General features: G+C 52.7%; 1 protein-coding gene across 1 annotated transcript; it reads left to right on the top strand.

Annotated features, from left to right (window-relative positions):
• The first annotated feature begins 41,037 nt into the window (after positions 1 to 41,037).
• Positions 41,038 to 51,588, top strand: LOC146766464 (uncharacterized). The gene is made up of 2 exons (XM_085588393.1): positions 41,038 to 41,128; positions 50,281 to 51,588. The coding sequence occupies exon 2, from the start codon at positions 50,292 to 50,294 to the stop codon at positions 51,114 to 51,116; it is 825 nt and encodes a 274-aa protein (XP_085444519.1). The 5' UTR covers positions 41,038 to 41,128; positions 50,281 to 50,291; the 3' UTR covers positions 51,117 to 51,588.
• Positions 51,589 to 70,773: the final 19,185 nt, after the last annotated feature.

The raw sequence follows: 70,773 nt of genomic DNA, 5'->3' as shown, positions 1-70,773 counted from the left end.
CTTACCAGGATCTCAATGAACCTCCACAGTTTCTCCTTCTTTAGAGGCTTTTCAAGATCTCTCCTGTTCAGGAATTTGGCCACACAAAGCAGGGTTTCCCAAGAAGCCTGGAGAGCAGTAGAGACACGGAAATGGCCCCACAGCCCAGGATCAGCATCCCTGTGCCAGGGCCAGGAGGAGGATGCAGCCTGCCAGGCGCCAGGGCAGGAGGCAGCCAAGCCCCCTCCCAGGGCGACAGCAGCAGCCCGTGAGTCCTCACCTCTGCCACACTCTGATTCTCATCATGGCAGTGGAAGAAGAGTGGGATCAGGCTGTGACACACTTGTGTCATCAGGAGCTTTTTCTCTTCTTCCACTACAGTAGACAGCAAGGCTCGAAATACAAACATGGAGATCCACTGCACATGCCAGTCATCCTGTGTAACAGGAAGGAAACAAGACCTTGGCATCAGCTGATTCTGGCCCACCTTGGCGCAGGCCTGCATCTCCACAGGGCACCAAGTGTCTGGGCAGCAGCCAGTGGCCGTGGCTGAGGGCACAGAGCCTTACGTGTTCAAAGAGTGGCAGGAGCACCTTAGCCAGCTGCAGGGCGATGGGGCTGGGTATTGGGGTGTCATTATCCAAGAACAAATCACTAAGTAGAACAATGCTCATCCTGACCACATCACTATCATTTTCCTGCAGGAGCTCCCCGAGGCTTTCGGTCAGGCTCCGCATTCTTTTGGCCTGTGCGGAACAAAAGTGTGTGAAAGGCCACCCTGCTGCCACAGGGCCCAGAGGCCAAAGGCCTGTCCCGCAGCCCTCGGGCAGCTGAAGTGGGAGGCAGGAGAGCTGGGAGCGGCTGACCCAGTGCCTGAAGACCAGCAACTGCGTTCCCCAGCACCACGCTGCCTGCACGGCTTCAGCTGCTGCCCCCTCCTTACCAGCGAGGGATTATCCCTGACCAAGAGGAGGGCTCTCAGAACCTGGCGGCGCATCTCTGTGTGCTCACTCAGCAAGTGCCTCGACAAGAGATCCATGATGCTGTCACTGCATGCACTCAAGTCCAGGCAATGCAGGACCTGAAAGGCACAGGGCAGTGACAGGGGACCCGGCCGGCAGGAGCCCAGAACCGCACAGGGCGGGGACCAGGCAGCAGCGCAGGGCGTGGGCACCATCCCAGGCAGCTGCGGCTACGAGAGGGCAGAGAGCTGGGAGGCAGCGCCGGCCTTCAGACTCACCTCCACAAGGAATGCCAGGGCAGGGAAGTGCCAGTATGGCATCTCTTTGCGGAGCAACTGAAGGAGATAGTCTAAGATGCTTTTACACTCATCGATGGATTCTTTGCCCATCTCCCTGGAAGGCAGAAAATGGCACTAAGATGTGGCAGCAGCTCTCTGGCCTCAGAGAGAAACAAACAACTTTCCCAGGCATCGCCTGAGAAAGTCTGAGAAGATCAGAGGAAAGAATGAAAAAACATTCTTATCTTAACATGCTGCACCTGGCATTGTGAACATTCGGAATATGTTACAGAGATTTGTCTACCAAAATGTGCTTTCTTAAGTAACTAATGGTATAGTGTTTAGACTAGAAAACACATTAAATCAACCTATATCATAACTATCTATAAGAACAATGGGTTTCTTAATAATAATTATTATTGATCGGACCTCTGAAATACATGGAGTCAGTGATAATTACTGGCCGGGGGCCCGCTCCTACGACACTAAGACCCTGAGTCGGGGGGGGAAGCCCCTCCCAGGACAGACTGATGCAGTTCTTGTCTTTACCCCCCACCCTGCAGGGGGACCTGGGCCCTTTGAGATGTGGCTGCTGCTGGGCACCCTCCTCTCCCAGCCTTTCCCAGTCTGCTTGGCTGTCCCTCGTCCCTCTGGCCCATGGCCATGGGGACTGAGTGGGATATCCCAGCCACAGAGCACAAATGCTGGAAGCAATGGGGAGAAGGGGGTCTCACCTGGCCAGCAGACCCACGGCATAAATGTGGGTGTCAGCACAGAGCAGCGTGTCCCAGCCACGCTTGCGCTCCATTGACAACACCACATCCTCATAGTCCATTTGGCACAGCAGGGACTTCAGGGTCCTCACTGCAAACCTGAGTGCAGAGCAAAGCCCGGGTCACACTGGGAGCACTGGCTCCTGCCCTGGCCATGTGGCAGGGACAGAAGGATTGGGATAGAGCACCTGTTGGGGCTGCTGGCAAGGCCGTGTTCTTCCTGGCATCCCTTCCAGAAGGTATCCACCTCCTCTGGCATCTCTTTGGTGCTGAAGAACACTTGGAAGAGCAGATGCACAAATAACTGCGGGAAATGCTCATCCACTATATCTGGGACACAGCGCTCCTGAAGGATCTTCCATATCACCACAGTTGCCTGCAAAGGACAAAGTCCCCCGAGGCAGCGTTCAGTGCCAAGGTGTCCGTGGGACAGGGCCCGAGCGTGGCAGGGAGAGGCCCAGAGAGCCACAGGGGGAGCAGCGGGCCTGGTGGCCCTGCAGCTGTCCCTAGGCCAGCTTTCAGGCCAGTGCCTGAGGCAGGGAGATGCAGTGGGGAAAGGAGGATGGAGAGCTGCTGGACAGGTGGCCTTGGGGCCAGCAAAGTCCACTGGCAGAAACTCACAGCCAGGGCAAAGACAGTCATTCTGTTCCCATCGCAGGTGCTCATGCTGTGCTCTGGCCAGCTCCCCAGCACATCCAGGAGTATCTGCTGTGCCAGCTCTGCAGTCCAGGGTGTGCACATGATGGTCTTCCACATGGCCATGGCAGCTCTGCGGGGTTAGAGCTCTGTCTCAGGGCATCTCAGACACAGCACCGTGGTCTGGGCATCTCTAGAGGCCCGGGTTGACTGCCGGCTCTGCCTTTGCCCACTGCCCCTCTCCAGCAGCAGCCAGGCAGCCCAGCCCTGTGGGGACAGGCCCCTGTGGGACAACGAGGGAGCATGGCAGCAGGCTTGGGGCTGACATGCCAGGGCCTGGAAAGGGAGCAGCCAGAGGGCCCTGGGACTCTCTGTTGGTCAGAAACCTGGCCCAGGCTGTACAGGGCGATGGGTTGGGGTGAGCCCTGAGCCCTCTGGGCAGATGGGCCCCATACCTGTCACAGGATGGGGCCACACGCAGGAGTGTCATTACTGCCTCATTTGGCTGCGCTTCTGTGAGATACAGCAGGGCGTTGTCCAGCCTGTGCTCAGCAGAATCATTGGCCATGAGCCACTGGTGGATGTATCTCACCATGCCGGGCACCTGGAGAAGGCACAGGGAGACTTGGAAAGCTGCCAGAGGGATCAGCGTTCCCAGGGTCCCCAGAGAAGTGCTTCCCTTCCCGCCACACTGCGATGGCCTCAAAGGCGGGAGCGGAGCGCGAACGGGACCAGCGCAGAGTCAAGGGGGGAGAGGCCCCGGCCCCACAGAGAGCGGGGCCGGAGCGCGGGGCCGGGCGGGGATGGCTCGGGGATTGTCCCGGGCGATTCGGGCACTCGCAGCGATCTCTGCGGGATTCTTGGGCTGCTTCTGGGAGGTTTGGCTGGCATTTTGAGGGAAGTTTTCGTGGGGATTTTTTGGGTGGATTTCCTCGCACTTCGGGTGGGATGTGATAGGACTTGGAGGCATTTTTTGGGGAATTTGAGAGGGGTTTGGTGGGATTTCGGCGCGGATTTTTTGAGTGTATTTGGTGTGGATTTTGCGGGGGTTTAGGGAAATTTTGGTCGCATATTTTGGGTGATTTGGTGGGATTTTTTGTGTGGATTTTGTGTGATTGGGGGATTTTTGGCTGCATTTTTGTACAAATTTTTCTCTGTGGATTCTGTGGGATTTTCATGGGGATTTAGTGGGACTTTTTGTGGGATTTTTGTGTGGCATTTAAGGGGATTTTGGGGGCGATTTTTATGGGGATTTTGAGGGATTTCTGTGAGCCTTGGGGTGATTTTTTGTGGATTTTTTTGGGTGAGTTTTGTGGGCTTTTGGGTGGAATTTTTGTGGAGATTTACCTGGGATTTTGTGTGGTTTTTGTGGCATTTTCAAGGAATCTACAGTGGAATTTTTGTGGGAATTTTATGGTATTTTTGGTGGGATTTTTTGTGAGGATTTTGAGTCGATTTCTATTGGATTTTGGGGAGTTTGGGGGGATTTTTTAGGAAGATTTTAGTTGGGTTTTGGGTGTTTTGGGGGGGATTTTTATGGGATTTTGATGATATTTTTGTGAGGACTTTTGGTGATATTTTTGTGAGGGTGAGTGGTGCCTTTGGTTCCAACCAACTTTCCTCCCCGAGCCAACGTTACCCACTCCCTCACACGTCCCCCCGTGCCTTCCCACTGCCTTGTCCTGTCTGGGCTTCCACAGCCCCTCATCCCTTCGTGGCCCCGTCCCCTCAGGGTCTCCCTCAGCCTGGCCAACCTGATCCATCAAGAGGCACCTGGGAGCCCTCAGCATTCCAGGCAGCAACACACGGGCAGGAGGACACGGATGGCGCTTCCTGCCTGGGACAGGGCTTGTGGCCATCTCCAGGCACCGCTCTCACAGAGATCCCCACAGCTCCAGCCCCTGCCCATCTGCTCTGTGGGCAGCACAAAGGCTTCAGCAGAACCACCAAAGGCCAAGGGGCTTCTGGCCATTTTCCCTGCAACCCTGCATGCCTGGGCAGCTTGCTGAGCCCAGGAACCCTTTTCTCCCTCTTCCCCTAGGCCCTGCAGAGCCTGGGCAGCAAAAGAAAGATCCTGGGAGTCTGTCTATTACAACACATCCTATATTTCTATGCTAAAGAAAAACAAAAAAATGGAAAGAGCTATCTTGAATAAATGAAACATTCCTGCTGGCTCAGGTGGTCCCAGCAGACAGAGCCTCTGGGATCAGCTCTCTGCAGAGCTGCAGCAGCGCAGCCAGCCGAGCCCCGACAGACGAGGCCGTCTCCTCCATGCCCTGCAGAGCCGATCATGCAGGCTGTGGAAGCGGGAATATCGAGCTCTCTCTATTCCCTGGAGGACAGACAATGTTTGAACTGCCAGGCTCGCAACGGCGACACTGATGTCATTGGCCGTGTCTTCTAGGGCTGAAAGAGAGAGGAACAGCGCCATGGTCAGTTCCCGCATCTGAGGGGACCCGAGGACATCCCTGTGCCAGGGCCATCCCAGCCGGCTCTGGCCATGGCCAGCAGGGAGCAGGGACCAGCTGGATCAGCCCAAAGCTGCTGGCCACGAATCCCCCAGGTGCCCTGAAAGCTCTGTGTGCTCTGTCCACGCTGCCCCTGGTCTGCACAGGGAGCAGAGCCCTCCACAGCCGGGGCAGGGCTCGCAGCTCCCCCGCCAGCCCTCGCTGGCAGCCCGCTGCCCTCACTCACCCTCACAGATGAGCTGGAGCTCTTCCTTCCTCCCCCTCAGGTACCGCCCGGCCGTCCCTGGGAACACAGAGCCTGTCAGGCCCAGTGGCACAGCTCCCTGCCAGCGGCGCCGCCAGCCCTGTGCCCACACGCCCTCCTGGCCCGGCTCGTGGCTCACCCATGAACCTGACGGCCGCCTCTCGCAGGGGCTCCTGTGGGCTCTGCAGGTAGGGCAGGGCCCGGCGCAGGTGCTCGGCCACGCTGCTGCTGTCCTCTGCCAGCTGGAGAGAGCGACAGGAGGGAAGGGTTGGCCCCGCAGCCCCCCGGGCCGGGGCTCCATGGGCACCCGGCTGGGGCCGCAGGAGCCTGGAGCAGAGCCCGCGCGGCCTCGGGCTGCAGCAGCGGGCAGGGGCACAGCTGCCAGCCCGCACACCGAGCACCGCGCTCAGGGGCTGCTCCAGGCTGGGGCTGCGGCTTCCCGGCCCTCCTTACCAGGATCTCAATGAACCTCCACAGTTTCTCCTTCTTTAGAGGCTTTTCAAGATCTCTCCTGTTCAGGAATTTGGCCACACAAAGCAGGGTTTCCCAAGAAGCCTGGAGAGCAGTAGAGACACGGAAATGGCCCCACAGCCCAGGATCAGCATCCCTGTGCCAGGGCCAGGAGGAGGATGCAGCCTGCCAGGCGCCAGGGCAGGAGGCAGCCAAGCCCCCTCCCAGGGCGACAGCAGCAGCCCGTGAGTCCTCACCTCTGCCACACTCTGATTCTCATCATGGCAGTGGAAGAAGAGTGGGATCAGGCTGTGACACACTTGTGTCATCAGGAGCTTTTTCTCTTCTTCCACTACAGTAGACAGCAAGGCTCGAAATACAAACATGGAGATCCACTGCACATGCCAGTCATCCTGTGTAACAGGAAGGAAACAAGACCTTGGCATCAGCTGATTCTGGCCCACCTTGGCGCAGGCCTGCATCTCCACAGGGCACCAAGTGTCTGGGCAGCAGCCAGTGGCCGTGGCTGAGGGCACAGAGCCTTACGTGTTCAAAGAGTGGCAGGAGCACCTTAGCCAGCTGCAGGGCGATGGGGCTGGGTATTGGGGTGTCATTATCCAAGAACAAATCACTAAGTAGAACAATGCTCATCCTGACCACATCACTATCATTTTCCTGCAGGAGCTCCCCGAGGCTTTCGGTCAGGCTCCGCATTCTTTTGGCCTGTGCGGAACAAAAGTGTGTGAAAGGCCACCCTGCTGCCACAGGGCCCAGAGGCCAAAGGCCTGTCCCGCAGCCCTCGGGCAGCTGAAGTGGGAGGCAGGAGAGCTGGGAGCGGCTGACCCAGTGCCTGAAGACCAGCAACTGCGTTCCCCAGCACCACGCTGCCTGCACGGCTTCAGCTGCTGCCCCCTCCTTACCAGCGAGGGATTATCCCTGACCAAGAGGAGGGCTCTCAGAACCTGGCGGCGCATCTCTGTGTGCTCACTCAGCAAGTGCCTCGACAAGAGATCCATGATGCTGTCACTGCATGCACTCAAGTCCAGGCAATGCAGGACCTGAAAGGCACAGGGCAGTGACAGGGGACCCGGCCGGCAGGAGCCCAGAACCGCACAGGGCGGGGACCAGGCAGCAGCGCAGGGCGTGGGCACCATCCCAGGCAGCTGCGGCTACGAGAGGGCAGAGAGCTGGGAGGCAGCGCCGGCCTTCAGACTCACCTCCACAAGGAATGCCAGGGCAGGGAAGTGCCAGTATGGCATCTCTTTGCGGAGCAACTGAAGGAGATAGTCTAAGATGCTTTTACACTCATCGATGGATTCTTTGCCCATCTCCCTGGAAGGCAGAAAATGGCACTAAGATGTGGCAGCAGCTCTCTGGCCTCAGAGAGAAACAAACAACTTTCCCAGGCATCGCCTGAGAAAGTCTGAGAAGATCAGAGGAAAGAATGAAAAAACATTCTTATCTTAACATGCTGCACCTGGCATTGTGAACATTCGGAATATGTTACAGAGATTTGTCTACCAAAATGTGCTTTCTTAAGTAACTAATGGTATAGTGTTTAGACTAGAAAACACATTAAATCAACCTATATCATAACTATCTATAAGAACAATGGGTTTCTTAATAATAATTATTATTGATCGGACCTCTGAAATACATGGAGTCAGTGATAATTACTGGCCGGGGGCCCGCTCCTACGACACTAAGACCCTGAGTCGGGGGGGGAAGCCCCTCCCAGGACAGACTGATGCAGTTCTTGTCTTTACCCCCCACCCTGCAGGGGGACCTGGGCCCTTTGAGATGTGGCTGCTGCTGGGCACCCTCCTCTCCCAGCCTTTCCCAGTCTGCTTGGCTGTCCCTCGTCCCTCTGGCCCATGGCCATGGGGACTGAGTGGGATATCCCAGCCACAGAGCACAAATGCTGGAAGCAATGGGGAGAAGGGGGTCTCACCTGGCCAGCAGACCCACGGCATAAATGTGGGTGTCAGCACAGAGCAGCGTGTCCCAGCCACGCTTGCGCTCCATTGACAACACCACATCCTCATAGTCCATTTGGCACAGCAGGGACTTCAGGGTCCTCACTGCAAACCTGAGTGCAGAGCAAAGCCCGGGTCACACTGGGAGCACTGGCTCCTGCCCTGGCCATGTGGCAGGGACAGAAGGATTGGGATAGAGCACCTGTTGGGGCTGCTGGCAAGGCCGTGTTCTTCCTGGCATCCCTTCCAGAAGGTATCCACCTCCTCTGGCATCTCTTTGGTGCTGAAGAACACTTGGAAGAGCAGATGCACAAATAACTGCGGGAAATGCTCATCCACTATATCTGGGACACAGCGCTCCTGAAGGATCTTCCATATCACCACAGTTGCCTGCAAAGGACAAAGTCCCCCGAGGCAGCGTTCAGTGCCAAGGTGTCCGTGGGACAGGGCCCGAGCGTGGCAGGGAGAGGCCCAGAGAGCCACAGGGGGAGCAGCGGGCCTGGTGGCCCTGCAGCTGTCCCTAGGCCAGCTTTCAGGCCAGTGCCTGAGGCAGGGAGATGCAGTGGGGAAAGGAGGATGGAGAGCTGCTGGACAGGTGGCCTTGGGGCCAGCAAAGTCCACTGGCAGAAACTCACAGCCAGGGCAAAGACAGTCATTCTGTTCCCATCGCAGGTGCTCATGCTGTGCTCTGGCCAGCTCCCCAGCACATCCAGGAGTATCTGCTGTGCCAGCTCTGCAGTCCAGGGTGTGCACATGATGGTCTTCCACATGGCCATGGCAGCTCTGCGGGGTTAGAGCTCTGTCTCAGGGCATCTCAGACACAGCACCGTGGTCTGGGCATCTCTAGAGGCCCGGGTTGACTGCCGGCTCTGCCTTTGCCCACTGCCCCTCTCCAGCAGCAGCCAGGCAGCCCAGCCCTGTGGGGACAGGCCCCTGTGGGACAACGAGGGAGCATGGCAGCAGGCTTGGGGCTGACATGCCAGGGCCTGGAAAGGGAGCAGCCAGAGGGCCCTGGGACTCTCTGTTGGTCAGAAACCTGGCCCAGGCTGTACAGGGCGATGGGTTGGGGTGAGCCCTGAGCCCTCTGGGCAGATGGGCCCCATACCTGTCACAGGATGGGGCCACACGCAGGAGTGTCATTACTGCCTCATTTGGCTGCGCTTCTGTGAGATACAGCAGGGCGTTGTCCAGCCTGTGCTCAGCAGAATCATTGGCCATGAGCCACTGGTGGATGTATCTCACCATGCCGGGCACCTGGAGAAGGCACAGGGAGACTTGGAAAGCTGCCAGAGGGATCAGCGTTCCCAGGGTCCCCAGAGAAGTGCTTCCCTTCCCGCCACACTGCGATGGCCTCAAAGGCGGGAGCGGAGCGCGAACGGGACCAGCGCAGAGTCAAGGGGGGAGAGGCCCCGGCCCCACAGAGAGCGGGGCCGGAGCGCGGGGCCGGGCGGGGATGGCTCGGGGATTGTCCCGGGCGATTCGGGCACTCGCAGCGATCTCTGCGGGATTCTTGGGCTGCTTCTGGGAGGTTTGGCTGGCATTTTGAGGGAAGTTTTCGTGGGGATTTTTTGGGTGGATTTCCTCGCACTTCGGGTGGGATGTGATAGGACTTGGAGGCATTTTTTGGGGAATTTGAGAGGGGTTTGGTGGGATTTCGGCGCGGATTTTTTGAGTGTATTTGGTGTGGATTTTGCGGGGGTTTAGGGAAATTTTGGTCGCATATTTTGGGTGATTTGGTGGGATTTTTTGTGTGGATTTTGTGTGATTGGGGGATTTTTGGCTGCATTTTTGTACAAATTTTTCTCTGTGGATTCTGTGGGATTTTCATGGGGATTTAGTGGGACTTTTTGTGGGATTTTTGTGTGGCATTTAAGGGGATTTTGGGGGCGATTTTTATGGGGATTTTGAGGGATTTCTGTGAGCCTTGGGGTGATTTTTTGTGGATTTTTTTGGGTGAGTTTTGTGGGCTTTTGGGTGGAATTTTTGTGGAGATTTACCTGGGATTTTGTGTGGTTTTTGTGGCATTTTCAAGGAATCTACAGTGGAATTTTTGTGGGAATTTTATGGTATTTTTGGTGGGATTTTTTGTGAGGATTTTGAGTCGATTTCTATTGGATTTTGGGGAGTTTGGGGGGATTTTTTAGGAAGATTTTAGTTGGGTTTTGGGTGTTTTGGGGGGGATTTTTATGGGATTTTGATGATATTTTTGTGAGGACTTTTGGTGATATTTTTGTGAGGGTGAGTGGTGCCTTTGGTTCCAACCAACTTTCCTCCCCGAGCCAACGTTACCCACTCCCTCACACGTCCCCCCGTGCCTTCCCACTGCCTTGTCCTGTCTGGGCTTCCACAGCCCCTCATCCCTTCGTGGCCCCGTCCCCTCAGGGTCTCCCTCAGCCTGGCCAACCTGATCCATCAAGAGGCACCTGGGAGCCCTCAGCATTCCAGGCAGCAACACACGGGCAGGAGGACACGGATGGCGCTTCCTGCCTGGGACAGGGCTTGTGGCCATCTCCAGGCACCGCTCTCACAGAGATCCCCACAGCTCCAGCCCCTGCCCATCTGCTCTGTGGGCAGCACAAAGGCTTCAGCAGAACCACCAAAGGCCAAGGGGCTTCTGGCCATTTTCCCTGCAACCCTGCATGCCTGGGCAGCTTGCTGAGCCCAGGAACCCTTTTCTCCCTCTTCCCCTAGGCCCTGCAGAGCCTGGGCAGCAAAAGAAAGATCCTGGGAGTCTGTCTATTACAACACATCCTATATTTCTATGCTAAAGAAAAACAAAAAAATGGAAAGAGCTATCTTGAATAAATGAAACATTCCTGCTGGCTCAGGTGGTCCCAGCAGACAGAGCCTCTGGGATCAGCTCTCTGCAGAGCTGCAGCAGCGCAGCCAGCCGAGCCCCGACAGACGAGGCCGTCTCCTCCATGCCCTGCAGAGCCGATCATGCAGGCTGTGGAAGCGGGAATATCGAGCTCTCTCTATTCCCTGGAGGACAGACAATGTTTGAACTGCCAGGCTCGCAACGGCGACACTGATGTCATTGGCCGTGTCTTCTAGGGCTGAAAGAGAGAGGAACAGCGCCATGGTCAGTTCCCGCATCTGAGGGGACCCGAGGACATCCCTGTGCCAGGGCCATCCCAGCCGGCTCTGGCCATGGCCAGCAGGGAGCAGGGACCAGCTGGATCAGCCCAAAGCTGCTGGCCACGAATCCCCCAGGTGCCCTGAAAGCTCTGTGTGCTCTGTCCACGCTGCCCCTGGTCTGCACAGGGAGCAGAGCCCTCCACAGCCGGGGCAGGGCTCGCAGCTCCCCCGCCAGCCCTCGCTGGCAGCCCGCTGCCCTCACTCACCCTCACAGATGAGCTGGAGCTCTTCCTTCCTCCCCCTCAGGTACCGCCCGGCCGTCCCTGGGAACACAGAGCCTGTCAGGCCCAGTGGCACAGCTCCCTGCCAGCGGCGCCGCCAGCCCTGTGCCCACACGCCCTCCTGGCCCGGCTCGTGGCTCACCCATGAACCTGACGGCCGCCTCTCGCAGGGGCTCCTGTGGGCTCTGCAGGTAGGGCAGGGCCCGGCGCAGGTGCTCGGCCACGCTGCTGCTGTCCTCTGCCAGCTGGAGAGAGCGACAGGAGGGAAGGGTTGGCCCCGCAGCCCCCCGGGCCGGGGCTCCATGGGCACCCGGCTGGGGCCGCAGGAGCCTGGAGCAGAGCCCGCGCGGCCTCGGGCTGCAGCAGCGGGCAGGGGCACAGCTGCCAGCCCGCACACCGAGCACCGCGCTCAGGGGCTGCTCCAGGCTGGGGCTGCGGCTTCCCGGCCCTCCTTACCAGGATCTCAATGAACCTCCACAGTTTCTCCTTCTTTAGAGGCTTTTCAAGATCTCTCCTGTTCAGGAATTTGGCCACACAAAGCAGGGTTTCCCAAGAAGCCTGGAGAGCAGTAGAGACACGGAAATGGCCCCACAGCCCAGGATCAGCATCCCTGTGCCAGGGCCAGGAGGAGGATGCAGCCTGCCAGGCGCCAGGGCAGGAGGCAGCCAAGCCCCCTCCCAGGGCGACAGCAGCAGCCCGTGAGTCCTCACCTCTGCCACACTCTGATTCTCATCATGGCAGTGGAAGAAGAGTGGGATCAGGCTGTGACACACTTGTGTCATCAGGAGCTTTTTCTCTTCTTCCACTACAGTAGACAGCAAGGCTCGAAATACAAACATGGAGATCCACTGCACATGCCAGTCATCCTGTGTAACAGGAAGGAAACAAGACCTTGGCATCAGCTGATTCTGGCCCACCTTGGCGCAGGCCTGCATCTCCACAGGGCACCAAGTGTCTGGGCAGCAGCCAGTGGCCGTGGCTGAGGGCACAGAGCCTTACGTGTTCAAAGAGTGGCAGGAGCACCTTAGCCAGCTGCAGGGCGATGGGGCTGGGTATTGGGGTGTCATTATCCAAGAACAAATCACTAAGTAGAACAATGCTCATCCTGACCACATCACTATCATTTTCCTGCAGGAGCTCCCCGAGGCTTTCGGTCAGGCTCCGCATTCTTTTGGCCTGTGCGGAACAAAAGTGTGTGAAAGGCCACCCTGCTGCCACAGGGCCCAGAGGCCAAAGGCCTGTCCCGCAGCCCTCGGGCAGCTGAAGTGGGAGGCAGGAGAGCTGGGAGCGGCTGACCCAGTGCCTGAAGACCAGCAACTGCGTTCCCCAGCACCACGCTGCCTGCACGGCTTCAGCTGCTGCCCCCTCCTTACCAGCGAGGGATTATCCCTGACCAAGAGGAGGGCTCTCAGAACCTGGCGGCGCATCTCTGTGTGCTCACTCAGCAAGTGCCTCGACAAGAGATCCATGATGCTGTCACTGCATGCACTCAAGTCCAGGCAATGCAGGACCTGAAAGGCACAGGGCAGTGACAGGGGACCCGGCCGGCAGGAGCCCAGAACCGCACAGGGCGGGGACCAGGCAGCAGCGCAGGGCGTGGGCACCATCCCAGGCAGCTGCGGCTACGAGAGGGCAGAGAGCTGGGAGGCAGCGCCGGCCTTCAGACTCACCTCCACAAGGAATGCCAGGGCAGGGAAGTGCCAGTATGGCATCTCTTTGCGGAGCAACTGAAGGAGATAGTCTAAGATGCTTTTACACTCATCGATGGATTCTTTGCCCATCTCCCTGGAAGGCAGAAAATGGCACTAAGATGTGGCAGCAGCTCTCTGGCCTCAGAGAGAAACAAACAACTTTCCCAGGCATCGCCTGAGAAAGTCTGAGAAGATCAGAGGAAAGAATGAAAAAACATTCTTATCTTAACATGCTGCACCTGGCATTGTGAACATTCGGAATATGTTACAGAGATTTGTCTACCAAAATGTGCTTTCTTAAGTAACTAATGGTATAGTGTTTAGACTAGAAAACACATTAAATCAACCTATATCATAACTATCTATAAGAACAATGGGTTTCTTAATAATAATTATTATTGATCGGACCTCTGAAATACATGGAGTCAGTGATAATTACTGGCCGGGGGCCCGCTCCTACGACACTAAGACCCTGAGTCGGGGGGGGAAGCCCCTCCCAGGACAGACTGATGCAGTTCTTGTCTTTACCCCCCACCCTGCAGGGGGACCTGGGCCCTTTGAGATGTGGCTGCTGCTGGGCACCCTCCTCTCCCAGCCTTTCCCAGTCTGCTTGGCTGTCCCTCGTCCCTCTGGCCCATGGCCATGGGGACTGAGTGGGATATCCCAGCCACAGAGCACAAATGCTGGAAGCAATGGGGAGAAGGGGGTCTCACCTGGCCAGCAGACCCACGGCATAAATGTGGGTGTCAGCACAGAGCAGCGTGTCCCAGCCACGCTTGCGCTCCATTGACAACACCACATCCTCATAGTCCATTTGGCACAGCAGGGACTTCAGGGTCCTCACTGCAAACCTGAGTGCAGAGCAAAGCCCGGGTCACACTGGGAGCACTGGCTCCTGCCCTGGCCATGTGGCAGGGACAGAAGGATTGGGATAGAGCACCTGTTGGGGCTGCTGGCAAGGCCGTGTTCTTCCTGGCATCCCTTCCAGAAGGTATCCACCTCCTCTGGCATCTCTTTGGTGCTGAAGAACACTTGGAAGAGCAGATGCACAAATAACTGCGGGAAATGCTCATCCACTATATCTGGGACACAGCGCTCCTGAAGGATCTTCCATATCACCACAGTTGCCTGCAAAGGACAAAGTCCCCCGAGGCAGCGTTCAGTGCCAAGGTGTCCGTGGGACAGGGCCCGAGCGTGGCAGGGAGAGGCCCAGAGAGCCACAGGGGGAGCAGCGGGCCTGGTGGCCCTGCAGCTGTCCCTAGGCCAGCTTTCAGGCCAGTGCCTGAGGCAGGGAGATGCAGTGGGGAAAGGAGGATGGAGAGCTGCTGGACAGGTGGCCTTGGGGCCAGCAAAGTCCACTGGCAGAAACTCACAGCCAGGGCAAAGACAGTCATTCTGTTCCCATCGCAGGTGCTCATGCTGTGCTCTGGCCAGCTCCCCAGCACATCCAGGAGTATCTGCTGTGCCAGCTCTGCAGTCCAGGGTGTGCACATGATGGTCTTCCACATGGCCATGGCAGCTCTGCGGGGTTAGAGCTCTGTCTCAGGGCATCTCAGACACAGCACCGTGGTCTGGGCATCTCTAGAGGCCCGGGTTGACTGCCGGCTCTGCCTTTGCCCACTGCCCCTCTCCAGCAGCAGCCAGGCAGCCCAGCCCTGTGGGGACAGGCCCCTGTGGGACAACGAGGGAGCATGGCAGCAGGCTTGGGGCTGACATGCCAGGGCCTGGAAAGGGAGCAGCCAGAGGGCCCTGGGACTCTCTGTTGGTCAGAAACCTGGCCCAGGCTGTACAGGGCGATGGGTTGGGGTGAGCCCTGAGCCCTCTGGGCAGATGGGCCCCATACCTGTCACAGGATGGGGCCACACGCAGGAGTGTCATTACTGCCTCATTTGGCTGCGCTTCTGTGAGATACAGCAGGGCGTTGTCCAGCCTGTGCTCAGCAGAATCATTGGCCATGAGCCACTGGTGGACGTATCTCACCATGCCGGGCACCTGGAGAAGGCACAGGGAGACTTGGAAAGCTGCCAGAGGGATCAGCGTTCCCAGGGTCCCCAGAGAAGTGCTTCCCTTCCCGCCGCACTGCGATGGCCTCAAAGGCTCACAGGGGCCAGCACTAGTGGCTTGGGAAGCCATGTGACTCATGGGGCAATTGAAGCCTGGCCACATCTGCTTACTTGCTCTGCTCTGGGAACACCACTCTGCACAAGCAAATCCAGCAGGGCGGCACTGGTCTCATGTCCGAGGAGCTCTGAGTATGCTCTGAGCCCAGGGCTCATGACACTGGTCTCTTCCTGCCGAATTCTCTTGATGAATTTGCAAACGAGCTATAGGAGAAGAGCAAGAAGCCATGGGGTGCTGCAGGTGTGCTGCTGGGCTGAGCAGTGACAGCAGGCCCAGCCCAGGTGGGGATGGCTGCAGGTACCTGTGCTGTTCTGTGGAAGCGGCCATGGGCGGGTTCCTGCTCTTGTGTCTGGTCCAGGGCTGCATCTGGGAAAGAGCGAGCGCAGCCCGAGCTGAGGGGCTGCCGGAGAGGCCGGAGAACACAGCCCAGCCCTGCGCTGCCCAGGCAGGGACAGCCCCGTGACGGCCCAGAGAATGGAGCACGGCTGTGGGGTGTCTGCCCGGCCCCTATTCCATCCTGACCATGGGCATGGCCCCAGGGGATGGGATGGCATGGCATGGCATGGCATGGCATGGCATGGCATGGCATGGCATGGCATGGCATGGCATGGGGCCAAGCTGGCTGCAGGCACCAGCCCTGTGGCCCAGCTCTGCCACTCACCCTTCTGCCGTGGCTGGAACTGCTCCAGCTCTTCAGGCTGCTGTGCTGGGGCAGTTCCAGGGCCTTCTTTCTCCTCCTTCCCCCAGGCCAGCTTGGGCACGCTCGCAGGTCTGAGCTCTACGACACTGCCTGGATTCATGGCTGCTTGCAGAAGGTGAAAAGGAAAAGGTCCAAGTCAGCAAGTGCTGCAGTCGTGCCTTGAGGGCACCTGCAAGTGTGAAGACTTGGCAAGGCTACAGGACAGCAAGTCCTGCACTCTGCTCTTGGGGCTCCAGCCACAAGGACAGGAGACTCCTGTCAAGGACAGTGAAAAGCAAATGCCACAGTCTGCCCTCGAGGGCAGCTGCAGAAGATTTGCCTTGGGAAGGCCAGGGGTCACCAAGTGCTCTGCTCTGGCCACGAGCTCACCTGCAGGAGTAATACCTCGGGAAAGCTCTGGGTCAGCAAGGAACGAGTGGCTGTGCGAGGGCTCCTCACAGCACCGCTCTCTCGCGTCCTCTCTCGTCGTGTGCACCGAGCACTGTGGAGTGTAACTGTAACTTGTAACTGCCAACACCTCTGCCAGAGCGTGTCACCAAGGGCCCTTGGAATCCCTGCCCCGTTCCATTCCATGGTGACCATGCTGCACGGTGTCACCAAGGGCCCTTGGAATCCCTGTCCCGTTCCATTCCATAGTGACCATGCTGCACCGTGTCACAAAGGGCCCTTGCACGCACTGCCACCTGCCCTGGGGCCACCCCGTGCCCACCCAAAGTTGCCCAGGTTGGAAGGAATCCCTGGCCCCAAGTGTCTGAGACAGCCCGACGGGATCTTTAGGAATGACTCAGACCAGCAGCCAAGGCTGCCCTGCTCTGCAGGCTCAGGGCAGCAGAAGGAGCCCCCACGGGCTCTGCAGGAGCTGGCAGAGGCTGCCCAGCAGGGAGGCCATGGGGCACAGAGCCCCAAGGCTGCCCAGGGCCCCACGGCACAGGGGCCGTTCCCAGCCCCAATGCTCCTGGCCTGGCCTGGGCTGCACAGGGGCTGTGGCACCATGGCTGGGCCAGCACAGGGCCACAAAGGGGCCCCGCAGCCGCTGCCGGGGCTGGCAGCAAGTCCGGGCACAGACAAGGAATTGCTGAGCATGGCCTGCGCTGGCCAGGGCTGACTGTGCCAAAGGCAGAGCTCAGCTGCTCTTGATGCCTGCAGGAAAAGTCAAGAGGCCAAAGAGCCTCCATGGCTGTGCTGGGGACAGAGGCTGGAGGAGGGAAATGCAGGGAAGCTGTGGCATGGGGAGGACATGCAATTCCAGCAGACACCTCAGCCTGCAAGGTGCTCTGCTCTACCTCAGCTCCTCTCTTAGATATGCCAATCCCAGCTCAGCACCTCAGGGTACTGGGGCCCAACAAGTAGAACATGCCTGTTCATGGAAAGGGGAGCAGGTTTCAATATCTCTCTGTTCCATAACATACAAGCAAATCTTTATTATCTGGCTCACTGGAGAACTTTGAAGAAATGGTAATGTTTTCCCACCCAGAACAGCAATTTCCTGGCTCTACTGCTTTCTTCTACTGATGGCAGGAGAAGAAATACTCATCTTCCCCTCTACCTCTGCCACCAACATTCAGTATAATATTTCATGACGCGCTTCCTTTGGGTGTTTCCAGGACTCCTGGTTAAATGGCCCTATCTAAGGACATCTCTTCATTTAGAGCAGCTGCATGTATGTCCTTCCCATTGCTCCCAGATTTCCTCCTGCAGCTGTTCTCTGGTCATTCCAATGCATCTCCTTTCAATGGCTTCATGCTTTGAGCTTTTGGGAGTTTCCCAATTTTTCAGAAGTTTAAATAACTCCTTACTCAGCATCTTATTGTAAGTTTTACCTATCACCTCTTCTTATGCCTTTGTCTAAAATCCTGCCTTTATGGCAATGCCTTGTAGATGGTGGACATGTCAGATGCTGCTGGGATGTCACAAGGAGCAGAGGGAAGGGTTTTGCTTGATTCAATTTATCATATTCACATTTTTTGATGTTGGCCATGAAGAGAAAGTTTTCAGTACCCTCCTACCCCTGCCTCTGTGCGAACTGGCCAAGGAGAGACCGGGCGGCGGCGGCAAAAGTCTGCAGGCGGTGCCAGGGAGTCTGATGGGGCAGGGCGGGGCGCTCCCAACCATGGCTGGGCGGGGGCCGCGACAGACAGGGGCAGGGGCAGGGGCAGGGGCAGGGGCAGGGGCAGGGGCAGGGGCAGGGCAGGGGCGGGGAGAGAGGGGATGCGAGAGTGTGCGGCCGTGCGAGCGGGAGCGGCGGGGGCGGTGGGGAGCGGTGGTGTCTGAGGAGCCGGGCGTGTGTCCCTGTGTCTGTCTCTCTCTCTGTGTCAACGAGGCCCGAGGGCGGGCGGCTTCGTGCCGGCCCCGGGCGCCTCGGCACCGAGCCCCCGCGGCCCCCCAGGCTCCTTCCGAGCACCGAAGACCTCTGCGGGCCCTGAAGGAACCGGCCCCAAAGCGGCCGCCCGCTTGCCGGCGGTGCTGCCGGCGGCGGGGCGGGCCGGGCCGAGTCGCACCGGGGCCGGCGGCTGCGAGCTGATTTCCGCCGCACGGACGGGCTTCTCTTCCCCGCTGGCCCCGCTGACATTCTCTTCTGCGGGGCAGGGCTGTGTCGGCTCCCGGACGGGGGGCGGGGGGCACTGGGGACGCCGTTTCCACAGTTCTGCACCTCAGGAGACCCCAGCACAGGGCACGGGCTGCCCGTCGGCTCGCCTGCGGGTGCTCTGCATAATAAAGGAAACTGAACAAAATCTGCCAAGAAAATTTCTTTTTCGGCTAAGTTTCTCATACCAGGCAAATAGAAGAGCCATTCTTTCAAGAAAGGAGAAAATGGGGGGGAATAAAACCCTAAAGACAAACTGAATAAAACCCCAAACCAAAAAAAATCAAAACAAAACACAAAACCCAAAGGAAAAAAACCCAAAAAATCCAAAACAAAACCAGAAAACCCAAAACAAAAGCCCTGCACCTCACCTGCCCTCCAAAAAACCACCCCAAAAAACGAAATACAACCCAGAAAAATACAAAAATATGTGTTGGTCTTGAAAGTGGGCGGTTTATGGGCTGCGATGGGGCTGCTAGAGCTGTCCGGCTCTGGGCTGTAAGGAGGCTGTGAGCTTCCCCTGGCTCCAGGGCCGCCGGTGCTGGGTCGGCACCCTTGCGGCAAGCGTTGTCAGGGGGCAGCAGGTCTACTCTTGCTCCAGGCAAGCCTGGGGCAATCAGGTCTACCCGTCTCCGGAGCCATCAGGTCTACCAGGATCTGGGGACTCCCGGCTCTTGGCGGTGCCCGTGCCACGGGCAGTGACGGGTGACATCAGGTCATCCCCAACTCCGCGCCGGCCCAGGGTTATCAGGTCTACCCAGCTCCAGGGTCACCTGCTTCGTGGCAGGACCTTCATGGCCAGGGTCAACAGGTCTACCCCGATGCTGAGTGACCGTAAGGTATTGTGGCCAGGACAACAGGTCTACCCTGGCTCCGGGGCTGCTGGGTTCATTGCAGTGCCCTGGATGTGAGTGGTGGCGGGGGACAAAAGGTCTACCCTGGCTCCGGGCCGGCCCGGGGCCATCAGGACTACCCCTCTCCACGGCCGCCGTGCTCGTGGTTGTGCTCAAGCTGCGGGTGGGATAGAACTCTGACAGCTTGCAGAACAGAATGGTTGGAAAAAGATCTGCCACCACCAGACACCAGACCAGACCCAACAGGGTCACCCACCTCCTCTTGTATATGGACGGTAATTAGGGGACCAGAAGACTTAAAACTAATTTAAAAAAACTTGCTAGAAGCTGATATACAGTAAGGTAGTAATAACCATTTCTGAGTTAAAGTACCACAGTAAAAGTTTAAACACTTTGTAATTGTTTAATAAGTGTCCTTTAGCCAAGCAAGTCAACTGAAGAAAGTTTTAGTTAGAATATTATTAAGTCTTACTTAGTTGCTAGGAATTAAGAGAATTACCCAAAGAAGCTAACCCTCAAAAGCCAGAGACTGTAAGTTGATGCGGGCTTAAGCCCGATCAAAGAAATAGTGGAGGGATTTATTATGAACAAAACAGCTTGCTGAGACACTTCGGTTTGGGCTAAGTACTGACATTGAAATATTAATTAGCGAATTGCTCCTGGGAATCACCTACACCCCCACCCACACTACCATTCTAGGACTGGGATGCAAAATAGAGAGACCAGTGGAATCATGGGAGAGGGTTTTGGGGATGAAAACACCCCTAAATGGAAGGCTGGGCACAGTGGAGGGGGCTGGATGGGTGCGCTGCTTGGGGAAAAGGGAACCACATCCCTGGTCTGTGTCTGACCTGTCACCATAGCCTGCAGGGGACCAGACTGGACGGGGCTGTGGGAAGCAGGAGCAAAGGAACAACTCTTCCTGGTGTTCCCAGGAGGGAAGGACAGGGGACAGCTGCTGCTGCACTTTGGCAGCAGGCTCTGCACATGCCCTTACCCTTCGGCTACCAGGACTTCAGACACAGACTGCACACCTCTTCACCTCCGGATACCAGTGTGCCACGGAGACTCCAGGGACAGACTCTGCAGCCTTCTCACCCTTTGGCTACCGGGAAAAAGCTACAACAGCGGGGGTGAGCTCTGTATTGAGCTCCCTTGCTCTGCTGATCTTTTTAATAAAGAGCTGAACATTAATAAAGGCACGAGCCCTGTTTACTACATGAAGGCCCCCAAAATGCCACTAAAAACACCCAAAATCCCCTAAAAATCACCGCTGTTGTGCCCCCGTCCCCCGAATCCCCCATACCCCATTCAGGGTGGGCCTGGGACTGCCTGGGACCCCCAGATCTCCATAGGACCCCCTCCAGGAACCCCAAATCTTCCCCAGAGCCCCCCCCCAAAGTTGGCCCAGGACCCCCTGAGAGCCCCCCAGACCCCAATTGCACCCAGCCCAGGATGCCCCCTGAGACCCCCTGAGACCCTTCCCAAGACCCCACCCAGGACCCTTCCAGGACCCTGCAGACCCCGCCCCAAACCCAACCTGGGACCCGCCTGCCTCTCCCCAGATCCCTCCAGGACCTTTCCCGAAAACGCCCAACCGCCCCCCAGACCCTCCCTGGGACCTTTCCAGATGCCCCAAAGCCCCTCCCCAAAACTTCCAAAACCTCCTAGGATGCCCCCAGGACCCCCCAAACCGCTCCCCAAAATCCGCCCAGACCCTCCCAAGACCCCCCCTCCAGGCCCCTCTCAGGACCCATCCCCACCCCCCAGGTCCCCCCACAATGCTCCAAGACCCCTCCCCAGACTCTCCCTGACACCTCCAGGACCCCTCAGGATCCCCCACCCAAGAGCCCTCCAGGACGCCCAGACTGCCCCGAGGACCCCTCCATGAGCCATCCAGGACCCCCCAGAGCCCTCCCTAAACTCCCCCCGGATCCCTCCCCAAAGGCCCCCGATCCCCCCAGGACCCCTCCCCAGCCCCCCCAGCCCCTCCCAGCCCCCGGCCCCTGTGCGGAGCCCCCTCCCCAGCGTTGCGGCCCCCGCGGCTCCCGCGGCTCCCGCCTCTCCCAGCGCCTCCCCCGCTCTGGCAGCGCCGCCCGCAGGGCCCGCCCGAGCCCGGGGGGCGGGGCCGCCGGGGGAGGGGCGCCGCTCCCGGCTCCCTCTGATTGGCTGCAGCCGCGCGCTGATTGGTTGGTTCGGCACGGGGCGCGCCGCTATTGGCTGGAGGAGCCCGCGCGCGCGGTGCAGGCGGGAAATTGTCAGGGGAGCGCGGCTGAGGAGGGGCTGAGGTGGGGCCGGGGAAACTGAACGGGGGGTTTGGGGCGGCTCGGGGAGAAATTGGGGATTTCTGGGGGAACTGACAGGAAATAGGGGTGTGTCTGGTGGGTTTGGGGGAATGAGGGGGCTTTAGGGAGCTTTGGGGGGAGCTTGAGAGCGTCTGGAGCGTTCTCCGTTGGGTTTATGGGGATCTGAGGGAAATTGCGGGGGTCCGAGGCGACTTTGGCGGAGTTGTGAGAGGAACTGGGGGGATCTGGGGGTTCTGAGGTGGCTCTGGGGTCAATTTTGGGGTAAAGTGGGGGGATCTGAGGGTACCTGGGGGGTTTAGGTGGGTCTGGGGTGGATTTGGGGCTCTGGGGACACCTAAAGGGGTGCCAGGGGGTGAAGGGGTCGCAGCCCCCCAGACGCCCCCTGAAGCCCCCCTGTCCCCACAGAGGGGTCCCGGCCCTGGCGGTGCAGGACCCCCGGCCCCAGCCCAGCATCTCCATCAACCACCTGAACCGGGACACCAAGGAGGACGGGGATGGCTGGGGGGTCCTGGGGGCTCTGAGAGTGTCCGTGCCTGTCCCCAGGGGCTCAGGCTGTCCCCTGGGTGTCCCCGAGCTGGAGAAGTCCCTCTGCGCCGTTTCCTCGCCGTTTGGGCAGATTTTGGACATTTTGGTGCGGCGCAGTCTCGGCCTGCGGGGCCAGGCCTTCCTCACCTTCAGGGAGATGAGCAGCGCCACCAACGCCCTGCGCTCCCTGCAGGGCTTCCCCTCCTGCGGCCAACCCGTGGGGAGACAGCGACTGGGGGAGTTCTGGCACTGGGGAAAGAACTGCAATGCTGGGGAAAAAACGCCAAACTCTGGCCTCAGATACCCCCAAAGTCCAACTTGGAATCCCACCAAACTCATTCACCCTGAACACCCCAAAGCTTCCCTTTCTATGACAAGCCCATGGTAAGACAGAAATGCTGGGTGAAATCCTGGAATTCTCATGGAAAAAACCCAAAATCCTGAGGAAAAAAAACAAACCCAACCAGGATTCCCCCCAAAATCCCATCAAGAATCCCTGAAATTGAGTTGGAAACACCCCTAAATCCAACCAGGAACCCCCCAAAGCTTCCCCTTCTATGACAAGTCCATGGTGAGACCCAAATCCTTGGGAAAATCCTGACATTTTGGGAAAAAATCCTGAAATTCTGGGAGAAATCCTGAATTCCTGGGGGAAAAACTCAAAATGCAGCCTCAAATATCCCCAAAATCCAACCAGGAACCGCCCCAAAGCTTCCCCTTCTACCAAATGTCCATGGTAAGAGACAAATCAGAGTAGAAGTCCTGGGATTTTGGGAACAATCCTGAAATTCTGGGAAAAACTCCAAAATCCTTGGGAAAAAACCCAAATCCAGCCTCAGTTATCCCTAAAATTCACCCTAACGCCCCCCCCCCCCCCCCACCCGCCAAAGCTTCCCCTTCCGGGACAAACCAGTGGTAATAGCAGAATCTTCAGGCAAATACCCAAATTTTGGGAAAAATCCTGTAATTCTGGGACAAAAGCACAAAATTCAATTGGGAACCCACCCAAAATCCGTCCAGGAGCCCCCAAGGAGATTCACCCTGAATCTCCTAAACCTTCCCCTTCTACCCCACAGTGAGACCCAAATTCAGGGAAAAATCCACAGATTCTTGAAAAAACAGGAAATCTTGGGAAAAAGCCTGAAATCTGGGGAAGAAACGGAAATCTCACCAGAAATCCACCCCCCAATCCCCTGGGAATGACCCCAAATCCCTGCTGGAACCTCCCCAATTCCTCTGAATTACCCCAAAATCCTGCTGAAATTCCCTGAATTCCTTCTAGGACTTGCCAAAATCCCTCAAAAACGTCCCTGATTGCTTCTGGAACTGCCCCAGATCCATTCTGGAGCATCCCCAAATCCCTCAGAACTTCTGAAAATCCCTTGGAAGACCCCAAAATCCCTCTTGAAACTCTCCCAGATCCCCTCAGAATTCCCCCAGATCCCTCAGAAAGCCCCAGATCCCCTCTGGAGCCTCTTCCAGATCCCCCCAAAATCCTCGGGAACAACCCCAAACCCCCCGAGCCGTCCCCAGCTCCCCCCGGACTGATCCCAAATCCCCCCGGAGCCAGCCCAGGTCCCCTCTGGAAGCTCCCCGAGTCCCTCGGGAAGCCGCAGATCCCCGGGAGCCGCCGGGCAGCGCCGGGAAAGCCCAAAGCCCCGCGGCAGTGCCGCATCCCGGCCGGAGCTGCCCCGGGAGCCCCGCGGGGCCGGGGCCGGGGCCGGGATGCGCCGTCCCAGCGGATCCAGCGCGCCCGGCCGGGCTCGGCCAGCGCGGCCCAGGGCAGGGAGCGCTGGTGGGGCGGGAGCGGGAGCGGAGCGCGAACGGGACCAGCGCAGAGCCAAGGGGGGAGAGGCCCCGGCCCCACAGAGAGCGGGGCCGGAGCGCGGGGCCGGGCGGGGATGGCTCGGGGATTGTTCCGGGCGATTCGGGCACTCGCAGCGATCTCTGCGGGATTCTTGGGCTGCTTCTGGGAGGTTTGGCTGGCATTTTGAGGGAAGTTTTCGTGGGGATTTTTTGGGTGGATTTCCTCGCACTTCGGGTGGGATGTGATAGGACTTGGGGGCATTTTTTGGGGAATTTGAGAGGGGTTTGGTGGGATTTCGGCGCGGATTTTTGGAATGGATTTGGTGTGGATTTTGGGGGGGTTTAGGGAAATTTTGGTCGGATATTTTGGGTGATTTGGTGGGATTTTTTGTGTGGATTTTGTGTGATTGGGGGATTTTTGGCTGCATTTTTGTACAAATTTTTCTCTGTGGATTCTGTGGGATTTTCATGGGGATTTAGTGGGACTTTTTGTGGGATTTTTGTGTGGCATTTAAGGGGATTTTGGGGGCGATTTTTATGGGGATTTTGAGGGATTTCTGTGAGCCTTGGGGTGATTTTTGTGGGGATTTTTTTGGGTGAGTTTTGTGGGCTTGTGGGTGGAATTTTTGTGGAGATTTACCTGGGATTTTGTGTGGTTTTTCTGGCATTTTCAAGGATTCTATGGTGGAATTTTTGTGGGATTTTTATGATATTTTTGGTGGGATTTTTTGTGAGGATTTTGAGTCGATTTTTATCGGATTTTGGGGAGTTTTGGGGGATTTTTTAGGAAGATTTTAGTTGGGTTTTTGGTGTTTTGGGGGGGATTTTTACGGGATTTTGATGATATTTTTGTGAGGACTTTTGGTGATATTTTTGTGAGGGTGAGTGGTGCCTTTGGTTCCAATCCACTTTCCTCCCTGAGCCAACGTTACCCACTCCCTCACACATCCCCCCCGTGCCTTCCCACTGCCTTGTCCTGTCAGGGCTTCCACAGCCCCTCATCCCTTCGTGGCCCCGTCCCCTCAGGGTCTCCCCCAGCCTGGCCAACCTGCCCCATCAAGAGGCACCTGGGAGCCCTCAGCATTCCAGGCAGCAACACACGGGCAGGAGGACACGGATGGCGCTTCCTGCCTGGGACAGGGCTTGTGGCCATCTCCAGGCACCGCTCTCACAGAGATCCCCACAGCTCCAGCCCCTGCCCATCTGCTCTGTGGGCAGCACAAAGGCTTCAGCAGAACCACCAAAGGCCAAGGGGCTTCTGGCCATTTTCCCTGCAACCCTGCATGCCTGGGCAGCTTGCTGAGCCCAGGAACCCTTTTCTCCCTCTTCCTCTAGGCCCTGCAGAGCCTGGGCAGCAAAAGAAAGATCCTGGGAGTCTGTCTATTACAACACATCCTATATTTCTATGCTAAAGAAAAACAAAAAAATGGAAAGAGCTATCTTGAATAAATGAAACATTCCTGCTGGCTCAGGTGGTCCCAGCAGACAGAGCCTCTGGGATCAGCTCTCTGCAGAGCTGCAGCAGCGCAGCCAGCCGAGCCCCGACAGACGAGGCCGTCTCCTCCATGCCCTGCAGAGCCGATCGTGCAGGCTGTGGAAGCGGGAATATCGAGCTCTCTCTATTCCCTGGAGGACAGACAATGTTTGAACTGCCAGGCTCACAACGGCGACACTGATGTCATTGGCCGTGTCTTCTAGGGCTGAAAGAGAGAGGAACAGCGCCATGGTCAGTTCCCGCATCTGAGGGGACCCGAGGAGATCCCTGTGCCAGGGCCATCCCAGCCGGCTCTGGCCATGGCCAGCAGGGAGCAGGGACCAGCTGGATCAGCCCAAAGCTGCTGGCCACGAATCCCCCAGGTGCCCTGAAAGCTCTGTGTGCTCCGTCCACGCTGCCCCTGGTCTGCACAGGGAGCAGAGCCCTCCACAGCCGGGGCAGGGCTCGCAGCTCCCCCGCCAGCCCTCGCTGGCAGCCCGCTGCCCTCACTCACCCTCACAGATGAGCTGGAGCTCTTCTTTCCTCCCCCTCAGGTACCGCCCGGCCGTCCCTGGGAACACAGAGCCTGTCAGGCCCAGTGGCACAGCTCCCTGCCAGCGGCGCCGCCAGCCCTGTGCCCACACGCCCTCCTGGCCCGGCTCGTGGCTCACCCATGAACCTGACGGCCGCCTCTCGCAGGGGCTCCTGTGGGCTCTGCAGGTAGGGCAGGGCCCGGCGCAGGTGCTCGGCCACGCTGCTGCTGTCCTCTGCCAGCTGGAGAGAGCGACAGGAGGGAAGGGTTGGCCCCGCAGCCCCCCGGGCCGGGGCTCCATGGGCACCCGGCTGGGGCCGCAGGAGCCTGGAGCAGAGCCCGCGCGGCCTCGGGCTGCAGCAGCGGGCAGGGGCACAGCTGCCAGCCCGCACACCGAGCACCGCGCTCAGGGGCTGCTCCAGGCTGGGGCTGCAGCTTCCCGGCCCTCCTTACCAGGATCTCAATGAACCTCCACAGTTTCTCCTTCTTTACAGGTTTTTCAAGATCTCTCCTGTTTAAGAATTTGGCCACACAAAGCAGGGTTTCCCAAGAAGCCTGGAGAGCAGTAGAGACGGAAATGGCCCCACAGCCCAGGATCAGCATCCCTGTGCCAGGGCCAGGAGGAGGATGCAGCCTGCCAGGCGCCAGGGCAGGAGGCAGCCAAGCCCCCTCCCAGGGCGACAGCAGCAGCCCGTGAGTCCTTACCTCTGCCACACTCTGATTCTCATCATGGCAGTGGAAGAAGAGTGGGATCAGGCTGTGACACACTTGTGTCATCAGGAGCGTTTTTTCTTCTTCCACTACAGTAGACAGCAAGGCTCGAAATACAAACAAGGAGATCCACTGCACATGCCAGTCATCCTGTGTAACAGGAAGGAAACAAGACCTTGGCATCAGCTGATTCTGGCCCACCTTGGCGCAGGCCTGCATCTCCACAGGGCACCAAGTGTCTGGGCAGCAGCCAGTGGCCGTGGCTGAGGGCACAGAGCCTTACGTGTTCAAAGAGTGGCAGGAGCACCTTAGCCAGCTGCAGGGCGATGGGGCTGGGTATTGGGGTGTCATTATCCAAGAACAAATCACTAAGTAGAACAATGCTCATCCTGACCACATCACTATCATTTTCCTGCAGGAGCTCCCCGAGGCTTTCGGTCAGGCTCCGCATTCTTTTGGCCTGTGCGGAACAAAAGTGTGTGAAAGGCCACCCTGCTGCCACAGGGCCCAGAGGCCAAAGGCCTGTCCCGCAGCCCTCGGGCAGCTGAAGTGGGAGGCAGGAGAGCTGGGAGTGGCTGACCCAGTGCATGAAGACCAGCAACTGTGTTCCCCAGCACCACGCTGCCTGCACGGCTTCAGCTGCTGCCCCCTCCTTACCAGCGAGGGATTATCCCTGACCAAGAGGAGGGCTCTCAGAACCTGGCGGCGCATCTCCGTGTGCTCACTCAGCAAGTGCCTCGACAAGAGATCCATGATGCTGTCACTGCATGCACTCAAGTCCAGGCAATGCAGGACCTGAAAGGCACAGGGCAGTGACAGGGGACCCGGCCGGCAGGAGCCCAGAGCCGCACAGGGCGGGGACCAGGCAGCAGCGCAGGGCGTGGGCACCATCCCAGGCAGCTGCGGCTACGAGAGGGCAGAGAGCTGGGAGGCAGCGCCGGCCTTCAGACTCACCTCCACAAGGAATGCCAGGGCAGGGAAGTGCCAGTATGGCATCTCTTTGCGGAGCAACTGAAGGAGATAATCTAAGATGCTTTTACACACATCGATGGATTCTTTGCCCATCTCCCTGGAAGGCAGAAAATGGCACTAAGATGTGGCAGCAGCTCTCTGGCCTCAGAGAGAAACAAACAACTTTCCCAGGCATCGCCTGAGAAAGTCTGAGGAGATCAGAGGAAAGAATGAAGAATCATTCTTATCTTAACATGCTGCACCTGGTATTGTGAACATCCGAATATGTTACGGAGATTTGTCTACCAAAGGGTGCTTTCTTAAGTAACTAATGGTGATAGTGTTTAGACTAGAAAACACATTAAATCAACCTATATCATAACTATCTATAAGAACACTGGGTTTCTTAATAATAATTATTATTGATCGGACCTCTGAAATATATGGAGTCAGTGATAATGATTATCTGGCCGGGGGACCGCCCCTACAAAACTAAGACCCTGAGCCGGGGGGGGAAGCCCCTCCCAGGACAGACTGATGCAGTTCTTGTCTTTACCCCCCACCCTGCAGGGGGACCTGGGCCCTTTGAGATGTGGCTGCTACTGGGCACCCTCCTCTCCCAGCCTTTCCCAGTCTGCTTGGCTGTCCCTCGTCCCTCTGGCCCATGGCCATGGGGACTGAGTGGGATATCCCAGCCACAGAGCACAAATGCTGGAAGCAATGGGGAGAAGGGGGTCTCACCTGGCCAGCAGACCCACGGCATAAATGTGGGTGTCAGCACAGAGCAGCGTGTCCCAGCCACGCTTGCGGTCCATTGACAACACCACATCCTCATAGTCCATTTGGCACAGCAGGGACTTCAGGGTCCTCACTGCAAACCTGAGTGCAGAGCAAAGCCCGGGTCACACTGGGAGCACTGGCTCCTGCCCTGGCCATGTGGCAGGGACAGAAGGATTGGGATAGAGCACCTGTTGGGGCTGCTGGCAAGGCCGTGTTCTTCCTGGCATCCCTTCCAGAAGGTATCCACCTCCTCTGGCATCTCTTTGGTGCTGAAGAACACTTGGAAGAGCAGATGCACAAATAACTGCGGGAAATGCTCATCCACTATATCTGGGACACAGCGCTCCTGGAGGATCTTCCATATCACCACAGTTGCCTGCAAAGGACGAAGCCCCCCGAGGCAGCGTTCAGTGCCAAGGTGTCCGTGGGACAGGGCCCGAGCGTGGCAGGGAGAGGCCCAGAGAGACACAGGGGGAGCAGCGGGCCTGGTGGCCCTGCAGCTGTCCCTAGGCCAGCTTTCAGGCCAGTGCCTGAGGCAGGGAGATGCAGTGGGGGAAGGAGGATGGAGAGCTGCTGGACAGGTGGCCTTGGGGCCAGCAAAGTCCACTGGCAGAAACTCACAGCCAGGGCAAAGACAGTCATTCTGTTCCCATCGCAGGTGCTCATGCTGTGCTCTGGCCAGCTCCCCAGCACATCCAGGAGTATCTGCTGTGCCAGCTCTGCAGTCCAGGGTGTGCACATGATGGTCTTCCACATGGCCATGGCAGCTCTGCGGGGTTAGAGCTCTGTCTCAGGGCATCTCAGACACAGCACCGTGGTCTGGGCATCTCTAGAGGCCCGGGTTGACTGCCGGCTCTGCCTTTGCCCACTGCCCCTCTCCAGCAGCGGCCAGGCAGCCCAGCCCTGTGGGGACAGGCCCCTGTGGGGCAGCGAGGGAGCATGGCAGCAGGCTTGGGGCTGACATGCCAGGGCCTGGAAAGGGAGCAGCCAGAGGGCCCTGGGACTCTCTGTTGGTCAGAAACCTGGCCCAGGCTGTACAGGGCGATGGGTTGGGGTGAGCCCTGAGCCCTCTGGGCAGATGGGCCCCATACCTGTCACAGGATGGGGCCACACGCAGGAGTGTCATTACTGCCTCATTTGGCTGCGCTTCTGTGAGATACAGCAGGGCGTTGTCCAGCCTGTGCTCAGCAGAATCATTGGCCATGAGCCACTGGTGGATGTATCTCACCATGCCGGGCACCTGGAGAAGGCACAGGGAGACTTGGAAAGCTGCCAGAGGGATCAGCGTTCCCAGGGTCCCCAGAGAAGTGCTTCCCTTCCCGCCGCACTGCGATGGCCTCAAAGGCTCACAGGGGCCAGCACTAGTGGCTTGGGAAGCTATGTGACTCATGGGGCAATTGAAGCCTGGCCACATCTGCTTACTTGCTCTGCTCTGGGAACACCACTCTGCACAAGCAAATCCAGCAGGGCGGCACTGGTCTCATGTCCGAGGAGCTCTGAGTATGCTCTGAGCCCAGGGCTCATGACACTGGTCTCTTCCTGCCGAATTCTCTTGATGAATTTGCAAACGAGCTGTAGGAGAAGAGCAAGAAGCTATGGCATGCTGCAGGTGTGCTGCTGGGCTGAGCAGTGCCAGCAGGCCCAGCCCAGGTGGGGATGGCTGCAGGTACCTGTGCTGTTCTGCGGAAGCGGCCACGGGTGCGTTCCTGCTCTCGTGTGCGCTGCACGGCTGCACCTGGCAAAGAGCGAGCGCAGCCCGAGCTGAGGGGCTGCGGGAGAGGCCGGAGAACACAGCCCAGCCCTGCGCTGCCCAGGCAGGGACAGCCCCGCGACGGCCCAGGGCATGGAGCACGGCTGTGGGGTGTCTGCCCGGCCCCTATTCCATCCTGACCATGGGCATGGCCCCAGGGGATGGGATGGCATGGCATGGCATGGCATGGCATGGCATGGCATGGCATGGCATGGCATGGCATGGGGCCAAGCTGGCTGCAGGCACCAGCCCTGTGGCCCAGCTCTGCCACTCACCCTTCTGCCGTGGCTGGAACTGCTCCAGCTCTTCAGGCTGCTGTGCTGGGGCAGCTCCAGGGCCTTCTTTCTCCTCCTTCCCCCAGGCCAGCTTGGGCACGCTCGCAGGTCTGTGCTCTACGACACTGCCTGGATTCATGGCTGCTTGCAGAAGGTGAAAAGGAAAAGGTCCAAGTCAGCAAGTGCTGCAGTCGTGCCTTGAGGGCACCTGCAAGTGTGAAGACTTGGCAAGGCTACAGGACGGCAAGTCCTGCACTCTGCTCTTGGGGCTCCAGCCACAAGGACAGGAGACTCCTGTCAAGGACAGTGAAAAGCAAATGCCACAGTCTGCCCTCGAGGGCAGCTGCAGAAGAGATGCCTCGGGAAGGCCAGGGGTCACCAAGTGCTCTGCTCTGGCCACGAGCTCACCTGCAGGAGTAATACCTTGGGAAAGCTCTGGGTCAGCAAGGAACGAGTGGCTGTGCGAGGGCTCCTCACAGCACCGCTCTCTCGCGTCCTCTCTCGTCGTGTGCACCGAGCACTGTGGAGTGTAACTGTAACTTGTAACTGCCAACACCTCTGCCAGAGCATGTCACCAAGGGCCCTTGGAATCCCTGCCCCGTTCCATTCCACGGTGACCATGCTGCACCCTGTCACCAAGGGCCCTTGGATCCCCTGTCCCGTTCCATTCCACGGTGACCATGCTGCACCGTGTCACAAAGGGCCCTTGCACGCACTGCCACCTGCCCTGGGGCCACCCCCAGCCCCCCAGAGTGGCCCAGGGTGGAAGGAATGCCTTGCCCCAGGTGTGTCAGACAGCCCAACAGGATCTTTAGGAAGGGCTCAGCCCATCAGCAAACGCTGCCCTGCTCTGCGGGCTCAGAGCAGCAGGAGCCCCCGCAGCTGCCGACGCAGCCGCGGCGGGAAGGGCACGGGGCCTCCACAGAAGCTGGCACGGCCTCCTCGGGACACGTCCCACATGGTGGCCCTCCTAAGCACGGCCGTGGGACACAGACCGGGAACATGTGGACCAGGGCAGGAATGCTGCTCTGAGCCCTGGGGCCCGGGCAGCGCTGACAGCAGCAGGTGAGGCACAGTCCCCGCCCAAGCAGAGTTCCCCCGAGCCCTGGCAGCACCGGTGCCCGTCTCCTGCCCCAGAAACCTGTGCCCCAAAAGGGCTTCTCTGCCAGAGGGCAGCGAAAGCTGGTGTGCACTGGGGGCTGTGCTCTGTCCTACAGGGGCTATTGGTAGCAGCACCTGGAGCAACTGGTGGCAACATTTGGTGCGTGTCAGATGTTGTTGCTCCTTCCCAGAATGATTTTTTCATGGAGGGGATTAGCAGTAGCACAGAAACACCAACAGCTACTGAACTTCACAGGACAAAGGGACTCCACCGAAACACTGCCATGTTTCCTTGTGCTTTTGCGTCTTTCTTGCACTCTGAAAGAAAAAGAATTGGCCCAAGCCCTGCTATTCAAATCTCCAGCTGCTGTGTGTCTTCCTGTGGCAGCTCACTGCAAACACAACTGGCTGCCTGCTCAGCTGGGCAATGGACGGCCACAAACAGGGAGGGCCCTGGTGAACATCTCTTTGGTCTCATGGGGCAGCGAGGGCACAGGAGACAAAGACTGCTCCTCCCGAGTTCATGGGGCAACAGAGAGATTTTATTTCCCAAGCCCCCCCTTACACAGGGCATTTGAAAGACCAGGCCTGGAAGCTCTCATTGGTTTGAGCTCCACGCCCCTTCAGGTTCTGGCCCGTGAGGTGCCTGCAGTTTTGGGAGATATTTGATTGGTCAAGACCCCTGTCAATCATGGTAACACGTCACCCTTCTTTTCTTTATAAAATTCTGTGTATTGTTCTCTGTCACCCATCTGCAAGGGCCCTTTGCAAACATGGGGACAGAGGACAGCGTGCATCTAATTTACACTGGAGCTGCAGCATTCCCCTCCAGGAACTGTTAGGGGAGAACTCAGGCCACAGGCATAATGCTTCTTGGTTACAAATTGAACTTATCTCTAAAAGCAGAAAGCTATTTAACCCTGAGCCCATTTAACCCTTAGAGAAAAACCCAATTTTAAAAAACAACCTTTAAGCACTTGATCCCTTGGACAAAAACTGAACTTCCAGAAAAGAGTCTGTAAACAGAAAAACTGTTTGCAAACATGAGAAATAATTTGTAAATAAATCAAGTCCTTCTATGAACTGTCCATGAGGCAGGTGATCATTTGTAATGCTGTCTGTGGTTTCCAGTGTCCATATTTTAGGCAGCTGTATTGTACTGTTGTAGGATTTATTGTAAAACATGTGAACAGACTCAGAGGGGAGGAGGGTATAGCCTCAATCCAACCCCATTCCCCTTTTTTCTTTGTAAAAGAAATAATAAGAGGAACAGCACATGGATTTTGAATACTATTAACTTATGCAAAGTTTCATCCAGGTTTATTGATAATATTTTTCTTTACCAGCCAGGTTCAGGGCAAAGAACTTGATTGGGAGATGTTTTGATAAGGGCAAGGAACTCGGTTGGGAGACATTTTCTGTATTTATATTTTATCTAGTGCAAACCATATACTTTTTCCCTTTGTTAGAAGTTAGAATTTTGTTATTGACTTTAATAGCTGACTTTTCACTTTTAAAATGAGGACAAGTGGCAGAATTCAGTGAAAAAACTTTACAACTGCAATTTGCTTATGAAATATCCAAGCTCTGTGTGTACCTCAGTGGATATTCTTTGAATCATACCAGTTTATGTTGAAGCAATGCTAGAATAATTACTCGAATATTAAGAAAAGACATGTTAATACACATAATCGGACTTCTTTAGGACAATGATTTACTAAAATATGAATATCAATCTAATATCGATATCCAACTGAGACAGACAAAAACTCCCTAAGATTTTAAAGTTAGAAAGTGTATGTTTATTGAGACAGCTGGGCAGTAGGTGGGATAATTCCCTAATGCACACTGCAAAAATCACAGGTATTACAAAGCTTTTTTATTTACAGAAGTCCTGAATACACAAAATATGAATGCATATTCATATCCATGTCACTTCCTCTGCTCAGCTTCATGTGCTAATTGGCAAAAAGGTAATTAAGCATGTGTGGTTCTGTTCCCTGAAATGAGTCAGGGGTCCATTTTGGGGAGGGGTCTCCAAAATGAAGAAGCAAAATAAGTCTTCCTCGTTCTGACCTTTCTGCCTTTCCCATGCATACGTGACAAATGAATCCTTGCCGTTTTCCTGTGCTTAATGGATCCCTAAAGTATGGGAAGTCTGCAACTGTTTTTGTGCCCCTGAAATCTGTTTATCAGCAGGAGCAGGGCTGGGGTGTGCCCTGGTGCCTGGGACATCACCAGGAGCGGGGCTGGGATGTGCCCTGGTGTCTGGGACATCACCAGGAGCGGGGCTGGGATGTGCCCTGGTGTCTGGGACATCATCAGGAGCGGGGCTGGGATGTGCCCTGGTGCCTGGGACATCACCAGGAGCGGGGCTGGCTCTGATGCTCTCTGGTGCCTGGGACATGACAAAGGGCTGTGCTGGCTGGGGTTTGTTTGGTGCCTGTGCAATCCCAAGGGCAGTGTCACAGCGGGGCAGCTCTCAGTGCCCCCAGCAGGTCACAGTGTCCAGGGCAGCCCGTGCCAGCGGTCACTGCGTACACGGGGCAGGCTGGGCTGGACAGGGGACGGGGCAGAAACGCTGCCTTGGGACTGGGGTCTCCCCCTGCCTTTGGGGCCCAGCCCCTGCTGGGAGCTCCTTGGGCAGGGCACGGGGCTGCTGCTGGGCCAGGGGGACAGGCCGTGCCCCCTGTCCCCTGCTGCTGGGCCAGGGGGACAGGCCGTGCCCCCTGTCCCCTGCTGCTGGGCCAAGGGACAGGCCATGCCCCCTGTCCCCTGCTGCTGGGCCAGGGACAGGCTGTGCCCCCTGCCAGCTGCCCAGGCCCCTCTGATGCCTGTCCCTCGTCCCTGTGGCTCCTGTCCCCACCACTCCCCACCACCTTCACTCCCTCCTTCAAAGCCCCACTCAACCCCTTCACAGTGACCTTTGGAAAGAAAGAATGAGTGAAGGAAAGGAAGTGTTGGCTGTTCACCCTGGCTAGATGTCAGGCACCCACCAAAGCTGCTCTCTCACTCCCCTCCAGAGATGGACAGGAGGGAGAAAACAGAATGAAGGCTTCATGGGTTGAGCTAAGGACTGGGACAGATCACTCAGCAAATGCCATCATGGGCAAACCATTTTCAAAATTGGAGATAATAATGGAATTTTTGCTATCTGGATCAGGGCAGGATAGTGAGAAGTAAAACAAAGCTTTAAAAACACCTTCTGCCCTTTCCTCCCTCCTTCCCAGCTCTACCTCCCCCCGCAGTGGGTGCAGGGAGACAGGGAATGGGGGCTCTGGTCAGTTCATCCCCTGTTGTTTCTCCTGCTGCTTGGGGAGAGGAGTCATTCCCCTGCTGTGCCAGGGGTCCCTCCTGGAGACACTTCTCCATGAACTTCTCCACGGTGAGTTCATCCCATGGACAGCAGTTTTCCACAAACTGCTGCAGCGTGGCTCGCTCCTCCATGGGCTCACAAGTCCTGGCAGGGCCCTGCTCCAGCGTGGGCTCCTCTCCAGGCGTTTGCATGTCCCTGCCAGGTCCCTGCTCCAGCACAGGTTTCTCACGGGGTCGCAGCCTCCGCTCAGGCATCCCCCTGCTCCCGCACGGGCTCCTCCAGGCGCTGCAGGTGCATCTCTGCCCTCCGTGCCCTCCACGGGCTGCAGGGCCCAGCTGCCTCCCCAGGGACTGACCAGGGAATCTCAGGGCAATCAGCTCCAGCAGCTGGAGCAGCTCCTGCCCCTCCTGCCCTGCCCTGCCCTGCCCTGGGGGTGTGCAGAGCTGTTCCTCTCACATGTCCTCACCCTGCTCCTCCTTGCTCACAGTCACAACTCCAGGATCACCCATTTCCTTAAATCTCTTATCCCAAAGGTGTTACCACCATTTCTAACTGGGCCAGCCTTGGCCAGCAGCCAGTCTGTCCTGGAGCCGGCTGGAATTGACTCTGTGGGACATGGAGGAGCAGCTGCTCTCACAGAAGCTCCTCCTAGAGCCCCTCCCTTACCAAAACCTGGCCATGCAAACCTGGTATAAGTATGGTAGAATTTTTATTACCACTCTTAATTGTTATTGTTTCTATTACCTCTATTTTTGCTATTAATGGTACAGTTGTTATTATTATTACTAGTATTTTTTGTCTTTTGGACTCTATATTAATAGTGGCTAGATTAGAACTGGAGAAAAAGGTATTTCATTGCAAGTAGCGGTTAGAGTTTTGTCAGCCTCTTGCCCTGCCCTGTTCTGTGTCATTGCTGTGTCTGTGTATGAAGCTGCTGCTGCCAGGCCTCCCTATTTCTCTGGTTTGGAAATTCCATGGCATTGCTGACATGTCAGAAAGAGAGAGCTCATTCCATTCAAACGCATGCCCTTAGCTCTTTGAGTCCCATTGTTGGAAGCTTGTTTTCTAACATTGTTGACTTTCTCAGCTTCTGTTAATATTTGTGATTTTATAACAAAATGTTCTTGGATGTGATTGTGCAAGATTCTCTAATCAGCTTTCAGTTTGCTTTTGGGTTTCTTACCGGTGTGTCCGAGCTGACGGCAGCATTTTGGGTGGGAGGCTTCAGTGGGAGGTGGGATTGCCTCGGCAGCAGCTGGTTTTGCAATGTGAGCAGCGCTGACAGAGATTCCGTGCGCTGAATATTCCGCCTGGTTGGAGCCGCAGGCCCGGCTGGAGGGAGCCGCGCCGGGCGCTGCGGGTTGTGCCGGGCCGGGCAGCGGCCGCAGCCCCGGCAGGGCCCGGCCGTGGACACGGAGCCTTTGCTGGGCAGGGCTCGGCCCTGCGGCGCCGGGCGGGCGGTGCCGCTCCCGCCGGGAGCCTGCGGGAGCCGGGACAGCGAGAGAGCCCGGGCCGAGCATCAGCCCCGGGGCACGGCCCGGGAGGGGCACAGCCCGGGGGTCCCGCAGAGCCTCCCTGCTCCAGAGCCGCGCCTGCCGCAGCGGGGCAGCTGCGGCACCTGCGGGGCACGGAGGAGCCGCAGGCGGCGTTCCGAGCGCTCCTTCGGGGCAGGATTTTGTCCCGCTGCGGGGAATTCCCGCGGGCCGGGCGGGCCGGGGCCGCTGCCGAGCGCCGCCGCCTTTCCCGGGAGCCGCCGGGCAGAGCTCTCTGCTCGGGGCTGGGAAAAACACCTTCACTGCCCTGGGAACGTTTAAAATGTTTAATACGGGACAAGAGGAACAAGGGCCATAGAGCAAAGGTTGTTAGGGCCGGGTGCATCTCGGCACTGAGCCAAGAGCACACGCTTATCTCCGGAGATACCCCTTGAATACCTTTTCCCTTACACCAGCCGGTTGCATATTCATAGTCCCTTATGCATAGTAAAATTTTTCCCAAGCTAGTTTACATATTCCAAGAACTGTTCAGCATGGCTCCTCCTCGGTTCCACCTTTTTAGGGCATGTGTATTCCTTGGTTGTGGTTTTGGTCCTTTTTTATCATCATCTTCAGGTTTGGCCCCGGCCCACACTGCCTTCAGACGGTGAGTGCTGATGGTTGGCAGATCTGTACAGGTGTCCTCATCCTGTGCTCACTGGATGTTTTCCCGTCCAAGCAGGAATTTTAACACAAGCATGCTTCTATCAGCTATGGCACGACTATATGTGAGCTTAATCAATGAACAACAGAAATAAAAACTATATAACAAAGTTATTGTAACACCACACATATAAAATCCAGTGGAATATTTGCAAAAAGCCAATATTATAATATGTATCTATGACAGGGCCAAGGGCCGGGTGCCCGCTCGGTGGCCCCGGGACAGCAGAATTTTGGGGTGCCGGTGCTGGCTGCCGGCAGAGCCCCGGCGCTGGGCCGGGGATGCGTGGGACCCTCCCGCGGTGGGGTTGGGCTGCCCGGGGCAGGCGCTGCATCGTCAGCCCGGAGCCACCGGGGATCGCCCGGTACCGGCGGGGCGGGGCTGGGGAGCGGAGAAGGGCGGCACCGGAGCTGGGGGACCCTCTGCAGCCTGCGGGGTCGGACATACCGATAAGGGGGTCCCCGGGAGCCTGGAACGTTGTGAAAAACGCCAATCACTTGGTTTTTAAAATTTTAAACGTTTAATAATAATAAAATGGTTATAAAAATAGTAACACAATTAGAGTAATCAAATTTAGAGTTAGGACAATTACAAGACAATAAAAAGCAAAAAATTATAGATGTCCAGATGCTCTCAGACACTTAAGCCAGGACAAGCATGCCTTGTGAACAAAGGAATAACCTTAAAAGCAATAGCCTATTGCATATTCATGTATCTCATACATGATGCATAAATTCCTTGCAAATTAGGAACTTTTCTGGATTTTGTCAACTTCTTTCCCTTAATCCTGGTGCTTCCATAAAGATGGAGACAAGATGGAAGAATGTTTGTCTTTTCTGATAAGGAGGTTGTAACTCTTTATGTGCCCCAAGTCACCGCCATCCCTGTGTGAAGAGTTTATTGATTATCTCATCTCTTGCTTGGGCAAGTAAAAAAATCCTACATCGCAGAGTTTCTATTTTAATATTATGTTGTTACCTAAAACTCTATTTAACACACTACTTAAGAGAATGAATACAGCATAACTTTCTGTCGCTGTGGGACACGTGAAAGCACCACGCGGACCACCTGCTGCTTGCAAGGTAAAAAGGAACGTTTATTATCTGACTCTGTCTTTTATACCTTCCCAAGGGTGACATTGGATTGGAGAGTGAACGGGCCACCTCTCCAAAGACATTGGACAAACCACTAGTACATCAAGTGCTCTCCACCCCCATAAAAGAATGTAAACAATACGTTGTTTACAGAAATTGTGTGGGAAAGTTCTCTAAAGGAATGTAAACTTAAAAGGCTTTAGGAAGTCTTAAGAATTAGGGTAACACTTTCTAACATTACACATATAATATTCATTGTAACATTTGTGAAAAGCCAATCATAAAAATAAGCATTCTACACAGAAAGTGTTGAAATGGTAAAACCAGTCAAAACCCCTTAGGAATTGGAAGGAAAACCAGAGGCAGTGGCAGCTAACACCTCAGAAACCCGTGGCTTTTGCTCCTCTCTTCAACCTGAGAGCTTCCTGGGCAGGGGCGACTCTTCCAATTGCATCAGCGTGGCCATGGCTGGGAAGGGCAGTGAGCAGATGGGTTGAGCTTCTCCTGCCAGCCCCTGAAGTGCCAGCTGTCATTTGTGTGCGCTGAGGATTCCCTTCAGGCTTGGAGCTGGCGCAGCTGCTCCTGGGCGCTGCTCGCCCGCAGGCGCAGCGGTGCTGCAGCCGCTGTCCCGCACACAGGGAGGGCTCTGGAGCCTCCCAGGGCACCAAGGAACGGAGCAGGGAACGTGCCGGGATCTGCTGCAGGATCGTGGGGCTGTGGGGGATCCTTCGGTCTCTTGGATGAGGCAGGGAGGGCTCTGGAGCCTCCCAGGGCACCAAGGAGCGGAGCAGGGAACGTGCCGGGATCTGCTGCAGGATCGTGGGGCTGTGGGGGATCCTTCGGTCTCTTGGATGGGGCAGGGAGGGGGCAAATGGAATCAAGGTGAGACAGGGATCAGGCAGCCCCACGCCAGGCAGCGTTTTCTCCTCTGAGAGCTCCTCTGAGCTGAGCGAGCTGGTGAATCCTGCGGAGCAAATGAGACCCGGGAGCGAGGGAAGGGCTGGCTGGGAAGGAGTCAGATAAACCCAGTGGGTATTTCCCTTTCCAAGGGGCTTCTGGGGAGACAGAGGAGACAAGAAGGATTCCCCATCTCATGACATTCCCTTTTTTCCTTCAGTAGCCCTATTGCAGTCACTGCATACAAGAGTTTAGTTGATCCCTTTGATGCCAGGGAGCAGCCAGAACTTGAACCTCGCTGGATCCAGCCCTGTCTGCCTATCAAAGAGCAGACGGAAAAGATAAAGAACCTGGGTGGGGGTGGAGCCAAAATGGCATTTTGCCACTTCTGATCTGCTCCCAGCTTTTGCAGCAGGGCACCAACCCCATCGCTGCAAACCACTCCCTTTTGCAAGGCACACGTGGACCTCGCTGGTAGCTCAGGGCTCCTGAAGGGGCTGCTGCAGTTGGCAACTGGAGCTGTTGTTGAACTTTTCACATTGCTTAACGCCCCCTGCCAAATGCCATCAACTGTCTGAGGAAGGACACAAAAATATTACCCTGGAGGGACCAAAAAGTTCGAAAAGGATGAAAGAAATGTTCTGATTATGACAATGACAAAAAAACAAAATTTATTTTTGACAGCAAATGAGTAACCACAGCCCTCCAGCCCTCCCAGACTGGCAGGCCGAGTGGGGCCGTTTCCATGGTGTGAGGAGCTGGCAGCCTGCAGAGAGAAACCAGAGAGCCACGGTCAGTCACAGAAGGCTCCTGTGCCCCTGTCCCACCACGGCCTGTGCCTGGGCCAGGCTGCTGTGTGCTCAGAGCCCAAACCTCCTGACCCATTCTCCGTTTTTAGAGAAGGACAGAGTGGTAAGCCACATTCCATCTCCTCTGCTGAAGCACAGCCCAGCAGCCTCCTCAGCAGCTGCAAGGGCAGGATGGCTGTGTGCCTGGTTTCCAGGCTCCCCGACAGATCAGGGGTTAAACATTGGGTGTCTCCTGGATTGTTCCCGGAAAGGGCCCATCTCTGCACAGAGACACCGTTTTTCATTTGTAAATTAGGTCTTTCTTTCTCTGCCAACTGTGGTTTCTCCAGCCCCGGCTGCAGCCACTGGTCATTTAAAACGTAAAGAATCTTTTTCTACAAGCACAACTGACTTGATGTATATTTTACAAAATCACGAATTATGCCATAACATATATTACAATGGGGCTGCAGAGATCCCCCTGCAGGTCCATGGGGATGCAGAGATCCCCCTGCAGGTCCATGGGGATGCAGAGATCCCCTGCAGGTCCATGGGGATGCAGGGATCCCCTGCAGGTCCATGGGGATGCAGAGATCCCCCGCAGCCCCTGGAGGAGCCGGGCTGGAGCTCGGCGATGCCTGAGAGGAGGCTGTGAGCCCGCGGGCAGAGGGGCCCCGCTGGAGCAGCCTGTCCTGGCAGGACTGAGCCGGTGGCACAGTGACCCACGCTGCAGCACTCGGAGGGGGCTGTGCCCCAGGGGATGGACTCCGCTCCGAGAAGTTCCTGGAGAAGTCTCGGCCGGGAGAGAGCGCAGGGTGCAGCAGGGAACGACTCCTGTCCCTGAGCAGAGGGAGAAGCCCCGGGGGATGAGCTGAGCATGGCCCCATTCCCTGTCTCCTGCCCTGCCGGGGGAGGAGGTGCAGCTGGGAGCAGGGAGCCGTGGGGAAAGCTGCATTTAAGGCTCTGCACTGACTTCTCCTTCTCCTGCTCCGAGTCTTTGGAGTTTTCCGCCAGAAATCTCTCCCCTGCCCCACTCACCCACAGGGCTTCGGGCAGGTTTCCCTTTTCGGGGGAAATCAAAGCGAAGCACTGATGCGCTAACGAGGGGCAGGAGAAGTGAGGCTCCTGGGCTTCCCGCAGAGGCGGAGGCACGGGAGGCGCAGGGCCGGGAAAGCCGTGGCGGGAGGCGCGGAGAAGTTTGTTTGTGTGGGCAGCTCAATCCCGGCTCGGCCCGGGCCCGTGCCGGGGCTGTTCCTCATCTCCGGCTTTCCCCTCACGCAGCCCGGGGGCGCCGAGAGCGCGGGGCGAGGCGGGGCCGTGCGCAGAGCCCGCCCCGAGCTCGCTGCCATTGGCCGCCGGTGCCGTCAGTCGCGGTTGCGGCGCGCTGATTGGTGGGAGCGGGGCGCGGCGCGGCCCCGGCGGCGGGCTGAGGGCGGCCGTGGCCGCGCAGCGCCGCCATTGGCCGAGCGGCTGTGCGGGCCCGGCAGCGGCGGCAGCGGCCGGAGCGCGGTGAGGCGGCGGCGGCGGAGCTCGGAGGCGGCCCCGGCGCAGGTGGGAGCCGCGCTGGGCTCTGCGGGGGCTCGGGGCTGGCTGCGGGCGGAGGGGGCGGCAGGGGGCTCCGGCGGCTCGCCGGTGCCGTGTCCGGCCCGTGCCGGCCCCGGGCTGAGGGCGCTGCGGGAGCGGCTGCCCGCGGTCTCCTTCCCGCCGGGGCCGGGCAGGAGCCGCTGCCGGAGCAGCGCTGGCTCGGCCCGGCTGCTGTGGGTAGGACAGAGGGGCTGCCCCGCGGCCGGGAGCGGGCGGGGAAATTCCCGTCGCCGGAGGTTCGTGTGCCCGGGGGAGAGCGAGGAGTCCTGTCAAAGTGACTTTATTGCCGAGCAGGGGCAGAGGCCGTGGGGCATTTGCCGTGCGCTCTCTGCCGTGGCTGTAGTCCGCAGCCTCCTTTTTATCCTCATTTTCCCGGCCGATCTCCCTCTGCCTTTGCCCACCGGCTGAGATCCTTGGAAGGTTCCGACTTCCCGATGCGCCTGGAGCCTGTCCTCGTTAATGTGCACCCTCCTTTTGTAGAACAGCCGATATTCATGGCTCTGTTAAGTCTTTGTTCTTCTCCTCGAAGTTCAGGAATGTAGCGGGACTTTGAGCAGCTCTCTGGGTCAATTTGTAACATTTATTGGAACTGATGGTTTCTCCCCTTATCTACAAGTGCCCGGCAGGGCAGATTGACTCCTTGACTCTGTTTTGTCCTTCCCGGGTCCTCTTTGGTTTTGGGATTATTCTCGGTGCCCTCATTCCCTGTCTTTTTGTCGCCGTTTGTGGATCAGGAGGCCTGGCTGCCACCTGCATGCCCTGGCTCAGCTGCTGGATGAGCTGCACTGCCAAGGTGTGGAGCATGGTAAAAAGATGAGAGTTGCTGCAGCACAGAAGAGGAGAAGCAGCATTCCTTTAACCCCTGGTGTGCTGGGGAGCCAGGAAAGCGTGTCCCATTCCCATCCTTTCCATGTTTGGACCAATACATAAACTGCTCTCCTATTTCCTTTCTTATCTTTTTTAGCAGTTTTCTCGTCATCTCTTTGCCAACATCAGTTTGAGCCATTTAGTTTTCCACAAACTCCTGCTTTTTCTGCTAAGAGATAATCTGATCCCATTCTCTGGTGAAATGTTGTGTTCCTCGTTTCAGTGGCTTGGTCGGCAGGAAGGTCAGGAGCTGGAGTTGTCTGGTTGGTTCTTATTCTGAGGACAGCTTGTAATCAAATTATGCCATTCAAATGAAAAATGGGTTCTCTGTCTCCTGATATGAATTTGTGAGAAACGCCAATCACTTGGTTTTTAAAATGTTAGAAGTTTAATACTAGTAAAATGGTTATAAAAGTAGGAATACAATTAGACTAATAAAAATTTAGAGTTAGGACAATTGCAAGACATTAAAAAGCAAAGACTTACAGATGGACAGATGCTCTCTTGGGCACTTAAGCCACAACAAGCACACCTTGTGAATAAAGGAATCGCCCCTAAAAAAATACACTGTTGCATATTCTTATATCCTTCATGGTTATGCATACATTTTATTTAAAACAAGTAACTCTGTCTGTTGTATGTCAGCTGTTTTTTTTAATCCCCACGGCATCCTCCAGTCTGAGCATGGCCTGAAGAAATTAGCTTCTTCTAGTAAGAAATCCATAAATTGCTCTTCTCTGGAGAATTTAGGTGTTCCTGGAGCGAATTTAGGTGTTCTCCCCCTGCCGCCACACACACACATGCATGTTTTCTCTTTTAACTGCTAAAGCTTAATTTTATCTACAAAGCTACGTTTACCGTACTATTAAGATGTTCATACAGCACAAGTTATCATTATAACATAATACATATAGTAACTATCTGCACAGAGCCATATAACATGCATTTTTCACAAAATCATTTTGGTTCCCAGGGGCTGGTCCATGGTGTTGTAGGATTTGTTCTGGTGGCCGTTCATCTTTTCCCCATGTTTGGGCGCTCCCTCAAGCTGGGGCTGCATCAATTGACCTTTTTTTTTCTTACTCCTTCATCATATACTTGAATTCCAACTGATTTCCCTGAACTTGTTCTAGCAAAACTCTCAGTGCTGTGATACACCCTGTACAGCACAGACAGGGACAGCAGATGTTGGAGTGGGCAGAGGGATGATCCCCCCCTTATTTTAGTGAAGTTTTCACAACATTCTCCATTTGCTGTTTCCCTTTGCAGCTTCAGCCATTTCTGTTGCAGAGTCAGAGATCCTCAGCATGGGCTCTGCCTTCAGCTGTGCAGATTCCATCCATGCAAGCAGGCAGAGCTTGGGGTGAGGGGCAGAGGGAATCAGCCAATTCCTGCCCTATGCAAGAAGAGCCAGGTACATTGTCCCCAGTTTGCCCCAGCAGTGTTAATTTGCATTTCTGAAGCTCCTCCTGGGTGCCTGGAATGCAGCTTCTCTTCCACAGCAGCCTTCAGCAGCCTCAGTTGTGCCCCCCCCCCCACAATCTGCTGCTTTTTTTTTTTCCTTCAAATCATCTATTTATTGTTTATGAGTTAAAGGGTCACCTTTAAATCTCATCTAGTTTTGAAAATTTTTAAAAACTCTAATCACTTGGTTTTTAAAATTTTAAAAGTTTAATAATAATAAAATGGTTTTAAAAATAATAATACAATTAGAGTTAGGACAATTACAAGACAAAAAGAGCAAAGAATTACGGATGTCCAGATGCTCTTGGACCCTAAGTCAAGAAAAGCTTGACTTGTGAACAAAGGAATCACCCTTAAACCAAGACAGTTGTTGCATATTCATACATCCTTCATGGTTATGCATACATCCTATTCTAAACAAGAAACTCTGTTGCATGTCAACTGTTCCCTTTAATCCCCTGGCGTCTTCAAGTCTGAGCAAGGCCTGAAGAAATTAGCTTCTCCTGATAAGAAGACATAAATTCCTCTCCTTTGGAAGATTTAGGTGTTCTTCGAAGGGAGCATCTCATTCCTAAAAAGAAAACTCCCCCCACATACATAATCTCTATTTTAACATAATGTTGTAACCTAAAACTACACTTAACACAATACGTAAGGGAATTAATACAGCATAACTTTCTAACATGACACATATAATATTCATTGTAACATTTGCGAAAAGCCAAATACTTTATAAAGAATATTTCCTGTCCTCTTGCATTCTTTGGACTCTGTTGGTAATCAAATAAAACATGGGATTAAACAAAGAAGAAATATCAAAAGACATGTAACACATAAAAGGAAGAATCCTAATTTCTTCCACCATCCCATTCTCAATACATTACCCCACTTGCTAGTTTTTAACGTTATTTTCCCATTTTTGGACTGATACCTGGGTCATAATTTTTTTCTGATATCCTTTGTTTTTTCCAGGATGACATCCTCATTGCCATCTATTTTCAACAGTCTGTACAGCCCATTCTTTAGCCAATAAATAGCGTAAAGCCAACCTATTTTAATGCACTGCAGGTGATGTTTGGCTTTGCAGACTCCATATTAATTCCAATGCCTGAGCAGCTTTGTTTATTATCTTCTCTATAACTGCTTGGAGTCATTTAATATGACTGAGGATATAATTTGGGGTTAACACAGAGCTAGACTGCTGTGCTTGTTTTACCTTTTTTTTTACTAACTGTCTCTTTACCGAATCTTGGACTATATTTCTAAGATCAAATGTAAAACAAATCCATCTCTCTCCTTTTGGGCATTCCATGCCCCAAGTATTACTACTTTTTCCTAAATTCTTTGTAATGTGATAATTTTCCCCCTTTTTCCTGAAGGTACTTAATTTGGATGGGTTATAACAGTGGCTGTTGACATGGGTGTGTGTAACAAAAAGGAACTTTGGTTTCTTTCCATGTGATACTTTCTGTAGCATTTGTGACACGATCTTGCTGCTATCTCAGAAGGGAAAAGACAACAAATGAGAGACAGAAACAGGAATGACAGAGGTCTGGCATGGCTTATACCCCCACCTCCCCTGCCTGTGGGGCTGCTGCCCACAGCAGGTACGTGTGATCTTCTCGCTGCTGAGTACAGTGCTCAATCCAGGCTTGCCCTCTGTTTCCCTTGTCACTCCTTTTTTACTCATTTCCAGGCAAATTGTTTTTGACACCTTTTAACTGTGGTTTTCCACCATTCCTCAAGTATCTCTCAGTCCACAGGCACTGATAATTCCCATCTACAAAACCAATTTATTACTTCAGTTTTTGAGGTCTTTCTGTATAGGGGATTGATTCAGTACTCAATACTTCTTGCCACGAGAACATAGATTTTGTGAGCTACAATGCCAATTATTCTCATAATTTAAACATTCACTTATAACCCAGCTGCCATGTCCAATATGGGGATGAATCAAATAAAGTATACAGCATAGTATTAATGGTAATTTCCCTTCTTGCCTGTACAAGTCACAGGCTAAGGCCAGACTATAAGAACTCTTTGACTCAAACACTCCCGATCCTCCTGTTTGAAGTGGCAGTGTTCCTCTGCCAAGGAGGTGTCGGAGGCGTCTCAGGGCTTATTCAGGCAGGGCTTAGAACCAGTGATGCAAGCTTTGCCTTATTTCTCAGTTAGGTGTTATTCTTTGTACCTGCCTTGGATCATTTGGGTCTTCCCAAACCATTACCACCCAGTCCTGGTTGAAAGTCAATTTGGTATCACCCGGTTTAGATGTGATAGTCCATTCCTCACGTTTCTTCACAAATTCTTTTATTTTGCTGGCATGAATTCACCCTCTTTTCCATGGTTGGGATTGCTGCTTTAGTAGTACCTGGAAAGGACTTCTTAATAACACAGTGTTAAAAGAAAAGAAAAACAATACTGCATTAACTTTCACCATTAGTTTTCTTCAAAACTTTCTGGGTTTAACTAAAAACTTTTTCTGTAGCTGCTTCTTCTTCTTGTATCCAGCTGTGCTAATTGCTGCAGAGGCCAATTCTTCTTCTTGTGAGCTATAATTAGTTAAATAAAAAAAGACTAGCCCAAATTTAACACAAGATGTATCACATCTCTTGGTTTTTTCTTTTTAGGCAACATCCAACTGTTTTAGTCTTACAGACCCATTCTTCAGAACAAAAGCCTCCTTTCCTTAATAACAAAAATCAGAAGGAAAAAAAAGAAGTCTTGTTTAAAAAAATAAAGCACATTGTGAGAGTCAGCTATCTCTGCTTTGATCTTATCTCTATTGGTGGTCCAGCTCTCCCTCTTTTTCACAGCTTTGCCTTTGTCTGTACTTCCTCACTCCCCTCCCCTTGTTGTCACTCTGTCTAGCAGGAATGGGGGAGAACTTACAAATAGCGACGGTATGGGGACTTTGGGGTGTATTTCGCTCTCCATCTTTCTCTTTCTCTCTCTTTCCCTTTCTCTCTCTTTCTCTTTTTCTCTCTTCTCTTCTCCCTTTCTCTCTCTTTCACTCTCTTTTTCTCTCTTCACATTTCAACATCCACATTCCAATATCAGTCCACTTTCTAACATTAGTCCTACATCCTGGAGAGGTGAGTCTGCCAATCACCTCTCCCTCCTTTTCCTACTTCCTTACAAATTTAATTACTTCTGTTATGTGTGTTCTGCAGGCCTGTAATTCACGGCACCCTCCACCAAGGGCTACCAGCTACCCACAGCTGACAGTGCTAAAACTAAAGACTTATTTTGCTGTCACAATTTTCCATTCACAAGCTTGAAAGGGTTGTAGGAACAAGGTAAACAAAAACTTACTTCTGAAGTGATCTTGCCTGCAATAAAAAATTTAAGGCAATGCTTGTTAGTGCAATATAATTTGCAAAGAAGCCAAGGTTTGATTTGGGAAGGGCATCTGAGGACACAGAGCATGAGTTTTACAAATCTATAATTTGAAGAGGGAATAGACAAAATGTGGATACAGTGGGGGAGACAGCAAGTAAGGAATTTATCTCTGCAATACTCTCTTTTTGACTGCCAGGAGACACTCTCCGAAGAGGTTCTTACAGTACAAACAATAACTGGATGGGAAGAGGCACTCTTGAATTTAAGCTTTGGTGTCAAAATAGGAAACTGCCCCTGAGCACTGCAGTGCTGGAGCACCTTGCCTGCAAACTCACCAGAGGCAAGCCACTGCTGCCACGCTGCAGGGCTGCCTGCAGCACAGAGGGAACCATGGCCAAGCCCTCCCTGCAGGCCTGGGTAATCCACACAAGGAATCACAATTGCTTCATAGCTCTCTAACTCATTCAAGAAATAGGAAACTGTAGTAAACAGAGATCTCCCTCACCATCTTTTTCATATGTGTGTGTCACACACCCACTGTGATGCTGGAAGTAACAAATTGTTTACATTAGAAGATACTGAAACTTTTTCTTCATTTAGCTTTGTAGGTTCCCTTTTCTATATGTAGCCACCTCCCATTGTGGGAAAAAAGGAACCCTATTTTTTTACAAGTGTTTTGTATGCACAATTTTATTTGCTGTTCTAGATACACTGCAAGTAGTTAGCACTTCCAGAAAAACTAGCAAACAAACAAAACAAAAAAACTAAGAAAGCAAAACACATTTGGGTACATGAAAAAGGACTGGTTGGAAGGAAAATTGTTTCTCATTGACCTACCAAGCAGTTGGTGTTACCTTTAGTTTAACTTTACACACTGAGAACAGTTGATTGAACAGCCTGCATTGACTCAAATTAATAGCAGGTTTTGCTATGTCACAGCTGTAAACTAGTTTTTCAATCCTAGAGTACAGTAAGTTATGTATTTCAAGATAAAAATCACAATGCAAATTGGAAGAAATTTAGTACTGCATGAGGTGTGCACACAATTAATTTACCTCTAGAAGTCAGTTTATGACTTTCCTCTACTAGGATTGCAGTAGCTGCTATAGCTTGAATACACACTGGCCAGCCTTGATTTACTGGATCCCACATCTTTGATAAATAAGCCACGGGTCTCTTTACTCCTCCCCACTCTTGAAACAAAACCCTATGAGCTACCCCCTTTTTTTCATTTACATACAAATGAAAGGGTTTTGCTAGTGAAGGTAAGCTTAAAGTTGATATTGGGGCTAGTTTTAACTTCTTTTTTCTTAATTTTTCATTATCCTTTTTGATCCATTTTATATCATCTCCCTCTGTCATTTTTTTTTATTCAAAAATTTTACTGCCTGTGTATATCCTTCAATCCACAATCTATAATTATCCCAATAATCTGAGTATCTTTCTGATTTCCCCCTTTGAAGAGGGAGGGGGAAGGGATAGAATCCCTGTGTTTCAGTCAGGGTTGAGCTTCCAACTACCCTTACTAAGCAAGTGTCCAAGATATTTTACCTCTGATTCTACAAATTGCAGCTTCCCTTTTGATACCCTTAATCCTTTTTCCCCAAGAAAATTCAAAAGCTTTATAGTAGCCTTTCTAACTTCAGCTTCAACTTCCCCAGAAAGTAAAAGATTATCCACATATTGGATAATTTGTATTCCAGGGGGAGTGGGGAAAGTTTGTAGTATTGTTTCTAAAGCTTGTCCAAATAAGTTTGGGGATTCTGTAAGCCCCTGTGGTAGTTTTGTCCATCTTAATTGCTGTTTTCTCCAGTTAGTGGGTCCTTCCATTCAAAATCAAAGATACCTTGCTCTCCTGGGCTAATGGGCAAGCCCAAAAGGCATCTTTAAGGTCCACTACACTAAACCACTGATGCTGGGGAGGAACTTTACTTAAAAGAGTATAAGGATTTGGTACCACTGGATAGCGGGTCTGAGTTCCTTTGTTAACCTCCCTTACGTCTTGTACCAGTCTATAGCTCCCGTCAGGCTTCTTTACTGGGAGTATTGGGGTATTATGGGGAGACATACAAGGTTCTAATGTCCATCCTTTATTAGTCCTTCTATTACTGGCTTTAAACATTCCTGTCCTTCTAAAGATACAGGATACTGCCATACATGTATGGGACAATTTTTTTTTCCTCAGTTGTAATCTTTATGGGGTCAATATTTAATCTTCCCCTATTTCCCTCCCCAGCCCAAACTTCGTTGTTAATTCTTCTTCCATCCTCCTGGCCTAGTTTTAAAAGTCTAGCTGTCATCTTCCCATCTTCTGGAACAACCCCTATTCCTAATTTCACCTGTAAATCTTGTCCCAATAAATTGCTACCTGCCCCTGGGAACAAGAAAACATCCCTCATCCAAAATTTAGTTTCTCCCTCTATTACCACATTTTTAATAACGGGTACTGTGAAACTCTCTCCTTTTGCTCCTGTTACTATTACGGTATCTTTGCTTACACTATAACCTTTTGGAATATTTAACAGAAAGGTTCTTTTTGCCCCTGTGTCTACGACAAATTCCAATTCTTCTTCTTGGGGACCCACTCTTAAAATTATCTCAGCATTCCCCACCTGGACCCCACCTGTGCCCCCCCTCGGCCCCATGGCCCCGCGAGGGGAATTTGGGGAGGTGGGAGTGGGGCAGCGCCAAGGCCGGGCCCCCCCGCGCTGTCCTGGCGGGAGCGGCTGCAGTGGGGACCGAGTGCGGGCGGGAGCGGCCGAGAGCCCAGCGCTGCCCCAGCCCGACCTGCCCCAGCTCCATCCCTGCCCCTGCGCTGGGATGCTGTGGGTCTGGGGGGAAGAGGGAGCCGGCAGTGGGTGCTGGGCCTGGGGGCAGGAGGAGAAGGGAAGGAGAAGCAGGCTTGAGGAACAGAATGGTCAAACGATGGATGTGAGAGGAGAGTGTGGGATTGTGCAGGAGAAGGAAAAATAGCAGGAGGAAGAGGAGTGTGAGGAAGAGGAGAGACACAGGAGGAGGAGGAGGAGGAGCAGAAAGAGGAAGCAGCAGAAGGTTCCACCCCTCCCTGTGTCTGCAGCCTCCCCCCAGCCCCAGGAGCGCTGCTCCCCCCACATGCAGCAGGTGACTGTGGAGGGGGATCCACGATTTTCACAGGGTGAATCTTCTTGTTTCTGAGCTTGCTTGGGCTAAATGTTGGTGCTTTGGTTTTATGTGGCAGCTGAATCTTTATGTTTTGGAGGTGGATTTGCTGAGCTGTTATGTTTGGGGAGGTTTTGTACTGTGTCTTGAAGTTTGCAGGATTTTTGAGCTAAATCTTGGTGTTTTGTAGGTTCTTATAGACACAAGATTCCCAGTGACTTCCTGAGATGAACTTGGGCAAGGAGGAACCTCCAGTACAAGGAGCTTTTCTCTTGTTTTTCTGTCAAATCAGGATTTGTCATTTCCAGGGCGTGGCTGGATGGAGGAGGAGGAAAAGCCCTGGAGATGCTGCAGGAGGAGGAGCTGCAAACCCAGCCCAGGGAGCTGCGGGGAGGAAAGAGCCACCCTGAGCCAGGAAGGCAGGCAGAGATCCAGCCGGAGCTTGGAGCTGGTGAAGAAGCCTCATGGCAGGGAGAAGCCCCACAAGTGCTTGGAATGTGGGAAGGGTTTCAGGTGGAGATCCAACCTGATCGAGCACCAGAGGATCCACACTGGGGAGAGGCCCTACGAGTGTGGAGAGTGTGGGAAGAGGTTTCAGAGAAGCTCCACTCTCCTCCTCCATGAGCGGAGTCACACAGAGGAGAGGCCCTACCGCTGCCCCGACTGTGGGAAGGGCTTCAAGCACAACTCCAACCTCACCATCCACCAGCGCATCCACACCGGGGAGAGGCCCTACGAGTGTGGGAAATGTGGGAAGGGCTTCAAAGACATGTCTGGCCTGATCCAGCACCAGGTGATCCACACTGGGGAACGGCCCTATGAGTGCTTGGAATGTGGGAAGAGCTTTGGGAGGAGCTCAGGCCTGCGAGCACACCAGTGCATCCACACTGGGGAGAGGCCCTATGAGTGTCCCCAGTGTGGGAAGAGGTTTCAGACCAGCTCCAATCTCCTCCTCCATGAGCGGATTCACACAGAGGAGAGGCCCTTCCACTGCCCCGACTGCGGGGAGGGCTTCAAGCAAAACTCCCACCTCACCAAGCACCGGCGCATCCACACCAGGGAGAGGCCCTATGAGTGTGGGAAGTGTGGGAAGAGCTTCTCACAGAGCTCAGCCTTGACCACACACCAACGGAGGCACCACTAAGGGAAGCCCTGTGAGTGCCCTGAGGGAGGGATGAGGGTTTGGGAAGAGCTTGGAGTGAGGGAAGAGAGTGAGGGAAGAGCTTGGTGTGCTGCTGCAGCTCCATCCCCCATGGGAGGATCCAGGCTGGATGATCCCCAGTGACCCCCGTGGGGCAGAGCCCTGGTGCCCCGGTATGGGGAATAAAACAGAGAGTAAAGCAATGGAGCTGATCAAGGGGCCCGATATCTGAGGCCTGACTGAGCAGAAACTGTGGGAGACACAGACACAGTTTAAGTCTCCCTAAGCAAGAAGTGACCAGGCAACATGGTGTGAGTCTTTGTGATAAGATAAATGTTCCCAGGTTACTGGATGTCACAAAGAATATGTAACCAATGGGAAATTGTTACCAAAAACAGAGCCCTCTATAAGCCCCATACAAGTCAATCCCTGTATAAACACCTGGTACACTCAATAAAATTGGCTTTGCTCTAAACTCGGATGTCCCCGTCTCTCCATGGTGGATAACCCTGTTGTGGGTGATCCCCGTTGGGTGGGGGAAGGTGCTGGAGGGATTTCTTTCCCTTCTCCTGGTGCTGCCGTGGTTTGGTTGGTAATAAATTCCCTCCCTGTGCCCAGGCCGGGTCTGTTGTCCCCGTGCCGGTGCTCGGGGCGGGATCTCTCCCGTTCCTTCTCTGCACTGCCGGGCCTCTCCTCAGCCAATGAGAGAATGCGGTGGAGAAGAGTCAGCCAATCAGCGAGAGCGGGGCTGATGACTCACCAGTTGCCGGGCAGACCCGCAGCAGGCAGTGTTCCCCACCTGGACCCGCCCTCCCTGCCCAGGGCCGGCCCCGCCGTGGGGTCCCCCCAGGTCCCTCCCAGTGCCCCCAGGAACTGGGCTGGGTTTAACTGGGAAGCTTTACTGGGAACACTGGGAGCAGGCGGGCAGGGGCAGAGTGACAGCAGGGCTGGGGGGACACGACCCCCCCAAAATCAGCATCATGATGGAGCGGGGGGTCCCGACCGGGCCCGAGGTCACAGGGAGCGGCTGCGGCCGCCAGTGTCTCAGGAGCTCTGTGGGCAGAGAAAAGGGGGTGACACCAGGCTGGGGGCCCCGGGGAGCACACACATTCCAGAGGAGGGGGGACACGACACACGGGACCCCCCAGACTCTCTTGCACAGGTAGAACCCGATCCCCAGTGCCAGGAAGACGAAGCCCAATTTGGGAGTCTCCAGTTCCTGTCAGCATCTTGCTGCGGCAGCATCCAGCAGCGTCTCTGGGTGGTCCGCAGGGGTCAGGATCTCCCAAAAACTCTCACAGACACTCAAGATAGTGGCTAAGAATGTACTGGTGTGTCTTTGAAATGCTTATTTGCTTACAAGGTGATAAGGAGGTTGAGATTAAAGTCCTGGGCGTGTGTGTATCTGGTCAGCTTGCTGAAGAGACTTAGAAGCTATCACAACGACCAGACTCAGACTACATTTGGAGAGTCACGTCTGCAAGGAGAAGAGGGGGGATAAAAGGAAGGTTGGGACAGAACATTTTTGCGCGCCGTTGGTGGAACAGGAGATTCCCCGGCCGCCCAGCGCTGAATTTTTGCCTGCCTCACTTGCTTGCCAATTTTAAATAAAATTGCTTTATTGAATTAAGACACTTCAAATTGCCGTGTCACAATTTATAACAATTTGGTGCCGTGACTCGGATGGAGAAGTAGATCAGTCGCTACGGGACGATCGGGAGGCGCCCCGCCCTTATGGCGGCCCGGCTGCCCCAGGCTTTCTGATCACTCTCCGCCGACGAACCTAAATTGAGTAACGGGCAAAAGAGAACCGGTTACCCCTGTAATCTTTGTGCACGAAGAACCAGCGAAGGCGTAGGACGCGTGAGTATAGGCCGGTTTCCCGCTCGGTTTGGGGTGGTTTTCCCGGAGTGCTGTGTGTGAGAGGTCTCGTGGAGACCAAGTGAGTGCGGACTCTGTATTAGTGCGTTTTCCATTCCCCGCGAGGGGCTGGGCCACGAACCAGGGGAGCACGTGTGTGAGAAATTGAGTGCACTCCGGAAGATGGGACAGAGGAAAAGCAAGCCCTCTGCTCCCATGGGAGAGGGGACCCATGCTAAGCTTCCCCAGATTCCCAGGGATAGCCCCTTGGGTTTGATGATAATTAATTGGGATGATTTCCCATCTAGAAAAGGGAAAGACAAAGTTAAAATGATACATTATTGTATGGAAGTGTGGGGGGGGAAACAAATTAGGGGAGACCATTTGTATTGGCCGGTATTCGGGTCCTTTGAGGATTGGATTTGTCAGGCTCTAAATATATATGTTAACTCAAAGGAAGCCTTTGATTCAGAAGAGAGCGAATATGCTTCCCTGTGGACAGTTGGGGAGACAAGGACAAAACTATTTGCCTTATCAGCCAGGGAAAAGAACAAGAAAAACAAGGAGGAAGATAATATGCCCCCCTACGTTCCTCCTCCATATATTCCTCCACTCCCACCCCCTGCTAGTCAAAATATATATCCCCAGCTGCCTGCGGAGCCGGTTGGCCCCGGGGTCCCCACGGCTCCTTCAGACTCTGATGATGAGGCAGAGAGTGGAGGAACAAGGGAAAACAATCGTAGAGTAACTAGAAGTCAGACTAGAAAAAAGGAACAGGAATTGGGGATGTTTCCCCTGAGAGAACAAAGCATTGGTATGATCCCGAATCCCCAAGCGGGACAGGAAGGTCAGCCACCCCAAATAGCAGGGGTTGCCTATGTAACTGTGCCTTTAGACTCTGGGCAAGTCAGGGACTTTAAGAAGGAAATGGGACATTTGTTGGACGATCCTCTAGGAGTGGCAGAACGGTTGGACCAATTTTTGGGGCCCAATGTATACACATGGGAGGAGTTACAGTCAATACTAAGGATTTTGTTCACGGCAGAGGAAAGGAGGATGATAAGGGAAACGGGTATGAGGATATGGGATGACGAACACCACCAAGGACCCTTAGCAGATATAAAGTGGCCCCTACAAAATCCCCAGTGGAATAACCAGGATCCCTTGCATCGCACTCACATGGGTGATTTGCGAAACATCATCATTCAGGGAATAAAGCAATCAGTTCCGCGGGGGCAGAATGTGAAGAAGGCTTTTGGATTACAACAAAAAAAAGATGAGGATCCCACGGAATGGTTAGAGCGCTTAAGGAAAGCCTTCCGCTTGTATTCTGGGATAGACCCTGATACCCAGGAAGGAGAGGCGGTGTTGAAAATGCAGTTTGTGGCAAATGCATGGGTAGATATTAGGAGGAAACTAGAAAAGTTAGATGGATGGCAGACTAGGGGATTAGAGGAGCTCTTGAGGGAAGCGCAGAAGGTTTTTGTGAGAAGGGAGGATGAGAATTTCAAGAGACAGGCGAAGATTATGGCTGCAGTTGTGCGGGAAGGGCCTAACCCTAATTTCCGTGCAAGGAATGTAGAACAAAGGGAGAATCGGGAGCAGAGTTATATTTCTAGGGAAGGAAAAGAAAGAGGTCGTGAAATTGTCTGCTTCTACTGTGGAAAGAAGGGACATATGAAGAGGGGATGCAGACAACGGATAGCGGATGAGAAGGCCTTTAAGGAAGATTAGGGGTGTCAAGGGCTCTATTTGTTGGGGAAGAAACATCATAAGGAGCCCTTGGTAAAGCTTAAAGTGGGACCCCAACAACAAGAGATGGAATTTTTAGTGGATACCGGGGCTGAAAGATCCACGGTGCAAGCCTTGCCGCTTGGATGTAAAAAGTCATCTGACACTGTACATGTAATTGGGGCAAAAGGAGAGCCCTTTGAAGTATCTGTTATCAAGGATGTGATGGTAGAAACTGATTCCAAATTTGGTATAGGTTCTTTACTACTGGTACCTGAAGCAGATTACAATTTATTAGGGAGAGGTCTGATAATAGAATTGGGTATTAATTTAGAAGTTGTAAATAAAGAATTACAGATAAAGCTCTGCCCTTTAAGGGTAGAGGATGAAAAGAAAATTAATCCTGAGGTGTGGTATACCCCAGAAACGGTGGGAAAATTGCAGATTAAGCCTTTTTCAGTGGAAATAAGTGATCCTGGCAAACCCGTAAGAATAAAACAATACCCTATCCCTAGGGAGGGAAAATTAGGACTAAAACCTGAAATAGATAGGTTATTGGAAAAAGGGCTTTTAGAGCCCTGTATGTCTCCCTTCAATACTCCCATCCTGCCTGTAAAGAAGTCAGATGGGTCCTACAGATTGGTGCACGATTTAAGAGAAATAAATAAGAGGACTTTGGCCCGGTTTCCAGTAGTTGCAAATCCATATACTTTGTTGAGCCGTCTGGGACCTGAAAATCGATGGTATAGTGTTATTGATCTAAAGGATGCCTTTTGGGCATGCCCCCTGGATGAGAAAAGTAGGGATTATTTTGCATTTGAATGGGAGGATCCGGCAACACACCGGCGGCAGCAATTAAGGTGGACGGTTTTGCCGCAGGGATTTACGGATTCACCTAACTTATTTGGCCAAGCTTTGGAACAAATTCTTCAGGAATATAAAGTAGATAAAGGGACGACCCTGATTCAGTATGTGGATGATTTGCTTATTGCTGGGACAGGAGAAGAAACAGTGAGGCAAGAAAGTATTAAATTACTAAACTTCCTAAGCTTAAAAGGACTAAAAGTATCCAAATCTAAATTACAGTTTGTAGAGGAGGAGGTGAAGTATTTGGGGCATTATTTAAGTGGAGGGGTAAAGAAGATTGATCCTGAAAGAATAAAAGGAATCCTCTCGATTCCAGCCCCCAGAAATAAAAGGCAAGTTCGTCAGCTACTAGGGTTAATTGGATATTGCAGACAATGGATTGAAAATTACAGTCAGAAGGTCAGATTCCTCTATGATAAATTAAGCCAAGATAGCCTAATGAAATGGAGCCCCACGGATGATCAGCGACTCCAGGAGCTCCAGAATGATTTGGTAAACGCGCCAGTCCTCAGCCTACCTGATTTAAAAAGACCCTTCTATTTGTTTGTCAATACGGAGGGAGGAACAGCATACGGGGTTTTAACCCAAGAATGGGCGGATAAAAAGAAGCCTGTAGCATATTTATCTAAATTACTGGATCCAGTGAGCAGAGGATGGCCTACATGCTTGCAGGCTATAGTAGCCACTGCCCTTTTGGTAGAAGAGGCTCATAAAATAACTTTTAATGGAAAATTGAAAGTGTTATCCCCACATAATATCAGAGGAATCTTACAACAAAAAGCTGATAAATGGATTACAGATTCTAGACTTCTGAAGTATGAAAGTATTTTAATTGATTCCCCCAGTTTGTCACTTGAAGTGGTTACCTCGCAAAATCCTGCCCAATTTTTGTATGGGAAACCCTGTGATGAAAAGTTAGCACATGACTGTTTTCAAACTATTGAAAGTCAAACAAAAATTAGACCCGATCTGGAAGAGGAAGAATTAGACGAAGGGGAGCGATTGTTTGTAGATGGTTCTTCTCGGGTTGTAGAAGGAAAAAGAAAGTCAGGATATGCTATAATTGGGGAAAAAGATTTAAAGGTAATTGAATCCGGACCACTAAGTAACTCCTGGTCTGCACAAGCTTGTGAATTATATGCAGTACTCAGGGCTTTAAGGTTATTAAAAGGAAAAATTGGAACAATATACACAGACTCTAAATATGCATATGGGGTAGTGCACACATTTGGAAAAATTTGGGAAGAAAGGGGACTTATAAACTCACAGGGAAAAGATCTAATTCATCAAGAGCTAATTGTCCAAGTTTTAAATGCCTTAAGGGGCCCGGCTCAAATTGCTGTGGTCCACTTAAGGGGACACCAGAGAGGATTGGACTTTAGAAACAGAGGAAATAATTTAGCTGACCAAGAAGCCAAAAAAGCAGCCCTACGAACTCAGAAGAACATGGGGCAGAGCGACACTGTATCTGTGAACTCCCCCAAAGAAAAATGGCAAATATATAGTTTTACCACTCAAGAAAAGGAAAAATTACAAAAGATGGGAATTGAGGAGGGGTCTGATGGACAATGGAAGCTCCCAGATGGGAGAACTGTTTTACCTAAAAGCAAGGCCTCAGAAATTTTGCAAAGATTGCATGACCAGACTCATTGGGGAACTCAGGCATTAGTAGATCAATTTGCCACTAAATATATGAGTATTGGAATCTATGATTTGGCTAAAAGAGTAGTGGGAGATTGTCTGATCTGTCAAAAAGTAAACAGAAAACATCTTAGGGAAAGACCCATGGGAGGAAGGGAATTAGCTCACAGGCCTTTTGCCAAAATACAAATAGACTTCACTGAATTGCCTAAAGTGGGTAGATATAAATATTTGTTAGTAATAGTAGATCATCTCACCCATTTTGTAGAAGCTTACCCCACTACTCGGACTACTGCTCAGACAGTGGTCAGAATATTATTAGAAGAAATAATCCCTAGATATGGGATAGTAGAAACAATAGATTCTGATAGGGGACCTCACTTTGTGTCCAAAATAACTGAGGATATCTCACATGCTCTGGGAATTAAGTGGGAATACCATACCCCATGGCATCCCCAGAGTTCGGGAAGAGTGGAAAGAATGAATGGGGAACTAAAAAAGCAATTAACCAAATTAATAATAGAAACAAAATTGACATGGGTCAAGTGTCTCCCTTTAGCCCTATTGTACATAAGAACAAGACCCAGAGCAGATGTTGGGATTTCCTCTTTTGAAATGCTATACGGGATGCCATATGATTTGGAGGAACCCCGAGACCACCCCCGGTTGAAGGACTATAAAATAACCTCATATATTATTGCCTTAATGAAACGCCGCAATGAACTTTGGGAAAAAGGAATCATTACGCAAAGACCCCCTTTAGATTTAAAAATACATAAAATACACCCAGGAGACTATGTGTTAATAAAATCCTGGAAAGAATCTACACTAACCCCACAATGGGAAGGTCCTTATCTTGTGTTACTCACTACAGAAACTGCAATTCGGACTGCAGAAAGAGGATGGACACATGCCAGTCGAGTAAAAGGACCAGTTAACAACGCTGTGTGGCAAGTAACCAGCCCTCCCGGGAACCTGAAATTGAAGTTACAGAGAAACTAATGGACTCTTATCAGATTGAATACACATCAGACTTATATTACTTAGATAGTGGGCTAATTAGTAATTCAAGTGTTAGAGTAAAGTGTAAAAATCAAAATTGTAATTGCTATCCTTTTGTATGCTATATCTGTAAGGTGTGTGGGGAACGGTAGTGGTCACATTGCAACAGAGGGTATCCTCCACGAGGAACTTGCAATTCCTGTTGGAACGTACAAAGAGAGATTACAGCTTAGGTACTGACTTGTAAAGTGACTAGAGGGGAAATCCGATTGGAATCTAAAGAGTGGTGGGAAATTTTCTCAAATTACTGCTACCATACAAACGAGCCGAGCCCATTTGTGGCAGAGATCATAAAAGGCCTTTGTAAGAAAGACCTAAAAGGGGTCAGTTGTACCGCATCAGAGGTAAAAGATCAGAATTGGCGTTCTTATTGCATGCGGCAAGGCACCAGAGGGCATAAATCCCCTCCTGAAGAATACTCTTGCTGCCAAGAAGATGGTACAACCTGTGGCTCGAAGCACCCGAGTCGACAGGCGAGGCAGAGGAGTAAACAGCTGTGGAGGAAGGAGCCCTCAGGATGGAATACGCAAGCAATATTTGCGGAACTACCCCGGGACTGGGAGTAACAAAGGCAGAAATAGTTTTTGGGCTCAAAGGTATAATTGTTGCAGTGTGAGAAACCAGACCCCACATACCATTTGCTTACTGCTTATGATTTTCCTTTGTATATATTGTAATACTGCGGAAGTAACTACTCATGAACCTTTCAAGTGGACTTTAGGAAGATGGGAGGATTCACGAGTTATAAGGAGCAATACTACAGCTGGAACTCCCACTTTCCAGTTACCTGTGGCATCCTTAGGTACTGGTTGGGGTTCCCATTGGGTTTCATCGTTTTATATGTGTCCTGCTTCAAATCCTGGTAAAGGGTATTGCAATAGTCCTGGACAATATTACTGTGCATATTGGGGTTGTGAAACAATAGCTGGTACATGGGACCCCCCCCACTCCTGATCCATACATTAAGGTGGTCTGGAAGCCAGATAGTTGTATTCCTCCCGGCTACTGGACAGGTCATAAACCCCCAGAAAATATTTGCAGGAATATACAAATTACTGCATTAAGGCCAGAGGATAGTATATGGTTAATTGGAAAAACTTGGGGCGTTCGCTTATATTCGGCTGATTTTGGCAATTTTGGTAGCTTAATATTTATAAAGAAGGAATTTGTGCCCCCTGATCCTGAACCTGTAGGGCCAAACCCAGTGTTATTAGAAAAGAAGGTTGTTTTAGCCAACCAAACAAAAGAAAGGGATCAGACCCAGAATAAAATTCAGAATGAAAACACTCCAGGAGACGAACAGGAAAAAACCCAGGAAGGTAATATACTCTGGAAAGTTATGAAAGCAAGTTATGGTGTCCTAAATAGAACCAACCCAAAACTGACGGAAGACTGTTGGCTGTGCTATAATTTAAGACCCCCATTTTATGAAGCCATAGGGGTCACTGCAAAGCCCAGGAGAGTGAATGGAACCAATCCGAATCAGTGTTTTTGGAAAAAGGGTAAAGAGACAACACCGGGGCTTACCTTGGCTCAGGTAACAGGGAAAGGGAGATGCATAGGAAAAATCCCAACACAAAGAGAATACCTTTGTGGAGTAATAGAAACAGGTGGAAAGAAACCGGCTGACTGGCTATTGCCAGCAGCTAACACTAAGTGGGTATGTAACACTCTGGGTGTCACACCGTGCATCTCACTGAAACTGTTTAATCCAAGCCAAGACTACTGCATCCAGGTAACGATTATGCCCAGAATTACCTACCATACAAGTGACTACATATATGAACAACGAACTGTGCCAGAACACCATCTAATGAAAAGGGAACCCCTCACTGCCCTAACTATTGCAACTCTCCTTACCATTGGGGGAATAGGAGCTGGAACTGGGGTGGCATCCCTAGTAAATCAACAAAAGGAATTTAAAGCATTAAGAATTTCAGTAGATGAAGATCTGAGTAAAATTGAGCAGGCCATCGATGGATTGGTAAAATCATTAAGATCCCTATCTGAAGTAGTGTTGCAGAACAGAAGGGGTTTAGACTTGCTATTATTACAACAAGGGGGATTATGTGTAGCTCTAAAGGAGGAATGCTGTGCATACGCTGATCATACTGGAATTGTTACAGACACCATGGCAGAATTAAGGAGAAGATTAGAGCAGAGAAAGAGGGAAAGAGAGGCACAGCAAAGTTGGTATGAATCATGGTTCAATCAATCTCCTTGGTTAACTACCTTGCTATCCACCCTTGCAGGACCTCTGATACTGATAATATTAGGACTGACCTTTGGGCCATGCATCTTCAATAAGGCAATAGAAATAGTGAAGGGACGTTTAGAGGCAGCACATTTAATGCTCATTAGGGCAAAATATGAACCCATACACGATGTAGATGAGACCCTAATACTAAGTCACCAGGAGTTACAAAGATTCAGTGAACAAAATAAAGATGAACAAGAAAAGGGGGAAATTGAGATAAGTAGAAGATAATTTGTTCACTGTAATATGCTTGCTTGTCTTAGTTTACATAAGAATGTACTGTGGTATGTTAACCTAATTTGTTTTGCATAAGATAGTGGCTAAGAATGTACTGGTGTGTCTTTGAAATGCTTATTTGCTTACAAGGTGATAAGGAGGTTGAGATTAAAGTCCTGGGCGTGTGTGTATCTGGTCAGCTTGCTGAAGAGACTTAGAAGCTATCACAACGACCAGACTCAGACTACATTTGGAGAGTCACGTCTGCAAGGAGAAGAGGGGGGATAAAAGGAAGGTTGGGACAGAACATTTTTGCGCGCCGTTGGTGGAACAGGAGATTCCCCGGCCGCCCAGCGCTGAATTTTTGCCTGCCTCACTTGCTTGCCAATTTTAAATAAAATTGCTTTATTGAATTAAGACACTTCAAATTGCCGTGTCACAATTTATAACAAGCCCCTCCAAGCACTTTCCTAGTCTCTCCCAGCCCACTCAGGATCCCCTGAAACCTCCCTCTTGATCCCTTCCTGACCTCCCCAGGACCCACCAAAGCCCCTCCTGTCCCTCTCAGGATCCCACAGCCTCCTTCCAGTCGTCCCCCACTGCCCCAGGACCCCTAAAGCCTATCCCAGTCCCTTCCCAGCCCCACCAGGACTCACCCAGAGCCCTCCCAGTCTCTTCCCAGCACAACCAACCTCATCCCAATCTCTGCTTTTCCATCCCCAATCTCCATCCAGCTCCTTCAGGCTCACTCTATTCCCTCCCACTTAAACCTAGCGCCCCCAAACTCCCTCCCAGTGCCCAACAGGACCCCCAGAACCTCATCCCACCCTCCCCAGTATCCTTCAAACCCCTTCTTAGCCCTTCTAAACCCCCAACTTCCTCTCCCAGTTGAAACCAGGCTCTCTCCAACTCCCTCCCAGGTTCTCCCAGCACATCCCAGTGGCTCTCCGAGCACCCTCAGTTCCTCCCCCATACCCCAGTTCCGGCTCACAGGTTGTTCCAGGCTGATGTTGTTGGCAGGTGGAGGTGAGCCCAGCCTGGGTTGGGGTTTCCAGCAGCACCAGGAGCTGGTGGGTCCAGTCCCCGTTGGGGACCACGTCGGTGGCCACCACAGAGAGCTCCTGCTGGCCCTGGAACCACCTCAGCTGGATGGGAGCAGGCGGCCGGGGCTGGGCCGGGAGCTCGAGGGCAGCAGAGAGATGGACACGCTGGGGGGCACTGGGAGAGAGTGGGTGTAATAAATAAAATGGTCTTTGTTCATCAAAATGAGTGTTAAAGGAGACAAGAATTTGAACTGAGTAGGGAATGCAACTAGCATAGAAGACTGTGTAACTAATTATATACAAGTTAACTTTTAGGCCAAGGACAATCTGCAAGGAAGATGAGGAGCCTTCATTCCTGCGACCTCCAAGGGCAGAAAAAAAGACCCCCAGGAACCAATTGCACCGACGCAGAGTGCATCGAGAGAAAATACGTCAACCGGGACGTATAAAAACAAAAAGGTCAAAGGGGGAAGGTGCTCCGTGGCAGAGCAGAGGCTCCCCAGCCACCCAGCGCTGTTCTTTTGCTTAATACCGCTTGCTTAATAAATTCTTGTTAATTGATTTATCTATAATTAGCCTCCCCAATTGAATTTGTCCATAACAAATTTGGTGCCGTGACTCGGATAAGGGCGACCGGGTGGGAATTCCTAATCAGGGAGGCACCCCGCTGCCTCTGCAGCGGCCCTGGTGCAGGCTTTTCCTTCCCAGACCCTTACCGACGAACCCAAATTCAGTATTGAGCACAAGGGATACCAGTAACCCCGTAATCTTTGTGCACGAAGCTGGGCGAAGACACAGGACAGCGTGAGTATAAAAGTGGGGATCCGCTGGGTTGGGTTGGGATCCCAGGACATAACGCGTGAGACGTCCTTGTAGGACGAGGCACGGGCAGAGCTCTGAGTAGTGCGGTTTGCAGAGCCCGCGAGGGGCTGGGCACCAACAGGGGCCGCGAGTGTGTGTGTGCCTGAAGGTGTCCTGGAAGATGGGACAGAGGAAAAGCAAGCCCTCTGCTTCCATGGGGACGGGAACCCCGGTAACGCTTCCCCAGATCCCCCCTGACAGTCCGCTAGGTCTAATGATAAAATCTTGGGATGAATATCCTTCAAGGGAAGGATAGGGCAAAAATGATACATTATTGTATAAAAGAATAGGGAGGAAAACAAATCTGTAGTGATAATTTATTTTGGCCAGTGTTTGGAAACTTCAAGGTCTGGATTTACCAGGCATTAAACATTTATGTAAACTCTAGAGAACCTTTTGATATGGAAGAGAGCAAGTTTGCTGCTCTCTGGATAGTGGGGGAAACAAGAGCAAAACTTTTTGCCTTAAGCACCCAGGGAGGGAAAAAGAAAAATAAAAAGCCTGAGGAAGTTCCAACTGCACCCCGTCTACCATACATACCTCCTCCTTCTCCACCCCGACCAGCACCACCCGCAGGCTACCCTGATTTAGATCAAGGGGGAGATTTTGATAACCAAGAGGTAGAAATCCCAGAGCCTGTCCCTGAGGAAAATCGCTGCATTGTTCATAGTCTAACAAGGGGGGAAAGAGAAAGGGAAGGGCAAGCTCTATATCCATGAAGGGAAGTAGCTTTGGGAATGATCCCTAACCCCAGTGCTGGTCAGCAGGGACAACCAACCCAAATTCTGGGAATAGGTTATGTGGAGGTACCTCTTAACTCAGGAGATGTGAGGGAGTTCAAGAAAGAAATGGGAGCATATGGGCCAAATCTTAAAGGAATTTTCTGACCCTATAACCTGGGACTTCCCATGTGAACAAATTCAGAATCCAGCTGAGGTGGCAGAGTACTTTAAAGAGAAATGCCATGTTGAGTCTAAGGAGAAAAAGATCATTGCAGTGAGCTGGGCCCTGGCATGTGCTTATCACACCCTGCTAGATACTGTAGGGAAGCAGACAGAGGAATGGGGGCAGGGAGATAAATCAGCAGCTATCCCAGTCACTCAGGCTGCAGCCAACAGCCCCGGCTCGAAGCCAGCAGCTAAACCAGACTGTGAGCCTAAGCCAGCAGCTAAACCAGACAGGGAGCCTAAGCCAGCAGCTAAACCAGACTGTGAGCCTCAACCAGTGGCTGTTGCTATGAGCACAATGGGCCAGTGATGCCTCAGGCCATCAGGGCAGAGATGCCACCTACAAGTGGGCACGAGACCGAGGGGTGGATCTAACCATGGACAGTATTTCTCAGGTGATCCATGACTGTGAGACCTGTGCTGCCATCACAGGCCAAGCAGGTGAAGCCCTTGTGGTATGGTGGGCGGTGGTCCAAGTACAAGTATGGGGAGGCCTGGCAGATTGACCACATCACACTGCCCCAGATACGCCAAGGCAAGCGCTACCTGCTGACCATGGTAAAAGCCACCACTGGATGGTTGGAAGCCTAGCCTACCCTGTGCCTCATGCTACAGCCCGTAACACCATCCTGGGCCTTGAAAAGCAGGTCCTTTGGAGGCATGGTACCCCTGAGAGGATTGAGTCAGAAAATGGGACTCATTTCAAGAACAGCCTTATCAACACCTGGGCTAGGGAACATGGTATTGAGTGGGTGTACCACATCCCCTACCATGCACCAGCTGCAGGCAAAGTGGAGAGGCACAATGGACTGTTAAAAACCACCTTAAAAGCATTGGGTGGGGGATCTTTCAAAAATTGGGAGCAACATTTAGCAAAGGCCACCTGGTTAGTTAACAGCCGAGGTTCCACCAATCGAGCAGGTCCTGCCCAGTCTGAGCCCCTGAATATAGCAGATGGAGATAAAGTCCCAGTGGCACATGCCAGAGGTTTGTTAGGGAAATCAGTGTGGATCAATTCTGCCTCGAGTACAGACAAACCCATTTGTGGGATTGTCTTTGCTCAGGGACCAGGTTGTACGTGGTGGATAATGCAGAGAGATGGAGCAACACGATGTGTACCTCAGGGGGATCTGATTGTGGGGTGAGACTCATGTGCAAATATCACTGTTTGCTGGATGGTGCTGCCAGTGTCTGTACACAAAAACACACAGACATGAGACAGAAGGAAATGTGTGTCAAAGGTTTGAGTAAGTGAGATGGAAGGAAATGTTTATGAGTAAGTGAAAGATGGAAGTTTTAACTTGATAGAGTTTTTAACATGATGTTAAAGATATGGAGATAAGGGGTGGAATGTCCAAGGGTGACATTATGGTGTTTGTATCTCCAATTGTGTGTTCTGTTTATGTTTGATATTCTGTTCTCTGCTCTCAGAACTGACTCAGAAAGTGAAGGTTTGTTTTGCCTTGTTATCAGCTGGCTCACCTCCCCCCATGCTCTGCTGTCTAGAAGAGGCCAGTGCTGGCTGGCTTGATTTGCTTTGCTTGCTGGCTTCTGCTTGCTTTGCTTTGCTTTTTTGCTTGCTTTTGCTTTTGCCTTTGCTTTTTAAATTAGTTTAGCTAAGCAGTCCAATTCTTTCCCTGGACTGTTTCTTTTCCCTTTCCCTTTCCTGAATACCATCCAACCTGCTCTGGACTGGGACCCTCTAAACACCGAGGAGCACCCAGAGCCTGTGCTCTGTGATCCGCAGCAGCCATCCCGTGCCCAGAGCAATCCCCAGCGCCCAGACCCGGGCGACCACCCCCAGGAGAGACTTCCTGGATTTGTCATCTCTGCAGAGTGGTGAAAGAATTCTGTTGTCACCTGGTGTTGTTCATTTTTTTAGTGCTGGGAAGGGTTTTGTTTGTTAAATAAACAGGTTCTTTTCCACTTCTCTCAGAGAAAATTCTTCCCGAATCAGGTGGGTGGGGAGGGGCTGTGGGGGATTGTTTTCTGGGTGCTCCTTCCAGAGGGTTTTCCCCAGATTTGCCCTAAACGAGGACAAATATTTTGCTGCCCATCTCGTGGCTGGAGAGAATGAAAAAACAAACCCCATTCTAATCATATTTTGGTTCCAATTACTTTGTGTTAGTATCGAGCAGTTACTGGCTTTGTTGTTTGAATTCGTAGTGTCTTTTAGAGTGGAGGCCTGTATGTGTTTCTGGTCCCTAAATTTTTTTGAGATCTTAATCCCTCTATGGTCTCTATGTTTATTTTTTTATCCAGGAATAGCTCCAGTATTGTCACTAATACATAGTTTTTGCAGTAGAAGGGCACTGACCAGAATATCCATCAGGCTGTGCTAGGGTGTGATGGCATCCAGGGGGTTTATGAAGGTGCTGAAGTCTGTTCCAGGAATGCATGGCTCATAGTCATGGTTGTGCAGCCAGTTTGTTAGAGGGGAAGCAGGGGATGAGGCTTTTCAGCCGTTGCTTTCCTTTTTCTCCTCTGAATCTCTTAGCTCCCTATTAGAGAATGTTCCATTTCCCCTGACTGTTAAAAAGACCATCTTCCTGGTGTTTAATCTGGTAACTTTCTCTCTACAGTCTGCAGTCTCTCTAGAATGAGGGCTGAGATTTCTAGAGGGGCTGAAGAGACCCCTGACCCAGGAGTAGACCCAGGTGTGAGAAATCCTGAGTGGTGTGGGAAATGGGGGAGACGGGAATTGGCACATAGACCGTTTTCCCACATTCAAATCGATTTTACTGATTTGCCTAAAGTAGGAAGGTATAAACACTTATTGGTGATAATAGATCACTTGACTCACTTTGTAGAGGCATTCCCTACCTCCAGGGCAAGTACACAAACAGTAGTAAAAATATTATTAGGAGAGATAATCCCCTGCTACAGACTAGCAGAAATACTAGACTCAGACAGAGGGCCACACTTTGCCTCCAAAATAATTAAAGAAGTAGTTACAATTCTAGGAACAAAGTGGCAATATCATACTCCCCAGCATCCACAAAGCTCAGGTAAAGTGAAAAGGGTAAATGGGAAAATTACGAAACAACTAACTAAATTGATGTATAAAACACAATTATCTTGGGTAAAATGTTTACCTTTAGCCTTGTTAAATATAAGAACTCTGCCCAGAACCGATATTGGAATTTCTCCATTTGAAATGCTTTATGGGATGCCTTATGACATGGATTCTCCTATAGATCACCCTGAAATAAGTAATCAACAAATTAACCAATATGTCATGCAACTTATGAAGGCTCAGAAAGGGCTTAGAAGAGCTGGGTTACTAGTGCAACAACCTCCTTTAGACCTAGCAATCCACAATATAAATCCAGGTGATAAGGTGTTAATAAGAAACCTAGAAAGAAACCTCACTGACCCCAAACTGGGAAGGCCCCTATGTTGTTTTACTCACTACAGAAACTGCAGTCAGAACCGCCGAGAAGGGGTGGACCTATGCGAGCCGAATAAAGGGAGCGATTCCTGCTGCTGCCAAAGAGCCCTGGAGAATAACCAGCCAGCCCGGGGACCTTAAAGTCACATTAAATGGACTGAGTGGACTCAGTAAGAATTGTACCAACCAGCTGGTAGAGTGAGATATTGGACTATGGATATCCTATAACTAAGAATTTTAGAGTATATTGTACAAATAAGGATTGTGATTGTTACCCTTTTGTATGCTATATTTGTAAAATTTGCCAGGAACAGTGGTGGGTCCATAGTTATACAGGCACTCCTCCTAGGGGTATTTGTAAAGGTGTTATCAGTTAGAAAGAGAACTGACAGAGTCAGTCCTAAGGATTGGAGAAGAGGACGGGACCCTACCAAGGGAATCCCAAGAGTGGTGGGAGGTGTTTACTAAGGGGGCCAGACCTGAAAATTGTTGTTTCCACTCCAATGAACCAATTCCCTTAATTGTTCAAATTATAAAAGGGAATTGCTGGAAAACTTTACCTGGGATTCAGTGTGACTCACCACAAGTGAAGAATAAAAACTGGAAATCATTCAAAAAGAGGCAGCAAAAACAGAGTAAGGGTCCTCCTGAAGAATATCCTTGCTGCTGAGAAGATGGTGCGCCTCACGGCTTGGAGCAACCGAGTCGGCGAGCGAGGCAGAGGGATGAGAAGTGGTGGAGGAAAGAGCCCTCAGACTGGGACAATTCAAAGTATTTCAAGAACTGCCTCAAGGATACTGATCTCCCAAGGGTAAAGGTGAGCCCGGCAATAACATGTCAAAACAAACACTGGGAATGGGGAGATAATGATAATCAAATCCTGGGGCAGTCTGGACTCCACCCTTGCTGGCAAATTCTGTGCATATTAGTTATATGTTGTACCTGGCCTGGTCAAGGGGACTATGCACACCAGCCATTTAATTGCACTCTGACCAAAACAGACCAAGGGAAAGCTGTTAAGCATAATGCCACCACTGTAGCTCCCATTTTTTGTTACTAACAAAGACTTGATAAACTCTATCTGGGGATGGAGTAAACCTGAACTCCAGGCTACCTATTGGCGTCCTAGTTCCAATCCTGGGAGGGGATATTGTCATTATCCTGTGGAATGTCTGTGTGAGGATTGGGGCTGTGAAACCATAGCAACCGCCTGGGCAGTCACCCATCCAGATAAATGTTTAAATACCTCATGGTACCCTGAGGGGTGCAAAACTGCAGGGTATGGCACTAAAGGAGAATTCTGTATAAGGGGGATTGCAGATCCCGTAATATTGTTGTTACTAAGTTTAACTTTCAAACCTTACATTTTTAATAAAATCATAGACATTGTAAAAGGAAGATTAGAGGCAGCTCATCTAATGCTTAATAGAGATAGGTAGGAAACATTGCCCAGGGACTTAGAAGTAGATGAAACCCTGTTCTTAAACTACCAAGACTTTAAGCATTTTAATGAACAAATTGGTAAAGAGGAAAAGGGGACATTGTAATAAATAAAAAGGTCTTTGTTCATCAAAATGAGCGTTAAAGGAGATGAGAATTTGAACTGAGTAGGGAATGCAACTAGCATAGAAGACTGTGTAATTATATACAAGTTAACTTTTAGGCCAAGGACAATCTGCAAGGAAGATGAGGAGCATTCATTCCTACGACCACCAAGGGCAGAAAAAAAGAGAAAAAAAGACCCCCTAGCAACTAATTGCACCGGCACAGAGTGCATAGAGAGAAAATATGTCAGCCGGAAAAAAAAAAGGGACTATAAAAACAAAAAGGTCAAATAGGGAAGGTGCGCCGTGGCAGAGCAGAGGCTCCCTGGCCACCCAGACCTGTTCTTTTGCTTAATACCGCTTGCTTAATAAATTCTTGTTAATTGATTTATCTAAAATTAGCCTCCCCAATTGAATTTGTCCATAACACCCTGGCCCAGCAGCAGGGGACAGGGGGCACGGCCTGTCCCCCTGGCCCAGCAGCAGGGGACAGGGGGCACGGCCTGTCCCCCTGGCCCAGCAGCAGGGGACAGGGGGCACGGCCTGTCCCCCTGGCTCAGCAGCAGCCCCGTGCCCTGCCCAAGGCGCTCCCAGCAGGGGCTGGGCCCCAGAGGCAGGGGGAGACCCCAGTCCCGGGGCAGCGTTTCTGCCCCGTCCCCTGTCCAGCCCAGCCTGCCCCATGTGCGCAGTGACCGCTGGCACGGGCTGCCCTGGACACTGTGACCTGCTGGGGACACTGAGAGCTGCCCCGCTGTGACACTGCCCTTGGGATTGCACAGGCACCAAACAAACCCCAGCCAGCACCGCCCCTTGTCATGTCCCAGGCACCGGAGAGCATCAGAGCCAGCCCCGCTCCTGGTGATGTCCCAGGCACCAGGGCACATCCCAGCCCCGCTCCTGATGATGTCCCAGGCACCAGGGCACATCCCAGCCCCGCTCCTGGTGATGTCCCAGGCACCAGGGCACATCCCAGCCCCGCTCCTGGTGATGTCCCAGGCACCAGGGCACATCCCAGCCCCGCTCCTGGTGATGTCCAAGGCACCAGGGCACATCCCAGCCCCGCTCCTGGTGATGTCCCAGGCCCTACGAGTGTCCCAGGTGTGGGAAGAGCTCATCACACAGCTCAACCTTGACCCCAGACCAGCAGAGGCACCACGAAGGGCAGCCCTGCGAGTGCCCCAGTGTGGGAAGAGCTCCGTGCGCTGCTCCAGCTCCATCCCCCATGAGAGGATCTGTGCTGGATGATCCCCAGTGAGCCCCGGTGGGCAGAGTCCTGGTGACCCATGGTGCTGCTGATCCATGTTGGGAAGACACCCGGCTGGGGGGATCCACATCCTCCTGGCTCCCCGTGGCCTGGATTTTCTTTTCATTTCTCTTTGCCCTTTCAAAACTCTTAAAAGCAGGTAAAAATAAAGATGTTGAGCTAAGACAAGGATGGGGACATGGGGGGGTCTTGCAGGGGATGTGGGGGATGCTGGGTTTGAAGGACTTGGGGGTTCCTGGGAGGGACCTGGGAGTTTCTCAGGGCTTTGGGCACCCCAGGCTGAGCGGCTCCAGTTGCCCTGGGAGACCCTGGTGGAGGTTCTGGGCAGCTGGTCAAGGATCCCCTGCCCTGGAACTGTCCCCATGTGCCCCATCCCAACGCCTCATCCCCTGCAGCGGCTGCCCCATTCCTTACTCCCCTTCCATACTCCCCTTGCCCCTGCCTGTTCCCGTGTCCCCCCTATCCTGTTCCCATCCTGTTCCCATCCCAATCCGGACCCCATTCTTGATCCCTGTACCGTATTCCCTGTCCCTGACCCTGTCCCTGTCCCAGTCCTATTCCCTGTCCCCATTCCTGGTCCCTGTCCCCATTCCCTGTCTCTGTCACCACTCCCAGTCCCTGTCTCCATTCCCATTCCCCATTCCCTGTCCCCATTCCCATTCCCTGTCCCCATTCCCATTCCCTGTCCCCAATCCCGGTGAGTCATTAATTTTGAAGAATTAAGAATTTTAGGAAAGTTAAGATGATAGTTAAATTAGATGTTGCTGACTTATCGGAAGTAGATAAATGGGCTTTGTTCATAGTTAACAGTAGCTGGATCTTAGATAAGATATCCAGGATCTATTAACTCATTGCTTGCCAGCTTTATGCTTGGGTAGCTGTGCTTATCATGATAAACAGAATGTGATAAACAGATTTCAGGGACACAAAAACAGTTGCAGACTTCCCATACTTTAGGAATCCATTAAGCACAGGA

Source organism: Lonchura striata, chromosome 10 (assembly GCF_050655825.1).
Source record: "Lonchura striata isolate lonStrDom1 chromosome 10, ASM5065582v1, whole genome shotgun sequence".
In the NCBI taxonomy this organism is placed as follows: domain Eukaryota; kingdom Metazoa; phylum Chordata; class Aves; order Passeriformes; family Estrildidae; genus Lonchura; species Lonchura striata.
This window is presented reverse-complemented; position numbering and strand designations above follow the sequence as displayed.

Excerpts from the sequence above, each read along its gene's own strand:
- LOC146766464 (XM_085588393.1), top strand. The coding sequence starts at position 50,292 with ATGGAGGAGGAGGAAAAGCCCTGGAGATGCTGCAGGAGGAGGAGCTGC.